This window comes from Prionailurus bengalensis, chromosome E2 (genome assembly GCF_016509475.1).
Source record: "Prionailurus bengalensis isolate Pbe53 chromosome E2, Fcat_Pben_1.1_paternal_pri, whole genome shotgun sequence".
NCBI classification, from domain to species: domain Eukaryota; kingdom Metazoa; phylum Chordata; class Mammalia; order Carnivora; family Felidae; genus Prionailurus; species Prionailurus bengalensis.
In genome coordinates, this window is record NC_057352.1 from 4,448,595 (window position 1) to 4,509,542 (window position 60,948).

The window sequence follows — 60,948 nt, forward strand, 5'->3', positions numbered from 1 at the left end:
TATTTAAAAGGAAAAAAGCTGAAACTTGAAAAAAAAAAAATGAACACATTAGGAATCATATTGAAATATGAAATCTGAGGATACAGGAATGGAACAAAAATGGCCCCTGGGTGGGGAAAACCCTTTCCAGTGGAACACTGAGGTTGCACACACACCACTGAGAAAGAGGATCTCGGGCGCCTGCATTTTGACCTCAAACTTTCCCGTTGGGTTCTCTCCAGCTGGACTCTCAGCTCAGGAGGAAGACTCTGAAAGCAAAACATGCCCTGAGGGGAACCAACAGCTGCCCCTTCAAGCAGTAGGGTTTGCCCTGAGCCCCCACTCATCATTGACTCCAAGACAAAGATCTCTTTGACTTTCACTGCCTACCTATCCACCCACCCACCTTTGCCCCACATTTTCCTTATAAACGTGGAAGTATTTTCAGCACTTTGGACAGTCTTTGAGAAGCGAATCCTAGGTTCCTTTCATGTTTCACCACCGCTCCTCTCTTTGCCTTTGGATTTTGTCAGCAGGAATGGCCCAACCTGGTCTGTTTGGAACCCCACCCCTCTTACACCCTTGCGCCCCAGCTACACCATGGTCCGGATGAGCTCAGGGAGGAAAGAAACACTACAGGACACGAGCCTGTCACCTCCGCGGATGGGTGGGGGGACAACAACGAGGAGGTCCCGGGAGGAGTGACAGGTCCCCGCCCCAGGAGCACGCGATGCCGCGGGCTGTGGAGGTGGGGGTCTCAGGACAGGGTGAAGATTGCGGAATGCCAGGCTCAGGGAGGAAACCGGCCACCCGCGCTGCCCGCAAGGGGCAGACAGACAGTCGAGAGGCGGGAGCCGGCGGCAAGGGCAAGAATCCGTGCACCGAGTGGGGACTTCACACGGCATCGGGTCCGTGAGGAGGGTCGGCGAAGGGTACTGTGCAGGAAAACGACGAGGCCGGTAGTGTCCACATGCCACAGGCAGAGAGGCAGATCTCCTTCCGAGCAATTTTAACCGGGAACAGAGCGGATCCCAGCATTCGGATCGCCTCCAGCGGCGTCGGGATTCACCACTGCATGGACGGGCGCGGGTTGCAGCCTTCCAGCGACCCCACACCCACGTGCGGACTTCTGCGGACCGAGCAGCCGCTGCGTTCAAACCTGAACCGGAAAGACAAACTGTCCCGCAACAGTGGGACACCACTTATCCGGATCCGCTTCCGGGTCTGCCGGAAATGCGCCACGGCCGTGCTGGGGGGGTGGGGCGGGGCTTCGGCTGGCCGGGGCGGGGCTGGGCATGGTGTGTCCTGGGATCCGGGGAAGCGGGTATGGAGGCTGGGAGTGGGTGGGGCTAGGAGGGTGCTGGCTCCCGAGGGAGCGGGTGTGGGGGCGGGGTCTGGGGGTGGGCGGGGCTGCGGTGAGCGCGGGGCGGGGCTGGGAGCTAGCGAGGACCGGTGGGGGCGGAGTCTGGTGGTGGGCGGGGCCTCGGCCGCTCCTGTGTCCCGCCCCCGGGCGTTCCTGGATCGGCCCCACCTAATGTGGTGTTCGGGGTTTGGATTCGTTTAGACTACTTAGGCGTAGTGCGGGGCAGGGTTGACTCCTTCCTGCTTTATGTATATATTTCCAACAATTTAGCGTAAACGCTTAGAGTGCTGTAGACTCTCACACTGGAAGCCGAGATGTTTTCCTCTTACTGAGCTGGAAACGGTTGGAGTCCGAAGCCGCTTTTGCTGGCGAGTGGAGACGAGAGGGGGCGCTGGGCGGTGTACACAGTGGTTCCACGGGGAGGAGCTGCAGCAACCCAGGACAAAGGACCTGGGAGGGTGGGTGGAGGGGAATTTGAGCATCGACGTCACCAATCCATTGCTTTAAAATATCAATTAAAAAAAAAAAAAAAAACTTAAAAAATAGGCATTAAGGGGCGCCTGGGTGGCGCAGTCGGTTAAGCGTCCGACTTCAGCCAGGTCACGCTCTCACGGTCCGTGAGTTCGAGCCCCGCGTCAGGCTCTGGGCTGATGGCTCGGAGCCTGGAGCCTGTTTCCGATTCTGTGTCTCCCTCTCTCTCTGCCCCTCCCCCGTTCATGCTCTGTCTCTCTCTGTCCCAAAATGAATAAACGTTGAAAAAAAAATAGGCATTAATTCCTTGGTTCTTTTTTATCTTCATTGTGTTGGTCTATTACGTGCTGGAGGTGAGCTGTAAATCTATGCATGTATCTTGAAATAAAGTTGGATTGCGTCTACTTGTTTGCAATTAACTGAAATTTTCTTTTGTCCTGCTGTAACCTCACATTTGATAGATGTTCTGTTGTTACCGAACCCCAAGTTCAGGTCCTTGTGGCTCAGAAGGCCCAAGAGATGCATGTTGATTGGAAAGGAATTTGAGCTTTAGTCAGGAGGCTGGCCACCCTGGGAGAGGACAGATTTGTCCCAGGGCCAACACCAAGGAAGGTTTCTGCCTGGCCCAGGGGTTTTTAAAGGAGTTTGGGGCAGTTGATCCGTAAAGGGAGGGCAGTGCTCCCTGGAACATTTCTTGATTACCTGCAGATTCAGTGATGCCAGCTACAGATGTTATCTCCGTGTTCTGAGGTTGTGCAAGGGGGTCTGGTTCCTCAGTGCACAGTGCTAGTGGATTTAGCACTAGGTGCTAGTGCTAGTGGATTTGGATTCTGTTTCATGAAGTGCAGAGGTGCTCTGTTGTTTCTAGGAAAGAATGCATGATCTATAGATACTCAAAGACAGGATAGTTAATCACGAGGGCTAAGGGTGTTTGCTAAAGCTTAAAGACTATTAGGTTGCCTGGAGGAGCCCAGGTGGTTTCACTATGTGTGTGTTAAAGTGGAATAAGGGTGTTTCTGAGGCTCCTGGGTGGCTCAGTTGGTTAAGTGTCTGGTGATTTCAGCTCAGGTCATGATCTCACAGTTCATGGGAATGAGCCTGTGTGGCACTCTGCTGACAGCACGGAGCCTGCTTGGCATTCTCTCTCTTCCTCTCTCTCTATGCCTCTCCAGCTCGTGCTCTTTCTCTCTCTCTTAAAATAAATAAATAAACATTTTTTTTTTTTAAAGAGTATTTCTCGGGCACCTGGGTGGCTCAGTCAGTTAAGGGTCCAACTCTGGCTCCAGTCATGATCTCTCAGTTTGTGAGTTTGAGCCTCACATAGAGTTGTGTGCTGACAGCTCAAAGCCTGGAGCCTGCTTCAGATTCTGTCTCCCTCTCTCTCTCTATGCCCCTCCTACACTTGTGAGCACACGCATGCGCTCTCTCTCTCAAAAATAAACGTTAAAAAAACTAAAAAAAAAAAAGTATTTCTTAGGGGTGTGCCTGGTTGGCTCAGTTGATAGAGTATGCAACTCTTCTCAGAGTTGTGAGTTTGAGCTCCATATTGGGTGAAGAACTTACTTAAACACGCACACACACACACCAAAAGTGCAAGAAGAAACAGTACTTAAACACATATTTTATGGGGCGCCTGGGTGGCTCAGTCGGTTAAGCGTCCGACTTCGGCTCGGGTCATGATCTCACGGTCCGTGAGTTCGAGCCCCGTGTTGGGCTCTGTGCTGACAGCTCAGAGCCTGGAGCCTGCTTCGGATTCTGTGTCTCCCTCTCTCTCTGACCCTCCCCCGTTCATGCTCTGTCTCTCTCTGTCTCAAAAATGAATAAACATTAAAAAAATTAAAAAAAAACATATTTTATGTGTTTATGTAGAGAACTATTATAAGTTATTAAGTTTGCAATTAACTGAAATTTTCTTTCGTCCTGTTGTAACCTCACAGTATTGCCACAGTGGAAAAAACTAATGAGTTCATAGTTCTTTGGGGCAGACAATTGTTCCTCAATTGTCAGAGGGAAAAATGTACCATATACATCAATCCTAGCATGCCAGAATTCCACTGAAAGGAAACCAGGTTTCCAAATCTTTTACAGGTTTCAAAATTTCTTACTTCTTTCAAAATCTTTCACAAGTTTTCTCAATGATCGGGTGAGGTATTGGCACGTTAATATCTCTAAAATAGTCAACTCTTCTCAAATGATGACAAGAATACGTAAAGAAAACACAAAGACAAGAAAACAGATGGAGCATATAATTCATACTGATGGAGAAGTGGTCCCAATTCTTTTTTTAAAAACTCATTATTTAAGTATAGTGGACATACAATGTTACATACATTTCAGTTGTACAATACAGTGGTTGACAATATGTTCCTCAATGCTCATCATGATAAATTTAGCCACCATAGAATGTTATGACAGTATTATTGACTATATTCCCTATACTGACTTATTTATCTTATAACTTCAAGTTTGTACCTTTTAATCCCCTTCACTTATTTCACCCTCTCCATATTCTTCTCCCATCTGACAAGCACATGTTTGACCTCTGGATTTGGTTTTTTTATTTTGTTTTGATTTTTACACTCCACGTATAAATGAAATCCTATGGTATTTGTCTTTCTCTGTCTAGCGTATTTCACTTAGCATAATACCCAATCCTGATTCTTAAAAAAAAAAATTCTTATAGTTATTTATTTTTGAGAAACAGCGAGACACAGCGTGAGCAGGGGAGGGTCAGAGGGAAAAGCAGACAGACTCTGAAGCAGGCTCCAGGCCCCCAGCTGTCAGCACAGAGCCTGACTGGGGCTCAAACCCATGAACTGTGAGATCATGACCTGAGCTGAAGTCGGACACTCAAACTGCCTGAGCCAGCCAGGTGCCCCAATCCTGATTCTTAACAGCAAAACTCTTTCCTATCTGACAACTGCTACTAAAGCCACATCCTGGGGTGCCTGGGTAGCTCAGTCGGTTAAGCGTCCGACTTTGGCTCAGGTCATGATCTCACAGTCTGTGAGTTCGAGCCCCGCATCAGGCTCTGTGCTGACAGCTCAGAGCCTGGAGCCTGTTTCAGATTCTGTGTCTCCCTCTCTCTCTGCCCCTCCCCTGTTCATGCTCTGTCTCTCTCTGTCTCAAAAATAAATAAACGTTAAAAAAAAATAAAGCCACATCCTAATACATTTTTTTTTTTGCCCTGCCAGATCAATTTTTCTTTAAATTTACATCCAGATTAGTTAGCATATAGTGCAATAATGATTTTAGGAGTAGATTCCAGTGATTCATCCCCTATGTATAATACACTGTGCTCATCCCAACAAGTGTCTTCCTTAATGCCCCTTAGCCATTTAGCCCATCCCCCCCCCACAACCCTTCCAGCAACCCTCAGTTTGTTCTATGTATTTAAGAGTCTCTTAATGTTTTGTCCCTGTCCCTGTTGTTATATTATTTTTGCTTTCCTTACCTTACGTTCTGTTTTGTATCTTAAATTCCATATATGAATGAAGTCATATGATATTTGTCTTTCTTTTAGCATAATACCCTCCAGTTCTATCCACGTAGTTGCAAATGGCAAGATTTCATTCTTTTTGATTGCCAAGTAATACTCCATTGTACATATATATACCACATCTTCTTTATCCATTCATCCGTCGCACATCCAAATACTTTTAAAACTTAAATGTTTATTGGAACCCGCAGAGAAAATATTATAAGGTATATTTGAATTTGCCAGGCACTGAAGTCCATAGGATTTTTTATATGTTCATCTAGGACAGTATATCTCAAAATCCCTGATGCCAGCCACATAGAGCAATTCCATCAGAATTTCTGGTATATTTTTTTTCAACGTTTTTAATTTATTTTTGGGACAGAGAGAGACAGAGCATGAACGGGGGAGGGGCAGAGAGAGAGGGAGACACAGAATCGGAAACAGGCTCCAGGCTCCGAGCCATCAGCCCAGAGCCCGATGCGGGGCACGAACCCACGGACTGCGAGATCGTGACCTGGCTGAAGTCGGACGCTTAACCGACTGCGCCATCCAGGCGCCCCTCTGGTATATTTTTTAAAAAACTCCCGAGGTAATTCTAAAGTGCTGCCCTGTTTGAGAAATAGCACCTAGGATGTCTTGAGGAAGATTCAGTCATGGACTGAGCTTGTCTGCAGGAAGCCTAGATCATCCTTCTCGGGGATCATATATGACCCATACAGAAATGTCAAAGCTGGGCGCCTGGCTGGCTCTGTGGGTACAGTGTGTGATTCTTGATCTCGAGCATGGGTTCAAGCCACCCATTGGGTGTGGAGATTACTTAAAAAGAAAAAAGCTGATAGCTTGTTCTATTGTGGTTGTCTATGTCCACGTTCCAGGAGTTGTAGACAATCCAGAGAGTAGGGAATTCTGCGTGCTGGCAGAAGGAAGCCCACCTTCCCACTTCCATGTAGGAGGGAATCTTCAGGGATTACCTTTTGTGATGTGGGTTAACACCAGGTGCTGGGAGGGTATGGGGACAGAGGAGAGGGTCATGTGTTTGGCAGACAGTTGGAGACCTGGTCAGGTGTAGTTTCTCATGATATTGTTCTTCACACCAAGGGGAGGTCTTTTTAGGATTCCCAGTGATAAAATAAAGGAATTTTTCAACTTTCATTTATTTATTTATTTATTTACTTATTTATTTATCTGCTTAGAATGATTACTTCAGGCTTTATTTTTTTGATAAAACAAATTAGTCCAGTGGTGCCTGGGTGGCTCAGTCAGTTAACCATCCGACTGCAGCTCAGGTCATGATCTCACAGTTTGTGTGTTTGAACCCCGCATTAGGCTCTGTGCTGACAGTGAAAAGCCTGCTTGGGATTCTCTCTCCCTCCCTCTCTCTCTCTCTTTCAACATAAATAAACTTAAAAAAACCCCAAATTAGTCTAATAGTTCCAAGATACAAAATTAACCAGTTAAAAATTTTTTTTTAAATATTTATTTTTGAGAGAGAGACAGAGAGAGAGACAGAGCATGAGTGGGGGAGGGGCAGAGAGGGAAGGAGATACAGAGTCTGAAGCAGCCTCCAGGTTCTGAGCTGTCAGCACAGAGCCCAATGTGGGGCTTGAACCCACGAACTGCAAGATCATGACCTGAGCCGAAGTCAGATGCTCAACCGACTGAGCCACCCAGGCGCCCCTTTTTCTTTAAAAAAATTTTAAATATTTATTTAAAAATTAACCAGTTTTTAAAAAAATGTTTATTTATTTTTGAGAGAGAGGGAGAGTGTGAGTGGGGGAGGGGCAGAGAGAGAGAGAGAAAGAGAGAGAGAGGGAGAGTGTGAGTGGGGGAGGGGCAGAGAGAGAGAGAGAAAGAGAGAGAGAGAGAGGGAGACAGAGGATCCGAAGCAGGCCCCAGGCTGACAGCAGTGAGCCCGATGTGGGGCTTGAACTCACAAACCATGAGATCTTGACCGGAGCTGAAATAAAAAGACAGATGCTTAACTGCCTGAGCCACCCAGGTGCCCTGTCATGATTTGCAACTTTTCATGTACAAAACAGCATACATTGCCCTGCACTAAATGTTTTCTCCCCAGAGCACTCTACTTTGTGAAGATTGTGTGTCCTGGGCAGCTGTCCCAACTTGGGCTGGAATAAAACTCTTTCCTATTTCTTTAAGATACTACTACTACTGGGGTGCCTGGGTGGTGCAGTCGTTTGAGCATCAGACTTCAGCCAGGTCACGATCTCACGGTCCGGGAGTTCGAGCCCCGCGTCGGGCTCTGGGCTGACAGCTCGGAGCCTGGAGCCCGCTTCTGATTCTGTGTCTCCCTCTCTCTCTGCCCCTCCCCTGCTCACACTCTGTCTCTCTCTCTCTCAAAAATAAACATTAAAAAAAAAATTAAAACAGCTACAACAACCACTAAAATTAGTTATACCTTAACACCATTAATTTTTCAATCTTTATTTTTGAGAGAGATAGAAAGTGAAAGTGGGAGGGGGCAGGGAGAAAGGGAGACAGAAGATCCCAAGCAGGCTCTGTGCTGTCAGAGCAGAACCCAACATGGGGCTCGAACTCACATTGGACGCTTAACCAACTGAGCCACCCAGGCTCCCTGTCACCACTAATTTTTAAAAGGGACTATTAGAAACATCAGACATCCCCTCTTGGGGCGCCTGGGTGGCGCAGTCGGTTAAGCGTCCGACTTCAGCCAGGTCACGATCTCGCGGTCCGTGAGTTCGAGCCCCGCGTCGGGCTCTGGGCTGATGGCTCGGAGCCTGGAGCCTGTTTCCGATTCTGTGTCTCCCTCTCTCTCTGCCCCTCCCCCATTCATGCTCTGTCTCTCTCTGTCCCAAAAATAAATAAACGTTGAAAAAAAATTTAAGATACTACTACTACTAACAATACAAGGTTTATTTTGCATCAGTATCAGAAAGGTAGGAGGAGGGAAAACAGATTCCTTACAAAATGCTATCTTTCAGAAAGCTCGATTTCTTTCCACAGTTTTCCTGCGCCACGAACATCCCATTTCAGGTCCAGTTTACTAATTTTTCTCATTTTGGGTAATTAGATGTAACACAGTGATGGCTTCAACATCTCTTGAGAATTCTCTCCCTGCGATATAATGATTTATATGAAATATGTGTTTGGTCATTCAGATGACCAAAATTTATTTCACAGATCTGCTTGGTTTTCACCCACGGTTTCTAAAAATGCTTCAGAGCCATAGGAGTAAAGTGATAGCCTCATTATTAATGAAGATGACTTTTGGGCTCCACCCAAGGGCAGAGGCTGGTGGCCCGCAGGATCAACCATGTAATTAGAGGGCTGGAAATTTTAGTCCCACCCCCTGACCTCTGCGGAGGGGAGAGGGGCCGACGGTTGAATCAGCCAGTAGCTGGTGACTGAGTCATTCATGACTATGTAATAAAGCCTCTGTAAAAATCCAAGAGCCCAGCTTCTGGTCCTGTTATGGCGACTTTGCACGTTTGGGAAACCTCAACACCCCACGTGCCACTAAACTGCGCCCAGACTCCACGAAGACAGAAGCTCCTTTGTTGAGTAACTTAGCCCTATGTAGCTCTTCATCTGGCTGCTGATTCGTGTCCTTCAAAAACCTGGTAAGTGTTTCCCTGTGTTCTCTGAGCTGCTCTAGCAAATTAATTGAACCTGAGAAGAAGGTGGTTGGCACCTATAATCTGTAGCCAGTTAATCAGAAGCACAGGTGGCAGCCTGTGGCTTGCGGCTGGCATCAGAAGTGGGGGAGGGGGGATGTGGGGAGATGGGGTGAGAGATGGGAGTTGGGGAGGCCGTCATGTAGGACCGAACACTTAATACTCGGAATCTGATGCTATCTGTAGATAGTGTCAGAATTGCTTGGTGTTGTGTGGAGTAAACCCCGGTCTGCCATATTTGGTCCAGAAACCCTAATATCCCTAATGAATATATTCTCAATGAGAAACAATCAAATATGGGGCACCTGCGTGGCTCAGTCAGTTAAGAATCTGACTTCAGCGCAGGTCGTCATCTTACGGTTGGTGGGTTCGAGCCCCGCATCGGGCTCTGTGCTGTCCGCTCAGAGACTGGAGCCTGCTTCAGATTCTGTGCCTCTCTTTCTGTCTCCCCCTCCCCCACTGGCTCTCTGTCTCCCCCTTAAAAAAGAAATAAACATTAAAAAAAAGAGAAATAATCAAATAGTTTGAAAATATTTGGAATATTATTAGTTTTAATAATAAATAAGAATTAGTTTTAAATTGCATTTCCCTATTTGTGACTACGATTGAGCATCTTTTCATGTGTTCATAGTTTGTCCACTTTTATTAGGCTAAGTTCTCTCTGATTTGTTGCCTTTTTTTTTTTTTTAGTAGTTTCAAGAAATAAGCTTTTCTCTGTGGTTGTAGATACAACTTCTAGTTTTTCATTTGCCTTTTAAATTTAATTTGGCTGTCTTATGAACCATTTAAAAATATTGTTGCATTCAAATTTATTACTCCATTAATGCTTGAATTTTGTGTCACCTTTAAAAAGACTGTTTTCTAAGATGGAAATAAATAATTTTTGTTTGTGTAAATTACCTTTTTAAACATTGAAGTATAGTTGACATATACGATGTATAAATTACCTTTTCATTTGTAGACTGCCAATTTTATCTCACTTCTCATGTGTAATAGTATAATTTAATCAAGCCCTGTTTTCAGATGTATATTCTATTTTTATTATAAGTGATATACTGAACATCTTATTTGCAAAATTTTATGCATAGCAATTATAGGATCTAACTTCCATTTGAAAATGTTGATCCTTTATAGATTAACTCAAGACCACACATCTAGGAAGGTGACCTCTAGTTCCATCTCATGACATCTTTCCCACCTGAAAAATGCCACTCCCCCTAAGATCCAGAATGGCTGGAATCGTGTGTGATTGGTTCTCTAGACAAGCTGACTCTGGGAGTCATGTCTTTAGGAGGTAGAGCATGATACATGGAACCCGGAAACACTTGGGGTGAAAATGAAAATTTGGACAGAGAAGGGAATGCTGTAGCCAGATAATTTGCAATTAGCAGTCAACAGACCATCTCATTTACACACACACACACACACACACACACACACACACACACAAAACAAACATATCTGAATGCAAACTGGTGCAGCCACTCTGGAGAACAGTATGATGGTTCCTCAAAAAATTAAAAATAGAGCTACCTTACAACCCAGAAATTGCACTACTAGATATTTATCCAAAGGATACAAAAATCCAGATTCAAAGGGGCATATGCACCCCAATGTTTATAGCGGCACTATCAATAATAGCTAAATTATGGAAAAAGCCCAAATGTCCATTGCCTGATGGGTGGATATAGAAGATGTGTTATATGTATGTACAATGGAATATTACTTGGTGATAAAAAAAATGGAATCTTGCCATTTGCGACAACATGGATGGAACTAGAATGTATTATGCTAAGTGAAATAAGTCAGAGAAAGACAAATATCATATGATTTCACTCATATGTGGAATTTAAGAAACAAAACAGATGGACATATGGAGGGGGAAAGAGGAGACGGGAACTAACCACAAGAGACTCTTAACAATAGAGAACAAACTGAGGATTGGTGGAGGGAGGTGGGTTGGGGATGGGCTAGACGGGTGATGGGTACTACGGAGGGCACTTGTGATGAGCACCGGGTGTTGTATGAAAGCGATGAATCAATGAATTCTACTGAAACCATTATTTTTTTTAATGAAAAAAAATTTTAATGTTTAGTTTTCAGAGACAGAGACAGAGCATGAGTGGGGGAGGGGCAGAGAGAGGGAGACACAGAAACAGAAGCAGGCTCCAGGCTCCATGAGCTGTCAGCACAGAGCCCAACATAGGCTCGAATGCACAGACCATGAAATCATGACCTGCGCCAAAGTTGGACACTCAACCGACTGAGCCACCCAGGTGCTCCAGAAAACATTATTACACTATATGTTAATTAACTTAGATTTAAACAAAATTAAAAAAAATTTTAATGTAAAAAGCTCTTGGAGGGGTGCCTGGGTGGCTCAGTCGGTTGAGCGTCCGACTTCGGCTCAGGTCATGATCTCAGGGCTCGTGCGTTCGAGCCCCGCATCGGGCTCTGTGCTGACAGCTCAAGAGCCTGGAGCCTGCTTCTGCTCCTGTGTCTCCCTCTCTCTCTGCTCCTAACCCACTCACATTCTGTTTCTGTCTCTCTAAAAAATAAATAAACATTAAAAAAAAATTAAAAAAAAAAAAGCTCTTGGAAAAAAACCAAAATGAAACAAACACACCAGATTGGTCTGAAATAGTAATGGGGCCCAGACAAGTTTACCTAATCACTCATCTACCAAGAACTCTTCTTCACCCCAGTGGAGGAGGATGTTGTGCTTGAGTTTCTGGCCAACGGAAGAACAGTCAAGTGCCATGGATCTGGCATTGATCCATGTTTCCAGGTAAAGGCAGCATGGAGAGTCAGAGGCCATTCAGAAGTTAGAGACCCCTAACATGGGACCCCTGCAGTTGGAGGACCCTTGAGGGCCAGTGCAACAGCCATGCCTGTGCCGCCTAGCCTCAGTCCAAAAGAGCAAGAAGAGGTCAGGGAGGGTGTTCTTGTCCGTGAAAGTAAGAGTCTTGAGGAAGTCCACTGGGACTAGAAGAGTGGGGTCTTGTGGGAGAGGGCAAGGCCTGGGATTCAAATGGAGTGTGGGGGGATTGTGGGGGAGGGAGCAGAGCAGTGAAAACAGGACAGAATGCAGATGACCTGACCCTGAGGTCTCCACTCCCTGGGTCCTTACTAGCTCCTGACACCTGACCAGTATATGGCTACAACACAAGGGTGGGCCACTTGCTGTTTGTTTTCACAATATGTTATAACTTTGAAGCTGTACAGTATGCACATAAAATGCTAAATCAGAAATATTGTGGGGCGCCTGGGTGGCTCAGTCAGTTGAGTGTCCAACTTTGGTTCAGGTCATGAACTCATGGCTTGTGAGTTTGAGCCCCATGTCAGGCTCTGTGCTGACAGCTCAGAGCCTGGAGCCTGTTTCAGATTCTGTGTCTCCCTCTCTCTCTCTCTTCCCGCACCCCCCCCCCCCAGTCACATTCTTTCTCTCTCTCTCAAAAATAAATAAATATTAAAAAATTAAAAAAAATATTGTTAGTATTGCCAGTTACAGAAAAGAGCAGACATCCGTCTATGCCCTGTCTCTGAAGGCATGTAATTAAATGTGAACAGACACCTGATTATCCTAATAATTCTTTTCCTTTCCCAAGATTTAAGTCTTTGGTGGGCTCAAGAACTCCCTGACACTCTGTAGAACCATGCTTATGCTGCACACAGGTCTACAAAAATTCCCTCAACCTCCACTGTCCACTAGGGGGAGTCAGACTTACATTGCTTTCTGAAGACTCTGTCCCTGCCTGGCTCCTTCTCTATTTCTTTTCAGTCATTTCCCCTAATAAGTTCCTTGAATGTGTTTTTTTTTTTTTTAAGTTTATTTATTTTTGAGAGAGAGAGAGAGCAGGGGAGGGGCAGAGGATCTGAAGCAGCTCTCCACTGGCAGCACAGAGACCGATGTGGGACTTGAACTCAGGAACCATGAGATCATGACTGGAGCCTAAGTCAGACACTTAACTGACTGAGCCACCCAGATGCCCCTTAATCCCTTGAATGTTTAATCTCATCTGGGCATCTACTTCTCTGAGGACCATCTTAGCAAAACTTGTGCTTGAGAGCAGCCTGAGAAGCCAGGTGGAAAGATGGGAATTTGGGACTGGTTCCCCCACGGTCTGACAGGTAAAGAGGATGTTGTTCTCGTCAGTAGGTGTGGCACAGAGCTAACTCCCTTTCTAAGGATTTCACTAGTGCTGACCAGGTGTGATGATTCAGATATTTGAAAGACAGCTGAGTTGCCTGGTTACTGAGTTTTACTGAGTGCCTGCGTAAGGAAAATGAGAGACTAAAAGTTAATAGCAACTAGCTAATGGCTAAAAGAGCCAGAGAGACTTGGTTGTAGCCTACAAAGAAGCCCTCGTTGTCATCTGTAGTGGAAGAGAAGGCACGATCCAATGGCAGGGTTTAGACGTAATTGTGAGTATCGTCGAGCTCTAGAGATGCTTGAATGCTCTGCCATGATAAGTCTGTTAGGCTACTATCGGGGTCTGGTCGGAAAAAGCTGGCATCCTGAAAACTGGGGTAGGGACATCTGGATGGGAACGTCTGGAGATGTTGACTTTACAACATCCCAGGGAACTTCTGGGGCGTAGAGGTGGCCCATTCTCTCCCAGTAAGGGCGACTGGCTCTGCTGCTGTGTTGGAAGATGCTGCAGAGGATTTTGTGCACGATGCAGCAAGTATCCCCTCTGGAGCTTCTCCCACTTCCTCTCCTGGATGTTAGACCCATAACTGGCCCTAAATCTCAGTATATCTTGGCTCTGGACATGCCAGGAATGCTAAGGGAGGAATGAACATGAAGAGTTGTGAGTAGCTGGAATGTATGGCAGGGGCCAAGGGAATACTCTGGGGATTCGATTTATGGAAGTTTGATGAAGAGGGCAGGATGTAGGGCTGGATAAACAAAATCTCATTTATTCTGTTGCTCAGTACGTTGGATTAACCCTCCAGCAAGGACCCCTGAAGTTGGGGCTGTTTTGGTGCTGGAGTGTCTCTCAGAATCCCGGAAGAAACAACAGCCAAACTCTCAGGTCAAGGAGAAATGTTGGAGTTGCTTTGGTAGACAGTACAGGAAGGAATAAAGATGTTCTGGGAAGTGGGCTGTATTGTGTCAGGGCAGAAAACTCACTGGAAGATTATGTTCCAGAGGACAGACTCTTTAATAGCAGGCAGTTCATGGCTGAAAGCAGGAGGCAGAGAATCTTGGTGGTGGCCTAGAAACAAGCCCTCACCTCACTGTAGTGAAAAGAATATCAGGGCTCCTGGGTGGCTCAGTTGGTTAAGCGTTCGACTTCAGTTCAGATCATGATCTCACTGTTTGTGAGTTTGAGCCCCGCGTCGGGGCTGTGTCCCCTCTCTCTCTGCTCCTCACCCTCTCATGCTCTCTCTCTCAAAAGTAAATAAAAATTAAAAAAGAAGGAAGGAATATGGAATATGCTGCTGATGTGGGCCCCAAGAATGCTATGAAGTTCAGAGGGGGTTCTCTTTGGGTGAGGGGTGATGGCAAACAGACGTTCCCGGGTTGAGGCTAAGAATATGGAATTGTGGATCCAGATGTTTGATTTCCATTTCTTTCTCTCTCTCTCTTTTAAATGTTTATTCATTTTTGAGAGAGAGAGAGAGAGAAATAGAGAGTGAGCAGGGGAGGGGCAGAGAGAGAGGGAACCACCCAGGCATCCCATGATTTCCATTTCTGACTTGACGATCATGTGACCTCAACAAGTTTCTTAACCTCTTGAAGGCCTCAGATCCCTCAGTGGCAGAGTGGGAATTAGCAGTAGCTTCCTCACAGAGTTGTTAATGAGGATGAGTCAGTTAATATTTGTAAGACCCTTACCTCTTGACATGTAGTAAACATTAAAGTTCGTGCTCGCAAATGAAATTAGTAGGAGGTACCTCAGAAGTCTACACAGGAAAGAATAGAAGTCTCCCCACCTATACGTTGGGATGACAGTCCTTGTTGTGGAAAGATCCTCTTTTTTTTTTTTTTAATATTTTACTTTTAGGTAACCTCTATATCCAACGTAGGGCTCAAACCCACTACCCTGAGATCAAGAGTCACATGCTTCTCAGACTGAGACAGCCAGGTGCCCCGAGAGATGCTCATTCTTGTCCACATGGTGATACATTACTAGGGTTTTACTTAGAGGGATGAAATGCATCTCATCCCTTAATATACCCAAGATGGGACATCATGTTCCTCCTTCACCTTGGTTTCTTCCTCTGGTCTTCATGTGGATTAAGGACACCATACAACCATTTAATCCCAAACTAACCATCCTTGGCACTCTCATTTCTCTCACCCACATATCCAAGTCAACAGGAAATTACTTTGGATATCCTTCCCCATTATCAGAGTTGTTAAAACCTTTCCTGGTCTATATCAGCAACTTGCTGGCGAATCTCCTTTCCCTCTTAAGTCTCACTTCCATTGCAGTCCCAGAGAAACCTTTTACAAACTGCGGATTATCACCTCCCTACTAAATTCCCCCCATGGTCTCTGACTGCTCTTAGTTTGAAATTCAGATGTTGGACCAAGGCAGCTTTCCGTAACGTGGTCCATGACTGCCTGTCACTTTCCTTCTCCCAACAATTCCCTTCCACACACACTCCTGGCATATGGGACATATTTCTGTCGTTCCAACACACTTTGTCCTTCCTCACTGCAGACCAGGTGATAGCTTCATCGTGTATTTTGAGGCACCAGCCGCTCCCTCTTAGTGTGGCTGAATCAGGCTCTTTAATCTTGTCTCAGCTCCAGCATTGTCCCCTCACAGAGGGGGACACACCATACATCTCCTTAGACCCCCCCCCCTCTGGAGAATCACCCACTGGTCATTCTGGTGAAGGTTATTTGTAGGTTTTTCATTTTTACACTATCCCTTTGTGATTGTAGCCTGCCTTTAAATCATAACTTGTAAATAATTTTTTGTCTATATGAAGACCATTGTTTTCTCTGTGCTAATGTCATACTCTCTCTGTGTATTTTTTTAAATGTTTATGTATTTTTGAGATAGAGCGTGAGCAGAGAGGGGCAGAGAGAGACAGAGGGAGAGAGAGAATTCCAAACTTGATGTGGGGCTTGAACCCATGAACTGTGAGATCATGACCTGGGCCAAAGTCAAGAGCTGGACGCTTAACCAACTGAGCCACTGAAGCATCCCCTTTGTATTTTTTTTTTGAGTTTATTAAAAACAATTTTTAAAAAATGTTTATTTTTGAGACAGAGACAGAGCATGAACAGGGGAGGGGCAGAGAGAGAGGGAGACACAGAATCTGAAACAGGCTCCAGGCTCTGAGCTGTCGGCACAGAGCCCGATGAGGGGCTCGAACCCACGAACCATGAGATCATGACCTCAGCTGAAGTCGGATGCTTAACCGACTGAGCCACCCAGGCACCCCTAAAGTTTATTTATTTTTGAGAGAGGTGAGTGGAAAGAGAGGGCAGATAGACGGGGATAAAGGATCTGAAGCAGGTTCTGTGCTGACAGCACAGACCCGATGTGGGGCTCGAACTCATGGACCGTGAGATCATGACCTGAGCCAAAGTCAGATGCTCAACCAACTGAGCCACCTGGAGTCCCTCTTTGTTTTTTTGTAATAGGAGTTTCCCTCAGTTCTTTCGTCGTTCCAGGTATATAAATTTTTTTTAATTTCTAAAAAAATGTTTTATTTACTTTTGACAGAGAGAGAGAAACAGAGTGTGAGCGGGGGAGGGGCAGAGAGAGAGGGAGACACAGAGTCCGAAGCAGTTTCCAGGTTCTGAGCTGTCAGCACAGAGCCCGATGCGGGGCTTGAACTCACAGAATCCGAGATCATGACCTGAGCCGAAGTGGATGCTCAACCGACTGAGCCACCCAGGCGCCCTCCAGGTATATAATTATATCGCCTGTAAATAATCACACACATCTGTGCTTGAATTCTTACAGTGCTCAAATTTGTGTTGGCTGTATTTCCAGTGCAATGTTTGACAGCCAGGACAGGCAATCTTATACTTCTTGGTGTTGTTTCTGACCTTAGTAGGATGCTTTCTAGTGCTTTCCATGAGTAGGATGAAGACTATTTTGTCAGGTTAGAAAAAGTCCATTGATTCTTCATTTTTAAGTGTCTTCATTTAACATTAATGCATGTTAAATTCTGCCAAATAGAGGTCTTATCTTTTTTTTTTTTTCTTTTTCTTTCTTTCTTTCTTTTTTTTTTTTAATGAGGCTTCATACCCAGCATAGAGCCCAATGCGGGACTTGAACTCACGACCCCGAGATAAAGACCTGAGCTGAGATCAAGAGTTGGATGCCTGGGGCACCTAGGTGGCTCAGTCGGTTAAGGGTCTGACTTCCAGCTTAGGTCATGATCTTGCTGTTTGTGAGTTCCAGCCCCGCCTTGGGCTCTGCGCTGACAGCTCGGAGCCTGGAGCCTGCTTTGGATTCTGTGTCTCCCTCTCTCTCTGCCGCTCCCCCACTTGTGCTCTGTCTCTTTCTATCAAAAATAAATAAATGTAAAAAAAAAAAAAAGAGTTGGATGCTTAACTGAATGAGCCACCCAGGCTCCCTAGGACTTTTATCTTTATATATATGATAACCTACATCACTACAATCACTGTTGGATTCCAGGGATAAACTGCACTTGGTCATTTATTGTTTTTTAGTGGACTGTTGGAATATATTTGCTAGTATTCATTTTACTTTTTTGCATCTATAGGCAGATGTGAGGTTCTTCTGTTGTATTCTCTTTGGTACAATTTTAGAAGCTTTGGTATCCATGTTCTTTTTTTTTTTTTTTTTAATTTTTAATGTTTATTTTGTCTTTGAGAGAGAGAGGGAGACACAGAATCCAAAGCAGGCTCCAGGCTCTGAGCTGTCAGCACAGAGACCAACGTGGGGTTCAAACTCACGAAATGTGAGATTATGACCTGAGCTGAAGTCAGACACTTAACCAACTGAGCCACCCAGGCGCTGCATGTATCCATGTTCTATTAAATGTCCTAAAATTATCTGCAAGTTCTACTTCCTTTCGTAGGTAGCATGGGCTTACCTGATATTTAAAACAATGGTAGGAGCACCTGGGTGGTTCAGTTGGTTGAGCATCAGAGTTTGGTTCAGGCTGTGATCTCACGGTCTGTGAGTTCTAGCCCTGCATCAGGCTGGCTGCTGTCAGCTCAGAGCCCACTTCACATCCTCTGTCCCCCCTTTTCTCTACCCCTCCCTCACTTGCATTCTCTCTCAAAAATAAAATAAAACATTTAAAAAAATAAAAATAATGGTAGAATCTCCATGTTAAACCATCTAATACTGGTGCTTTTATTTGGGCAGGATACTTGTATAAACTTCTCCCTTGCTTCTGCAGATATTGTTGTCTTTAGACCCCCCCCCCCCCCCATCTATACTGGGGCCGATTATCAGTAGTTTCTTTTCCTGGAAAAATTTCACACTATCGAGGGTTCCTGATTATTTGCTCTGGGTGATGAAAATTAGCCCGGTGATTTCCATTATTAGTTACTGACATCATGTTCTTCTCATTGCTACTACTAAATCGAAAATCTCTTGAGGATCCTTTGAGTGATTGCATTTCCCTGCCCGTAACATAAAATGTGGGGCAGCTCAGGAACCTGAAGACTGATAGAGAGTTGGATTTGGGGTGGAAGAACCTCTCAGGGAAGCAGGTAGTACAGGAAGGCAAGCGTGCTGCAATGCGGGTCCCTGAGTGACAGACTCAGCATCTCCTGCTCTCAGGTGAGACCCTGTCCCCCTCCAGGGATCATGGAAAAGAAACAGTGTCTCCGAAACTCCTCAGCCTCTTAGTAGGTGTTTACCAGATTCTTGATAATTGGTAACTGGGACAAAGTTTTTCAAAAATATTCTCCGCTCCCCAAGGGTGCTGTCATAGTGTTGGGAAGATAATTGCACTTGTGAGGGGTTGGGGGTAATGTCACAGAACTATAACATGCTTTGGCTGTTACAAGCATCACACTGAGCCCACGGCCCTGACAGCAGGAAGGAATTAATTGGGTGAGCATTTTCTCTTCCAGTCTGAGATGCAGAGTCTAAAAGGGAATGAGACCTGTCAGGAGACCAGATAGGAGCTCGTGCCGGGAAAAGCACTTCTACAGTAGAAACAGGTCTGATACCAAGCCACCCAGCAAGCAGCAGAATCGTTGAGGCACATGCCAAGCCTGTGGAGACTGACTGGTGGTTCTGGCCCTTATTTCAATTCTGACCACCTCTCGTTTAGTTTATTGCAATTTGTGTGGATCGTGGATATGGATTTGCAATCTATGCAGCAAGGAAATATGTATAGATTCTGCAATGAAATCTTCATTCAAAAAATCATGTATATATCGGACAAAGGGCTAGTATCCAAAATCTATAAAGAGCTCACCAAACTCCACACCCGAAAAACAAATAACCCAGTGAAGAAATGGGCAGAAAACATGAATAGACACTTCTCTAAAGAAGACATCCGGATGGCCAACAGGCATAGGAAAAGATGCTCAACGTCGCTCCTCATCAGGGAAATACAAATCAAAACCACACTCAGATATCACCTCACGCCAGTCAGAGTGGCCAAAATGAACAAATCAGGAGACTATAGATGCTGGCGAGGATGTGGAGAAATGGAAATCCTCTTGCACTGTTGGTGGGAATGCAAATTGGTGCAGCAACTCTGGAAAACAGTGTGGAGGTTCCTCAAAAAATTAAAAATAGACCTACCCTATGACCCAGCAATAGCACTACTAGGAATTTACCCAAGGGATACAGGAGTACTGATGCACAGGGGCACTTGTACCCCAATGTTTATAGCAGCACTCTCAACAATAGCCAAATTATGGAAAGAGCCTAAATGTCCATCAACTGATGAATGGATAAAGAAATTGTGGTTTACATACACAATGGAATACTACGTGGCAATGAGAAAGAATGAAATATGGCCTTTTGTAGCAATGTGGATGGAACTGGAGAGTGTTATGCTAAGTGAAATAAGCCATACAGAGAAAGACAGATACCATATGGTTTCACTCTTATGTGGATCCTGAGAAACTTAACAGAAACCCATGGGGGAGGGGAAGGGAAAAAAAAAAGAGGTTAGATTGGGAGAGAGCCAAAGCATAAGAGACTCTTAAAAACTGAGAACAAACTGAGGGTTGATGGGGGGTGGGAGGGAGGAGAGGGTGGGTGATGGGTATTGAGGAGGGCACCTTTTGGGATGAGCACTGGGTGTTGTATGGAAACCAATTTGACAATAAACTTCAGATATTAAAAAAAAAAAAAGAAATACAAATACAACTGTAAAAAAACAAAAAACAAAAAACAAATCATGTATATGGCAATTTGGAAATTAACTTGCTTGCTACCAGCCTTCAAAACAAGGCAACATTTCCAGAGTCCGTAGAGGTACTTTAAAAATAAATCCATGCTGGGGCACCTGGGTGGTTCAGTCGGTTAAGCATCCGACTTCAGCTCAGGTCATGATATTGCAGCTCGAGTTTGAGACCAGCGTTGGACTCTGTGCTGACGGCTCGGAGCCTGGAGCCTGCTTCGGATTCTGTGTCTCTCTCTCTACCCTTCCCCCGCTCATGCTCTGTCTCTCTCTTCTCAAAAATAAATAAAAACATTAAAAAAAATTTTTTTTAATGTTAAAAAGGTTATTTATTTTAATCAGTCTCTACACCCAGTGTGGGGCTTGAAGTCACAACTCCGAGATCAAGAGTTGTACACTTCACTGACTGAGCCAGCCAGGAGCCCTTAGAGATAGCTTTTGACTTCACATCAGCCTCCTCTGATATAAATATAGCCACTCCTGCTCTTGTGGTTTCCATTTGCATGAGATAGCTTTTTCCATCCTTTCTCTTTCAGTCTGCATGAGCCTTTCAATCTAACGTGGGTTTTTTTGTAGACCGCATACAGTTAGATCTTGTTTTCCATGCATTCAGCCACTCTGTGGTTCTGCACATTTCATTTACATTTAAGATAAGGATTTTTCTTAATGTTTCTTTGAGAGGGAGGAAGAGAGAGCAGGGCAAGGGCAGAGAGAGAGAGGGACAGAGAGAGACAGTCCCAAGCAGGCTCCACGCTGTCAGCACAGAGCCCAATGGGGGCCTCAACACACTAATTGTGAGATCATGACCAGAGCCAAAATCAAGAATCAGATACTTAACTGACGGAGTTACCCAGGTGCCCGTAAAGTAATGATTGATAGGGAAGGATTTACTATTGCCTGTTCCGTGGAGAGAGTGACCACAGTGAAGCTGATTACCAAGCTCGATTCTGTCTCTGATACAGAGGCTGTCACTACATGCAACACTTGTGATTGCTGGTGACCTGTTTGTCCCACTGGTGGGGAGGCTCCAGCCACATTGGAATTCTGATCTGCTTCAAGGGATGATGGTCAGCTGACCTGTTATGTCCCACTGGTGGGGAGGCTCCAACCACCCCATTGGAACTCTGACCTGCTTCGAGGCATGACGGTCAGCTGGCCAGCCACACCGTTGTGACCCTTGAAACAAATTTCTGTCACCCTTTACACTCTCTAGGCCATTGATACTCTGACTACCCAAGGCATGTCCAGATGGCTTCTGATATTTAAACAGCTGATTGAGTCTGAGACCCTTCTCTGCACTAGTGACATCAGTATTTCAGGTTAGCCTGGTCCTGTACATGGAGTCCTGCTGATACTGATATACTTATTTGTTTATTTGTTTATTTATTTGTTTATTGTCATCTCTACACCCAATATGGGACTCGAACCCACAACCTCAAGATCAAGAGTTGTGTGCTCCATCGACTGAGGCAACCAGGTACCCCAACCATTGATAGTAATCTTAACCAACTGATGAATGAAATTGGTCTCAGCCTCTGTTGTCTGTGATTAATCAGAAATTTCATGGAGTGCTGTGCTCATGGGAAAATCTGCTAGAAGCCGAGACAGTACAGAATTGAGGAGTGGCTGTCAGTGGGATTTCAAGTGTCTGCATGTCTTGTGGGCAAAATCATGGACAGATTTTCTTCCTGACTGATCTCCTAAGGATGTCTGTATGGAAAACAGCCTTGGAAGGAGATATAAATCTCCTTCTGGAAGAGAGAACGGATTTGTTTGCCACACAGGAAAATGAAGATAACGTGTTGGGGCAAAGGGAGGTGTGAGTTTGGTGAGGTGGGAAGGTGTGAGGCTTGGGGCTGGGGCTGGGGGTGGGTGCAAAGGAAACCATTGCAAATATTAAGGTCATGTTACTTGCTATGCCATGAGTAATAAAGTTCTTTCCTCTGACTCAGGAGTCTTGTGTCTTTATGCATCCATGGACTGTTGCAGGCACACTTACCTGCCAGTAATTCAGGTAAAATCTTGGGTTTTTCATACTTCCTGAAAGTAACCGTATGTGTGACTATACATACATGCATGTATACATGTACATACATACATACACATGAACACACTTTATGTTTTCCTAAGAGGTTGGATTATGCCGAGGAATCTCACTTAGTCTCTAAATGAGGTTGGGTTTAGGTGTGCAGGTGGGTGTAAATTTTGGAAAGCGTATTGATTAATATAAAAAGGATAAAGGATGTAAAATGTTGGGGCAGGTAGGGGCCCAGGGAGAGGGAAGAGTGATCAGTAGGTGGGACATTGCACAGGTGGAAAGGAAGAGCCAAAAGTCCTAGCGATAGGACGGACCAGAAGGGATCATAGGAAAAAAATGATCACTATGTAAGTTTATTAAATTGTTTGCTAGAGGGTGTTCTGGCATTTCTCCCCCAATGTGTCACCTTCAACAGCATCTTTAACAAAGGCCATAGGGCTCATTGAAGCTTTTTAAAAACATAGATTCTTTTTTCTTTTTTCTTTTTTCAAGTTTTTTATTTATTTTTTGGGACAGAGAGAGACAGAGCATGAACAGGCAGAGAGAGAGGGAGACACAGAATCGGAAACAGGCTCCAGGCTCTGAGCCATCAGCCCAGAGCCTGACGCGGGGCTCGAACTCACAGACCGCGAGATCGTGACCTGGCTGAAGTCAGACGCTTAACCGACTACGCCACCCAGGCACCCCTATTCTTTTTTCTTTTAATGTCTATTTATTTTTGAGAGACAGACAGCACATGGGTGGAGGATTAGAGAAGGAAATGCAGAATCCGAAGCAGGGTCCAGGCTCTGAACTATCAGCACAGAACCCAACGTGGGGCTCGAAATCACGAACCTGTAAGATCATGACCTGAGTCAAAGTTGGACGCTCAACCAACTGAGCCACCCAGGCACCCCTCTTATTTCTTTTGTGTTTATTTATTTGTTTTTTTGGGGGGAAGGGCAGAGAGGGAGGGAGAGAGAGGGAGAATCCCAAGCAGGTTCCCTGCTGTCACCATAGAACCTGATGCAGGCTCAATCTCCCAACTGTGAGATTATGACTTGAGCTAAAATCAAGAGTTGGACACTTAACCTACTGAACCACCTAGGCACCCCTAAAAAAATAGAGTATATATTTTTTCCCTTTAATCCTAATTAAAAAAATTACTTATTGTTTAAATTACATCTAAGTTAGCACATGGTGCAACAATGATTTCAGTAGTAGATTCCTTAAGCCCCTTATCCATTTAGCCCACCCCCCTCCCACAACCCCTCCAGTAACCCTCTGTTTGTTCTCTATATTTATGAGTCTCTTATGTTTTGTCCCCCTCCCTGTTTTTATATTATTTTTGTTTCCTTTACCTTATGTTCATATGTTTTGTCTCTTAAAGTCCTCATATGAGTGAAGTCATATGATTTTTGTCTTTCTCTGATTGACTAATTTCATTTAGCATAATACCATCCAGTTCCATCCATGTATTGCAAATGGCAAGATTTCATTCTTTTTGATTGCCGAGTAATACTCCATTGTGTATATATACCACATCTTCTTTATCCATTCATCCATCGATGGACATTTGGGCTATTTCCATACTTTGGCTATTGTTGATAGTGCTGCTATAAACATGGGGGTGCAGGTGTCCCTTCGAAACAGCACATCTGTATCCCTTGGATAAATACCTAGTAGTGCAATTGCTGGGTCGTAGAGTAGTTCTATTTTTAATTTTTTGAGGAACCTCCATACTGTTTTCCAGAGTGGCTGCACCAGTTTGCATTCCCACCAGTGGTGAAAAAGGGCTCCTTTTTCTCTGCATCCTTGCCAACATCTGTTGTTGCCTGAGTTGTTAATGTTAGCCATTCTGACAGGTGTGAGGTGGTATCTCATTGTGGTTTTGATTTGTATTTCCCTGATGATGAGTGATGTTGAGCATTTTTTCATGCGTCGGTTGGCCATCTGGATGTCTTCTTTGGAGAAGTGTCTATTCGTGTCTTTTGCCCATTTCTTCACTGGATTATTTGCTTTTTTGGTGTTGAGTTTGGCAAGTTCTTTATAGATTTTAGATACTAACCCTTTATCTGATATGTCATTTGCAAATATCTTCTCCCATTCTGTCGGTTGCCTTTTAGTTTTGCTGATTGTTTCCTTTGCTGTGCAGAAGCTTTTTATTTTGATGAGGCCCCAGTAGTTCATTTTTGCTTTTGTTTCCCTTGACTCTGGAGACATGTTGAGTAAGAAGTTTCTGCGGCCAAGATCAAAGAGGTTTTTCCTGCTTTCTCCTCTAGGATTTTGATGGCTTCCTGTCTTACATTTAGGTCTTTCCTCCGTTTTGAGTTTATTTTTGTGTATGGTGTAAGAAAGTGGTCCAGGTTCATTTTTTCTGCATGTCGCTGTCCAGTTTTTCCAGCACCACTTGCTGAAGAGACTGTCTTTATTCCATTGGATATTCTTTCCTGCTTTGTCAAAGATTAGTTGGCCGTACGTTTTTGGGTCTATTTCTGGGTTCTCTATTCTGTTGCATTGGTCTAAGTGTCTATTTTTGTGCCAGTACCATACTGTCTTGATGATCACAGCTTTGTAGTATAGCTTGAAGTCCGGGATTGTGATGCCTCCTGCTTTGGTTTTCTTTTTCAAGATTGTTTTGGCTATGGGGCGCCTGGGTGGCTCAGTCAGTTAAGTGTCCGACTTTAGCTCAGGTCATGATCTTGCAGTTTGTAAGTTTAAGCCCTGTGTCGGGCTCTGTGCTGAGCCAGCTCAGAGCCTGGAGCCTGCTTCAGATTCTGTGTCTTCCTCTCTCTCTGCCCATCTCCTGCTCACGCCCTGTCTCTCTCTGTCTCTCAAAAATAAATAAGTGTTAAAAAATTTAAAAAAAAAGAGTCTGCTTTGGCTATTCAGGGTCTTTTCTGGTTCCATACAAATTTTAGGATTGTTCTAGGTCTGTGAAGAATGCTGGTGTTATTTTGATAGGTATTGCATTGAGTATATAGATTGCTTTGGGTGAAAAATAGATTATTTTGTGAGGTAATTAAAAGGGGGACTCAATTTGATGTCTGGGTTGGCAGATTTTGCAGGAAAGACTAAATTGAGGACAGCAGAGATCCTGAGTGTGTAAATCTATTGGATTTTATTTGTACTGTCAGCGCAGAGCCTGCTTTGGATTTTCCATCTCCTCCTCTCTCTGCCCCTCCCCCACTCACTTTCACTCTCTCTCTCAAAAATATATGAACATTAAAAAAATAAAAAGAAAGTTCCCTTGCTTATTAAACCTGTCACCCACCCATCTAGAGTGGTCTCTTTCTTTGGTTTCTTCCTGCCCTCTGAGTGTGGGAACCAGCTGTGCAATTTTGGCAGATTGATCTTGGAGCCAGGAATTTTGCTGATACGTCCTGTTAGTTCTAACAGTTTTTACATCATTGTACATAGATTTGCTATGTCAGCAATTGCACCTGCCAATAGCAAGAATATTGGATTTTTATGTATGTAGCAATATAATGCTTTCTAAAAAATACATTTAGTTTATCTTAAAGATCCTATTTTAAAAAAAAATTTTTTTTCAACGTTTATTTATTTTTGGGACAGAGAGAGACAGAGCATGAATGGGGGAGGGGTAGAGAGAGAGGGAGACACAGAATCGGAAACAGGCTCCAGGCTCTGAGCCATCAGCCCAGAGCCCGACGCGGGGCTCAAACTCACGGACCGCGAGATCGTGACCTGGCTGAAGTCGGACGCTTAACCGACTGCGCCACCCAGGCGCCCCTTGAAGATCCTATTTTTAAGTAATTTCTCCACCCAACATAGAGTTTGGAACTTAGAACCCTGAGATCAAGAGTCACATGCTCTATGGACTAAGCCAGCCACGTGCCTCCAAATGGATTTTATTTTTATTTATTTATTGTAATGTTTACTTATTTTTGAGAGAGAGACAGAGCCTGAGCAGGAGAGGGGCAGAGAGAGAGGGAGACACAAAATCTGAAGCAGGCTCCAGGTTCTGAGCTGTCAGCACAGAGCCTGACGCGGGACTCGAACCCACGAACCATGAGATCATGACCCTGCCGTCCCCCAGCCTTCCATTATCAACAACCTGCATCAGAGCAATACATTTGTTACAATGAACCAACATTGATACATCATCATCAACCAAAGTCCATTGTTTACATTAGGTTTTACTCTTTGTGTGACACATTTTGTGGGCTTGGGCCAATGTATAATGACATGTATCTACCATTATAGCATCATACAGAGTAGTTTCACCATTCTAAAAAGCCTCATGCATATGTATTCACCCCTCCTGTTCTTCCTCCCCCTAAGCCTGGCAGCTAGTATCTTTACTGTATAGTTTAGCCTTTTCCAGAATGTCATGTTGCTGGGATCATATGGTGTGCAGCCTTTTCAGATTGGCTTCTTTCACTTAGTAATATTTATTTAAGGTTCTTGCATTTCTTTTCATGGCTCCATAGCTCATTTCTTTTTGGCATTAAACAGAATTTGTCTGCATGGATGACAGTTATTTATTTCACCTCCTGAAGGGCGTCTCTGTTCTTTCCAAGTTTTGGCAGCTATGAATAAAGCGGCTATAAACATTTGTGTGCAGAAATCTGTGTGTGGACATAAATGTCCACCTCATTTGGATAAGTGCCTAGGGTGAGATTTCAGGATCATGAGAGAGGCTATTTAATTTTGCAAGAAACCCTCATCTACCCTCCAGTGTGGCTCTATGATTTTGTGTTCTCATCAACAGTGAAGGCAAGTTCCTGCTTGCGCACCTCCATGCTAGTATTTGGTGGTATCACTTTTGAATTATACCCTCTCTAATAGACACCTAATGTATCTCACTGTTTCAATTTGCGATCCACGATGGGCATCTATTCATTTGCTTATTTGCTAAGTGTGTGTCTTCTTTGGTGAGGTGTCTATACAGATCTTTTGCCCATTAAAAAAAAAATCAAGGGGCGCCTGGGTGGCTCAGTCGGTTGGGCAGCCGACTTTGGCTCAGGTCATGATCTCGCGGTCCGTGAGTTCGAGCCCCGTGTCGGGCTCTGTGCTGACAGCTCAGAGCCTGGAGCCTGTTTCGGATTCTGTGTCTCCCTCTCTCTGACCCTCCCCTGTTCATGCTCTGTCTCTCCCTGTCTCAAAAATAAATAAAACGTTAAAAAAAAAAATCAAGTTGTTTGCTTTCTTGTTGTTGAATTTTAACCAGTTCTTTGTATATTTTGGATAACAGTCCTTTATCAGATATGTCTTTTGCAAATGTTTCCTCCCAATATCTGGCTTGTCTTCTCATTCCCTTGACAGCGTCTTTCATGGAGTAGAAGTTTGTAATTTTAATGAAGTCTGATGTAACAATTATTTCTTTCATGGATTATGTCTTTGGTGTTGTATCTAAAAAGTTGTCACAGGGGCACCTGGGTGGCTCAATTGGTTAAGTGTCTGACTCTTGATTTCAGCTCAGGTCATGATCTCATGGTTTGTGGGATCGAGCCCCACATCAGGCTCTGTGCTGACAGTGTGGAGCCTGCTTGGGATTCTTCCTCTCTCTCTCTGTCTCTCTCTCTCTCTGCCTCTCCTCTGCTCTCTCTCTCTCTCAAACATAAATAAATATTAAAAAAAAAAGTTATCACAGAACCTAAGGTCATCTAGATTTTCTCCCGTTATCTTCTAGTGGTTTTATAGTTTTGTGTTTTACATTTATGTCTAGGATCAATTTTGAGCTAACTTTTGTGAAGGGTGCAGCATCTGTATCCAGATTGATTTTTTTCCCTTGCATGTGGATGTCCACGTGTTCCAGTGTGTTTACTGAAAAGACTATCCTTTTCCCATTGAATTACCTTTGCTCCTTTGTGAGAGAGCAGTTGACTGCCTTTGTGCAAGTCTATTTCTGGGCTCTTTGTTCTGTTCCATTTATCTGTTTGCTTATTATTTTACTGGTGACACACTGTCTTAATTAATTTGGCTTTATATTAAGTCTTGACATTGGGCTTCCTCAGCCTTCTGATTTTTTTCTTCTACTTTATTATTTTTTTAATGTTTATTTATTTTTGAGAGAGAGAGAGAGAGAGCATGAGCAGAAGAGGGGCAGAGAGAGGGGGACAGAAGATCCAAAGCAGGCTCCACACTGACAGCCACCAGCTTGATGTGGGGCTTGAACTCACAAACCACAAGATCACAATCTGAGCTGAAGTTGGACACTCAACTGACTAAGCCACCCAAGTGCCCCCCCTTCTACTTTAATACTGGGTTGGCTTTTCTGGACCTTATACCTCCATATACAGACTTTAGAATCAGTTAGCCGATACCCACAAGTAATTTGGTGGAATTTTGATGAGGATTTCATAAATCTACAGATCAGTTTGGGAACACCTGATATCTTAACAACATTGAGTCTTTTAATCCATGAACGTAGATATAAGCTGCACTTGATCATGCCGTAATACTGTATGCAATAGTGAGTGTCATAATTTTGGATTCCTAGGCATGTATGCGATTTGTGAAATATGTGTGGTTATCTTTGTAAGATTTTGGAAAATTATTAGGAAGTATCATTCTTCAGTATTTTTGGATGGCCTAAGTCACATTGGTTTATGGAATATATGTATATTTTTTAACGTTTATTTTTGAGAGACATAGAGAAACAGACCATGCTTGGGGGAAAGGGATTCTGATGGGGGAAACCATCAGCACAGTAGCCCAATGTGGGGCTTGAACTCACTAACCGTGAGATCATGATCTGAGCTGAAGTCAAACACTCAACCAACTGAGCCACCCAGGCACCCCTGGTTTAGTTAATATTTAAGAGTAGTGAGATGTCGGGGCGCCTGGGTGGCGCAGTCAGTTAAGCGTCCGACTTCAGCCAGGTCACGATCTCGCGGTCCGTGAGTTCGGGCCCCGCGTCGGGCTCTGGGCTGATGGCTCAGAGCCTGGAACCTGTTTCTGATTCTGTGTCTCCCTCTCTCTCTGCCCCTCCCCCGTTCATGCTCTGTCTCTCTCTGTCCCAAAAATAAATAAACGTTGAAAAAAAAAATTAAAAAAAAAAAAGAGTAGTGAGATGCTATTGATAAACTATATGACCTAGTGCTGTTTTCATGAGGAACCGTTCTTATAAATATTACTGTTTATTCTATAGACATTGCCCAGCTTAGAATTTGTGTCTCTTTTTGTGTCCATATTGATAAAACATTTATTCCTAGAAATACCCACATCAACTAGACTTTTCAAATAATCGCACTGAGTTGTGCAAAGCATCTCTAGTTAATAACATGTTCTCTGTATTACTCTTCTTGAGGAATCCTTCTCGCAATGAACTTCTTAGGGCAGCACAGGGTCTGATGAAATACATGTGAATCATTGCCAGCCCCTCACCTGTCAGGTGGGAACATTTCCCAGTTCCACCACCTGAGACCCCCGTCTGCCTCCAGGTGTTGTGGGAAAGAGAAAAGTTTCTCTCTGACACCAAACCTGCCTCTTTGCAGAGCCTTGCTAGGAAACTTATAATTGTTCCTGGGAATCGGGATCTGTTCTATACCCAACCTGGGGCTCGAACTTGTGACCCTGAGATTAAGAGTCACCTGCTCCACTAACTGAGCTATCCAGCCAGCTACCCCTGGGAGGAAGCTTTTACAAATGAGTCTTACCTGCCTTATTGTGTATTGTCATGGAAAACGCAGGTGAAATGACAATTGCAGTTCTGTGGGGAGATGAGGTCACAGAATCATACCCATATCAGCTCTGGTTGCCTCCCTCTGCCACACAGGGGGTGGCATGACTGTCCCATTAAGCCTGCATCCTGGCGACAGGAAAGATGGGGTGAGTATTTTCTCTGTCAGTCTGAGTGACTCCAACTGTAAGAGAGTGAGATATATCAGGGTCTGTGTCTGGATTGATCCTTATGGCAGGAAAAAGGATTCTTCTGGGGTAGAAACTGGTTTGGGCTGAGGTCCTCCCCCAGACCCTAACTGTAGTTTTTTGTTTTAATTTTTTAATGTTTATTTATTTTCTAGAGAGAGAGACAGAGACAGAGTGCGAGCGAGCGAGAGAGGGAGACACAGAATCCAAAGCTCAGGCTCCATGCTCTGAGCTGTCAGCATAGAGCCCGACGTGGGGATCAAACTCACAAACTGTGAGATCATGACCTGAGCTCAACCGACTGAGCCACCCAGGAGCCCCTCCTCATGTAGTTTTAATGTACATCCCTCCCTGACCGTGGTTGCTGGAGTTAGGTGTAGCGAAGTCTGAACTTTACGATCCTTAAGACTGCGATTCAGAAATTAATATGCTATTCAAGCTGCTTCCTGAAACCACAGAGAAATTTACACGATAATGTGTAGTTATGTCCTGCAAGTGTTACTGTGCATGTGATAGTGAGTTTCATGGAGTTAATCACATCATGTGTCTCTCACTGCAAATAATGTGCCTGAATGGCTTGTGCTGAATCATCATTGTTTTTCTCCTATGTACACTTGATGCATCTAATAGAGATAGTAACTAAATCTCTGCTGAAAATATTTGCAAACTAGTGATCACGGAAGGACAATTTTCCCTTGTGAATTTAGGAGAGACTTTCAGGAAAAGGTGACCCTCACATGTGAGGGATTTGGAGGGCAGGAAAACGAAGGACTTCAGCGCTTTTCAGCTTAAATGTGTCTTCTGATATTTTGTGTGGTTTTCAAAGTCCTGGCATCATTTTCAGACTCATCCGTCATTTCTTCTATTCGATGCTCGTGATTTCATGCCTTGAAATTCCATTTCACATGCTTGTTTTGCAGCTTGCTATCTTTCTCATCTTGTAGTTTTTGTTTTTGTTTTTTTTTCAAAAATCACAGCTCACTGCCTGCTCTCTAAGGAGGAATAATATAGATCCTATTCTAAATGTTTTTATCTCCAAATGTTTTGTTTAAATCTACAAATCCCATAGTTTAGGGCAAAGTGAAATATTACACAACAATTTCTGTTGTCGGGGGGGGGGGGGGGGAATTGTATGATTACTTCTGTTGCTATACTAACATTGATCCACATTTGGGAAATCCATTTTGCTCATGGATAGATACTATTCAGGTCTTTATTCAGACCTTTTCATCTTCATTCACAAGTGATGTTGGTCAATGGAACAAACATTTTAGCAAAATGAAGAATTGTCACAATCGAACCTAAGTTAAAGTCAATTTCAAAGATTACCCTGTATGCGTGCATATATCTGTATTGCATTTTATTTTATTTTTTTTTAATATTTTTTTTAACGTTTATTTATTTTTGAGACAGAGAGAGACAGAGCATGAACAGGGGAGGGGCAGAGAGAGAGGGAAACACAGAATCTGAAACAGGCTCCAGGCTCTGAGCTGTCAGCACAGAGCCCGACGCGGGGCTCGAACTCACGGACTGTGAGATCATGACCTGAGCCGAAGTCAGACGCTTAACTGACCAAGCCACCCAGACGCCCCTCATTTTATTTATTTTTTTTAACATTTATTCATTTTTGAGGGACAGAGAGAGACAGAGTGTGAGTGGGGGAGGAGCAGAGAGGAAGGGAGACACAGAATCTGAGGCAGGCTCCAGGCTCTGAGCTGTCAGCACAGGGCTTGATGTGGGACTCGAACTCACTGACTGTGAGATCATGACCTGAGCTGAAGTAAGGTACTTAACCGACTGAGCCACCCGGGTGCCCCCATGTATCTGTATTATTTAAAGATACAACCAGGTAGGGGTGCCAGAGTGCTTCCAAGTAGAGCATGCAATTCTTGATCTCAGGGTTGTGAGTTCGAGGCCCATGTTGGGGTAGAGATTACTTAAAAATAGAATCTTAAAAAAAAAAGATACAACCAGGTATCAGATCTCAGTACTCAGTATCTCAGATACTATGAGAGTATATAGCATGACGGTAAACACCAAGATTATTGCACCCTGGCTATTGTAATATTTCACTGAGTCATATAACCTCATTTTAATTAAAGCCTCCTTGTCTGTAAAATGTATACATCTCTAAGTATTAAATAATTTACCATAGGTAAAGCATTAATAAGAGTGACTAGGAGCACCTGGGTGGCTCAGTTGGTTAAGCATCTGACTTCACCTCAGGTCATGATCTCATGGTCTGTGAGTTCAAGCCCTGTGTCAGCTCAGAGCCTGGAGACCACTTCTGATTCTGTGTCTCCCTCTCTCTCTGCCCCTCCCCTGCTCGTACTCTCCCTCTGTCTCAAAAATAAATAAAAAACGTTTTTTAAAAATGAAAAAAAAGAGTAAATGAGAACTATATAAAGCAATATGTTAAACTTGGAAATCTTTTTTTTTTTTTTTTTTTTTTTTTAGTGTTTTTTAATGTTTATTTATTTTGAGAGGGAGAGAGACCGAGCACAAGAAGGAGAGGGGCAGAGATCGGGAGACACAGAATCCAAAGCAGGCTCCAGATTCTGAGCCGTTAGCACAGAGCCTGACTCAGGGCTCGAACTCACGAACCACGAGAACATGACCTGAGCTGAAGTCGGACGCTTATCTGACTGAGCCACCCATGCGCCCCTGAACTTGGAAATCTTTGAATCAAAGAAAACGTGTGCATTTGAAAGAAATTCTCAGAGAAAAGTAGTAGCACGTGGAGAATTTTAAATTTATTTTCCACGAACCATTAGCCCACAACTCCTGTTTTCATGTAGAGTCTTCTCTTTGTGAATGCGAACTCTGAACCCTGGAAAATGACAGAATGGCCTCAACAGATGTGAAATTTGCTCTGATCTTCTTATTCCAGATAGTTGTTGGAATCCTGGGAAACTTCTGGCTCTTCTGCCATTTTACGTCCCATTACCTCAGGGGATACGGGGCAAAGTCCACAGGCTTGATTCTCAGGCACTTGACTTTAATCAACTCCTTGGTCATTCTCTCTCGAGGAATCCCAGAGACCATGGCAGCTTTTGAGCTGAAATCTTTTCTCAGTGACTTTGGATGCAAAGTTGTTTTCTTTGTTCACAGAGTGGCCCGGGGTATGTCCATCGACACCACCTGCCTCTTGAGTGTCTTCCAAGCCATCACCATCAGTCCCTGGGGCTCCAGGTGGGCAATGCTTAAAGGGAAAGCTTCCCAATACATTGGCCCCTCAAATATCCTCTGTTGGACTCTGAACATAATACTCCATATTATGGTTCCTGTGTATGTGACTGACAAATGGAACAGCAGAAACACTTCAAGAACTATGGACTTGGGATACTGTACTTCTAAACTGCATGACAAACACACAGACTTACTATATATGTTATTGATATCTATGCATGATGTTTTGTGCTTGGGGCTCATAACTTGGACCAGTGTGTTCATGGTTTCCATCCTGCACAGGCACAGGCATCAGGTCCAACACATTCATAGAACCAAAGTGCCCCCTACGTGCTCCCCTGAGATCAGAGCCACTCAAAGCATCCTTGTCCTGGTGAGCACCTTTGTATCTTTTTACACCTTCTCCTCCATTATTTACATTTATTTTTCTGTTTTTTATAAGACCTGCTGGTGGCTGATGACCACCTCTGCCCTAATCAATTCAGGTTTCCCAACTCCCTGCCCCTTTATTCTCCTGAGTCACAACCACTGTGTATCCAGATTCTTCTCTCTGTGCATGGGAAGAAATACACACTTCCCTCGTCTCATCAGAGAAATATAAATTGTCTGGTTTGCACTGTGTTCAGCCACATCTTTTTTTTTTTTTTAATGTTCATTTGTTTTTGAGAGAGAGAGACAGACAGCATGAGACAGAAAGTGAGACACAGAATGCGAAGCAGGCTCTAGGCTCTGAGCTGTCAGCACGGAGCCCAACATGGGGCTTGAACCCATGAACCGTGAGATCATGACCTGATCTGAAGTCAGATGCTCAACTGACTGAGCCACCCAGGCACCCTGGTGTTCAGCCACTTGTTATACGCATCCTTCAATAAATCTTCAGTAAAATAGTCTTATTTTATTAAAAAAAATTTTTTTAAGTTTATTTATTTTGAGAGAGAAAGAGACAGAGCAAGTGGGGGAGGGACAGAGAAAGAGAGAGGGGAGAGAGAGAATCCCAAGCAGGTTCTGTACTGTCAGTGCAGAGTCCGATGTAGGGCTCGAACTCATGAAACTGTGAGATCGTGACCCAAGCCCAAACCAAGAGTCAGATGTTTAACCAAGTGAGCCACCAAGTCGCCCCAGTCAGTCTTATTTTATAGTTTTGAATAAGACAGAGATTCTGCTACAACAATAAGGAGTAAATAACAGCCATTGTAAATGAAATCCTATGTAATAATTATGTAAGTACTCATGTAATTACATTTTATTAATGCTGGTCGTGGAGAAATTCAGAGTCCAATAAATAAAACGGTCCTGAAATAACGTAGAGTTACTGGAAATGTCTTTGGGTGTATAATTTTTTAAAATGCTTATTTATTTATTTTGAGAGAGAGCATGAATGGCGGAGGGACAAAGAGAGAGAGAGAGAGAGCGAGCGAGAATTCCAAGCAGGCTTTGTGCTGTCAGCACAGACCCCCAACTCAGGATCAATCTAATGAACCGTGAGGTCATGACCTGAGCCAAAGTCAAGAGTTGGGCGCTTAACCGACAGAGCCAGCCAGGCACCCTGGATGTATAATTTTTAATGTGACATATCAAATTTCCTTGGGATTTACTGGCCATGTGATCGTAAGACTAGTTGGGCCTGTAAGAATACCTGTGGGGTGTTCCTTCGAGGAATTCAGGGCAGAGGGTTCCGCATCCCTGTAACGTAACGCAAGTGTCCTGAGGTGAAGTTGGAGGTAAAATTAGGTTTTCATTGTTAAGGACAATGACAACCAGGTTGTGAATATTGTGTCTCACATTCTTAGAGAACAGTAGTAGTTTGAAATTAGAAAACGTGTGTGTTGGGGCGCCTGGGTGGCTCAGTCAGTTAAGCATCCGACTTCAGCTCAGGTCATGATCTCACGGTTCGTGGGTTTGAGCCCCGCGTTGGGCTCTGTGCTGACAGCTCAGAGCCTGGAGCCTGCTTCACATTATGTGTCTCCCTCTCTCTCTGCCCCTCCCCTCCCCTGCTCGCACTCTGTCTCTTACTCTCTTTCAAAAGTAAATAAAAATTAAAAAAAGAAAAAAGAAAACGTGTGTGGAGAAAGATGAGCACGTCAAAAATATTTTCAGTGGAACCTTGGAATTCTGAGGAGACAAAGGCCAATGCAGGATGATATGTTAGCTGAGATGTAAAAAGAGTGGAGGTAGAAGGCTAACATTAAGTAGACATTTTATGTCTATGATGAGAATGAATTAATATTCAGGGTCTTTGGAAGGTCAGTTGTTCTGGGATCGGTCTTGGTGCCAACAGGCTGGTTGATGAGAAGTCGATTCCAAGGCAGGTGCCTGCATTTCCAAGTTGGGGAGACAAGCTTATAGAGGAACTCTTCATTAAGCTTGGATTAGCAGAGGAGTAGCCATCTGGAGACCAAAGACGTGAATCTATTGAATCCATTTTGCTTAATGAGCTTTCCCGCTTTTGAAATCACCCAACAGAGCAAATGGACACATTCAAAAGAAAACAGTAGATATCAGCTCAGACATAATTTAATGTATTTTTTGTTTTTGAGAGAGAGAGAGAGAGAGAGAGAGAGAGAGTGTGTGTGTGTGTGTGTGTGTGTGAGTGGGGGAACAGCAGAGAGAGAGGGAGACACAGAATCTGAAGCAGGCTCCAGGCTCAGAGCTGTCAGCACAGTGCCTGACGTGGCCCTCAAACTCATGAACTGCAAAATCATGACCCGAGCCAAAGTCAGACGCTCAATCGAACCAGTCACCCGGGCACCCCAACATAATTTAATGTAAATATCTGTAATTAACTTATAAATGGTTGCAATTTTAATGTAATTTTTTTTACTTTGTAATCTGTCTAAATTTGCAGGAAAGTAGCAAAGAACATAGAATTCCCATCTTCCCCTCCCCCTGTCTCTCCTGTTATTAACATCTTACATTTCCATGGTTTCCACGGTACATTTTGGAAAACTAAGAAACCAGCCCTGGCACCGCACTGTAAATTGAACTGTAGACTTTATTCTTATTTCATCAGTTTTAACACGAATGTCTTTTTTTTTTCTCTCTCTTCCAGGATCCAGTCCAGAATACCACATTACATTCAGCCGACATGTGTCTCCAACTTCCTCTGCTCTCTGTCTGATTCTCAGTCTCCTAGAATTTTATGAACTTGACAGGTATGTGGAGGACTGTTCAGGTACTATCTAGAATACCTCTAAAATTTGTTTTGTCTGATGTTTTTTCTTTGATTAGACAATGCTTACTTAGAAAAAACATCTCATCACATCATATCACTGGAAATGAATTATTCATTAATCATTAATCTTTACTTATCACCGGCTATGTCGATCTTGACCACTTGGTTATCAAGTGTTGGTAGTGTTTTCCAGTTTCTCCACTATAAAATTTCTATCTGTCCATTCCCATTCTGTATTGATAGGTTTAGCCCAAACACAATGGTGTGGGAGCGGGTGAACTGATCTCCACCTCTTGGAAAGAGCAGGTGAACTAATCTCCACCTCTTGGAAAGAGGAATATCCGTGTATACTATTTAGCATTCTTCTGTAAGAAATATTTGTCTGTTCTCCCTCATTTATTTGTTCCATTTTTATTTGTATCATTGAGATATAAGGTACATTGAGAAAACTAGTTAATGTTCCCTTTTGCCCTATTAAATTTGCTTTGTGGGATAAAAATCCCTGGAGGGCATCAGGAATTCCCCAGTTTATGAGGTCAGACAAGCAGTATTTTGTATGCCCATGTCACATGTTTGTATTGGCCTCAACATGCACACCGAGTTCTGCTAAAGGGCAAAAAAATAACCTAACAAAGTGCTCATTCTTCCCTTCACGAGTCCAAAGTTACTATTAGTGCCAGGATCATTGCGTCAGGACTGAGAACAGGCAAGGGATCCAGAGGGTCCTTACAGAACTAGTTCATAGTGTTTGTTTCTATTCTCTGGTCTTAGCAGATATTTATAGCTTCAACTCTCATCTGAGAATTTTGGGATTTTGTGATACATAAGCGTCTTCAAAAACATTTTTAAAAAATTTTTTTTCAACGTTTATTTATTTTTGGGACAGAGAGAGACAGAGCATGAACGGGGGAGAGGCAGAGAGAGAGGGAGACACAGAATCGGAAACAGGCTCCAGGCTCTGAGCCATCAGCCCAGAGCCCGACGCGGGGCTCGAACTCCCGGACCGCGAGATCGTGACCTGGCTGAAGTCGGACGCCCAACCGACTGCGCCACCCAGGCGCCCCTACAAAAACATTTTTTTTTTAATTTTTCAACGTTTATTTATTTTTGGGACAGAGAGAGACAGAGCATGAACGGGGGAGGGGCAGAGAAAGAGGGAGACACAGAATCGGAAACAGGCTCCAGGCTCTGAGCCATCAGCCCAGAGTCCCACGCGGGGCTCGAACTCCCGGACCGCGAGATGGTGACCTGGCTGAAGTCGGACGCCCAACCGACTGCACCACCCAGGCGCCCCTACAAAAACATTTTTATGGCACATCGTAAAGATCATTACAAAAGTCTATGATCTCATTTCAGATGGAACCTAAAAATTTACTTGTTGATATTTAGTTTTTAAATTTTTATTTCTTTGAGAGAGAGATCAGGAGAGGAGCAGAGAGAGAAGGAGAGAGAGAATCCCAAGCAGGCTCTGTGCTGTCAGTTCAGAGCCTAGTGAGGGGCTTGAACTCATGAACTGGGATATCATGACCTGAGCCAAAATCAAGAGTTGGGCGCTTAACCAACTGAGCCACCCAGGTACCCCTACATTCATTCATTCATTCATTCATTTCAATTTTATTTTTTTATTTTTCTAAAATTTACATCCAAATTAGCATAGAGTGAAACAATGATTTCAGGAGTAGATTCCTTAATGCCCCTTACCCATTTAGCCCATCCCTCCTCCCACCACCCCTCCCATAACCCTCAGTTTGTTCTCCATATTTATGTCTTCTGTTTTGTCCCCCTCCCTGTTTTTATATTATTTTTGTTTTCCTTCCCTTTTGTTCATCTGTTTTGTCTCCTGAAGTCCTTATATGAGTGAAGTCATATGATTTTTGTCTTTCTTTGACTGACTAATTTCACTTAGCATAATACCCTCCAGTTCCATCCACATAGTTGCAAATGCAAGATTTCATTCTTTTTGATTGCCGAGTAATACTCCATCATTTATTTATACCACACCTTCTTTACCCATTCATCCATCGATGACATTTGGGCTCTTTCCATACTTTGGCTATTGTTGATAGTGCTGCTATAAACATTGGGGTGCATGTGGCCCTTCGAAACAGCACACCTGTATCCCTTAGATAAATACCTAGTAGTGCAATTGCTGGGTCATAGGGTAGTTCTATTTTTAGTTTTTTGAGGAACCTCCATACTGTTTTCCAGAGTGGCGGCACCAGCTTGCATTCCCAACTACACTTATTTTTTTTAACCTAATGTCCCTTAGACTTTATTTAGGGTAGAATCATCAGAAGGGAGAGATTTTTAATAAAGTGTATTTCATTTCACTCTGACTCATACTTGATTTCATTTCCTTGGGGGGCTCACACGTCCAATATTGTCATGGAGGTAGAATCACAAACTTGGGCATGTTGACCATATGATGTCATACCCTCCCTGGGAATATTGAGCGAAAGAGGCCTCATGCAGCAGACGCTGCTAGAACCCTGCAAGCCCAGAATTTTCCAGGATGGAGGTGGACCATGCTGGAGACAGAGCTGTCATTGGTTGCTCTTGGGTCCTGTTCATGTCGCCCACCTCTTAGAAGCCCTGTGTGTGATCAGGTACTGAGATTAGCCATCACTCCAGAGATTATTTCCTCATGCCTCTTTGAAATCATGTCTTCCCCAGGCTCACACCTGGATTCTCCAATCTAATTTCCGTCAGATTTTTACATTTTTCATATCATATAATTGGAACCATACATTATATAACGTTTTGAAACTGGTTTCTTTCACTCAGTGTAATGCCTTTGATATTAAACCATGCTGTACTGTAGATTAATAGTTCATTCCTTTTAATTCCTGAGTGACATTTCGTTGTATGGATATGCCACAGTTTTTAAAAAAATTTTTATTTAAAAGAATTTTTTAAATGTTTATTCATATTTGAGAGACAGAGAGTGACTGGGGGAGGGGCAGAGAGAGAGAGGGAGACACAGAATCCGAAGCAGGCTCCAGGCTCTGAGCTGTCAGCACAGAGCCCACTGTGGGGCTCGAACTCACGAACTGCGAGATCATGACCTGAGCTGAAGTCAGATGCCTAACTGACTGGGCCACTCAAGCGTCCTGATATGCCCCAGTTTGTTAATCCAACAATTAGTTGTTAAACATTTGGGTTGTTTCAACTTTGCCAGTTACACTATAATGCATAAATACTCCATAGATGTATTTTTTGGTGATGTAATTTAAAAATCTTTTATGTGTAAATATTTGAGGTATTCTGAAAAAAGTAGATTTTACAATCATTAACTCTTCAGCCTAAATTTTTAGGTTCCAGGGGTGCCTGGGTGGCTCAGTTGGTTGAACAGCTGACTCTTGATGTCAGCTCAGGTCATGACCTCATGGGTCGTGAGATCCAGCTCCATGTACTGTTAACATGGAGTCTGCTTGGATTCTCTCCCTCTCTCGCTCTCTCACTCTCCCTCACCCTCTCTCCGCACCTCTCCCTGCTCATGCTCTCTTTCTCTCTCTAAATAAATAAACATTTTTTCAAAATGTAGATTTCAGGGGCGCCTGGGTGGCTCAGTCGGTTAAGCATCCGACTTTAGCTCAGGTCATGATCTCACAGTTTGTGAGTTCGAGCCCCGCATCAGGCTCTGTGCTGACAGCTCGGAGCCTGGAACCTGCTTCGGATTCTGTGTCTCCCTCTCTCTCTATCCCTCCCCTACTCACCCTCTGTCTCTCTCTCTCTCTCTGCCTCTCTCTCTCTCAAAAATAAATATTTAAAAAAAAAATTAACCCTGTAATGAAAAAACAACATAACACTTCCAGGTGATTATCACACAAGAGTATTGAAATCTGTTTGAGTCCCTCACTTCAGTCCTCATGAGCATATACCTACAGGTGGAATTTCTGGATCATATGGTAATCATGTGTTTAATGTTTTTTTTCCCCCAAGATTTTATTTTTTTAAGCAATCTCTTCACCCAATGTGGGGCTTGAACTCACAACTCTGAGATCAACAGTCACAGGCTCTTCTGACTGAGTCAGCCAGGCGCCCCCATGTGTTTAACTTTTTGAGGAAAAGCATAGCAACTGCACCATTTTGCCTTTGTTCTGGGAATACCCAAGAGTTACAACTTCTTCATATCCTCACCAATGCTTGGTATTTCTTGTTTTTGTTTGTTTTTTTTCCTCTATGTAATCATCATCCTAATGGGTGTGAACTGGTGTACCATTGAGGTTTTGATTTTCATTTCTGTAATGATTAGTGATGTTGAATATCTTTTAATGTGTTGTTTAATGATGTTGAACATCATTTGTGTCTCTTTTTCGGAGAAATGTGTGTTCAAGTCCTACGACTCTTTTTTAATTGGGCTTGTTGTTGAATTGTAAGAGTTATTTATGTATTCTGGCTATTAACTCTTCATCAGATACCTGATCTGCAAATATTTTCTTCCATTCTTTGGGTTGCCTTTGTACTCATTTAATAATGTACTAGGATGCACAAAAGCTTTTACTTTTGATAAAGTGTATTTTATCTGTTTGTCTTTTTTCTTTTGCTGCCTGTGCTTTTGGTGTCAAATCCAAGAGATAATTGCTATGTCCAAGGTCATGTAACTTTTTCATTATGTTTCCTTGTAAGAGCTTTATTGTTTTAGCTTTTATGTTTAGGTATTTGATCCTTCTTGGATTAGTTTTTTGTGTTTAGTGTAAAGTAAGGATCCAACTTCATTCTTCTGCGTGTGGATATCAAGTTTTCCTGGCACAACTTGTTAAAAAGTCTGTCCTAGCACCCTTGTCAAAAATATTCTGACATATATACAAGGGTTATTTCTGGGTTCTCTGTTTTATTCCACTAGCATTGGCCTGTGTATTATGTATGGTCCACAACACACTGTTTTGATTACTCTAACTTTGCGGTAAGTTTTGAAATCAGAAAGTGTAAATCCTCCAACTTTGCTCTTTTTTTTAGGATTGTTTTGGTTATTTGGGGACTCTTGACATTCCTTATTAGTTTTAGGATGGGTTTTTCTATTTCTGCAAATATTTATTCAATTATTTTGCTTATCTTAAAGTTTTTTTGTTGTTGTTGTTTGCTTGTTTTGAGTTGTAAGAGTTCTTTATATATTTTGGACATCAGAACCTTATCAGTTATATAACTCACCAGTGTTTTCTCCCAGATGGGTTGTCTTTTCACTTCCTTGATAGTATCCCTCAATGCATATATATATATATATATATATTTTTTTTTTCTTTTTGTGAGAGAGAATGCATGCACATGTGTGCATACACATGAATGGGGGAGGAACAGAGGGAGAGAGAATTGCAAACAGGCTCCACACCCAGCACGGGGCTCACTCTCATGAACCATGAGATCATGACATGAGCCGAAATCAAGAGTCAGATGCTTAACTGACTGAGCCATCCAGGCGCCCCTGCATAAATTAATTTAATTTTGGTAAAGCCCAGTTTACTTTTTCCTTCTTTCTTTTGTATACCACACCTGTCACATATTCAAAAACCATGTCTCCACATATATGTGTCTAGCCTATTTTTCCTTCTAGCCTATTTTTCATTTCAGAGACAAATCCATCAGGATTATCTTTCATTTTTAATGTGTGGCTGTATATGGTCGCTCCCTCAACCTTTTTGTGTCCATCTTCTTCAGTTCCCTCACCTTAGTGACACTCTTGCTATTAAAACTGTCTGCAGTGCCTTGATGGCTCAGTTGGGTAAGAGTCTGACTTCGGCTCAGGTCATGATCTCACAGTGTGGGTTGGAGCCCCGCGTCGGGCTCTGTGCTGACAGCTCAGAGCCTGGAGCCTGCTTCACATTCTGTGTCTCCCTCTCTCTCTGCCCCTCCCCTGCTTGCACTCTCTCTCTCTCTCTCTCTCTGAAAAATAAACATTAAAAAAAATAAAACCGTCCATTGATCTCTTATATTGTCATTTATATTGTCATTGTACCCAGTCACACATACATGCACACACATCCAGTATTGCATGAAACTTTATTATTATTATTATTATTTTAAAAGATTTTAGTTTGGGGGATGCCTGGGTGGCTCCGTCAGTTAAGCAACCGACTCCTGATTTTGGCTCAGGTCATGATCTTTCGGTTCATGGGATCGAGCTCTGCGTTAGGCTCTGTGCTGACAGCATGGAGCCTGCTTGGGATTCTCTGTCTCACTCTCTCTCTGCCCCTCCCCCAGTTGCTCTCTATCTTGTTCTCTCTCAAAATAAATAAATAAACATTAAAAAACAGATTTTAAGTAATCTCTACGCCCAACGTGGGGCTCAAACTCACAACCCTGAGATCAAGAGTCACATGCTCTACCGACTGAACCAGCCAGGTACCCCCCATCCCTGTTTTTATTAAGATTCGTCTTTTGTATTTTATCATCTTATTTTATGGCTACAAATACCAGTATATTCCTGAGTACAAGTGGTGATACTAGAGATTAATTCTTGAGATTCGTTTGTGACTTATGGGACTGCTCTAATGTCTGAGCATTGACATGAAATTTACTAGTACTTGTTGACTGGGATCATGCTGAACCTAAGAGGCTGGATACATCTGCATTATAAAATATGAACAACTGTTAACAATTATCAGGTAGTTTGCTGAGACTATTCAAACATCTTTTTGTAATATGGTGCATCAGTCACAAATGCTCTGCAAAATGTATAGTCACAAGTCCTCTATTCTTCAAAAAAAATCCATGCAATTGTGTTATCCATTTTAAACACAAATTCATCAGTTGTTGGTTCTTTTAAAAGTTTTAATATCAAAATAAAAAGAAAAACTCACAAAACCCAAAAAATGATCCAAACAAAAAAAAACCCCAAAAAACAAAAAAAAACCCAAAACTTTAATATCAAGGTATATTAATTATTTTTTTTTAATTTTTTTTCAACGTTTTTATTTATTTTTGGGACAGAGAGAGACAGAGCATGAACAGGGGAGGGGTAGAGAGAGAGGGAGACACAGAATCGGAAACAGGTTCCAGGCTCCGAGCCATCCGCCCAGAGCCTGACGCGGGGCTCGAACTCACGGACCGTGAGATCGTGACCTGAGCTGAAGTTGGACGCTTAACCGACTGCGCCACCCAGGCGCCCCAAGGTATATTAATTAAATAAGATATATTCAGTGCCTCTTTTCCTCTGTTTTGAAAAATAGTGTTTAGTGAAGGAAACTGAACTATCCCTTGAAAATATAGAAAACACTAATATGAAAACATAGAAAACATGGGAGCACCTGCCTGGCTCAGTTGGTTGAGCATGTGACTCTTGATTTCAGGTTGTGAGTTCAAGCCCCATGTTGGTTGTAGAGATTACTTAAAAAATGAAATAAAATCAGAGCATCTGGGTGGCTTAGTCAGTTAAGTGTCCAACTTCGGCTCAGGTCTCGCGTCATGATCTCACGGATTGTGAGTTTGAGTCCCATATTGGGCTGTTTGAGTCCCTGCATTGGGCTCTCTGCTATCATCTTAGAGCCTGTTTTGGATCCTCTGTCCCCCTGTCTCTCTGCCCCTCCCGTGCTTGTGCGTGTGTGCACATACTCTCTCAAAAACAAATGAACTTTGGGGGCGCCTGGGTGGCACAGTCGGTTAAGCGTTGGACTTCAGCCAGGTCACGATCTCGCGGTCCGTGAGTTCGAGCCCTGCGTCGGGCTCTGTGCTGATGGCTCGGAGCGTGGAGCCTGTTTCCGATTCTGTGTCTCCCTCTCTCTGCCCCTCCCCCGTTCATGCTCTGTCTCTCTCTGTCCCAAAAATAAATAAACGTTGAAAAAAAAATTAAAAAAAAATAAGTGAACTTTGAAAAAAAGTCTAAAAAAGTAAAATCTTTTAAAAATTTTATATTATTTTTAAAAACATTTTTTAATGTTTATTTTTGAGAGAAAGAGAGAGACATAGTGTGAGTGGGGGAGGGGCAGAGAGAGGGAGGAAGACACAGAATCCAAAGCAGGTTCCAGTCTTTGAACTGTCAGCACAGAACCTGACATGGGGCTCAAACCCACAAATGTGTGATCATGACCTGAGTCGAAGTCAGATGCTCAACTGACTGAACCACCTAGGTACCCCTAAAATAATCTTTAAAAAAAATAAGGGCACCTGGCTGGCTCAGTTGGAAGAGTGTGCAACTCTTAATCTCATGGTCGTGAGTTTAAGCCCCATGTTGGGTGTGGAGATTACTTAAAAATTTAAAATATCTGTTTTTTTTTTAATTATTCTAGTGACAGAGAGAGTGTGCAAGTCAGGGAGAGGGGCAGAGGGAGACAGAGAGAGAGAGAGAGAGAGAGAGAGAGAGAGAAAATCCCAAGCAGGTTCCATGCTCAGCACAGAGCCTGAGGTGGGGCCCCATTCCACAATCATGAGACCATGATGTGAGTCAAAATCAACAGTCACACTGAGCCATGCAGATGCCCCCCACCAAAATCTTAAGAAAAAAAGAAACATTCTGAATATATCAAAATTCAGTCCATTTTTTTCCAAGTTGTATTTCCCAGGTCTCCTCCAAATTCCCTGAAAAGTTCCTTAACATAGACCCAGAACTTCCCCATTGAAATAAAGAGAAAGGAACCACGCATGCGTATTTTATAATGGTCTGTTGGGTGCCTGCCATGCCTATTGAATTCTGAGCTCTGTAAATGCAGACTCAGTCTCAAAACCGTCCTGTGGCTGCGCAAGGCTGTGCTTGAACCACTCCAGGATCCAGCGAAGAGATATGGACGGGAACTGCAGGGAGAGACCACACTTAATCAACTCTCCCTCCAAAATGATAAAAATACTAGCAAACATTTCAGCAGATTTGGCAGTTTTCTGAAACTCCATTCTCCGCATGAGCGGAGGAGAATCTTCTGGCCAAGAGAGACCACAGGAGTTCAGCAGGACAGTAATATCTGCAGTGTCATAACGTGGAGGTATGTCCATCACACTTCCACCCCCAGGTCAGTGACGCCACTGCCATGAACACCCATTAGCCTCACCGCCAGAGGGTAGCGCTGGCTCCTCTGCAGGGACCCCCATCAGCACAGCAGAGTCAATATTTTACCCAAACTAGCATTCCCATGGTATGCACACATTTGATATGATTCAAAGCTCGGATGAATGAATCGACATAGGTACACACAAAAAAATTTGTGCAACAAGTTCATGACATCATTTCTAACTGTTGAAAAGTAGAAACAACTCGATATCTGTGAACAGATTCGTGGGCAAATAAAATGTAGTGTATTCATAGACTCATCATCAGAAATTTAAAAAGAATGAGGCACCATTATACGCTACAACATAGACGAATCTTTTAGACATAATGCTAAGTAAACAAGCCAGTTCCCAAGGAGCACAGATTGTATACTATCATGTATATGAAATGTCAAAAATAGAAGCAGAGAATGTACTAGTATTTGGGTTAGGGAGATGTAGCAGGGAGCAAGGGTTGTAGGGAAGATTGTGGGGGCACCTGGGTGCTCAGTCAGGTGAGCGCCCGACTTCAACTCAGGTCACGATCTCACAGTTTGTGGGTTCAAGCCTTGTGATGGTCTTTGCACGGACAGCATGGATGGAGTCTGCTTTGGATCCTGTGTCCCTCTCTCTCTCCCCCTCCCCTGCTCATGCTCTGTCTCAAAAATAAATAAACATAAAATAAAAAATCTAGATTGTGATGATTGCACTCTTTTGTCACACACACACATATCAATGGAATTGCACACTTCCCAAAGGAAGATTTTACACGTGAATTATATCTCATCGAAACCATTATAAAAAGAATCAAATGAATAAGTGACTGGACTTTGCATTTGCAAAGACAAATCTAACATTTAGGGCTGGATCACCAGATTGGGGCACTGGCTCTTCTGTGTGCAGCAGGCAGAGCAGAGCCTGGATACCCGGCTGTCCTCGTTCATGAGAACAAAGGTGCTAACTGTCGGGAAGCAGAGATCAGTGAGGGCAGCGCCGTTTCATCAGCCACCAGCAAGGACGGACTAGAGGCATCACATAAACTGAAAAGAGAAAAGAGAGGATGAAAACAGACACGAGGAGTCTACAGATGGCTCTGGCCTCGGCAGAGGATCTGGGGAAGACGCTGGTTCTGTGAACGTGGTGGACTCGCTGCTCGTGTCTGTACAAGATGAGAACCACGGATCCACGAGCCGTGAGATCACGACCTGAGCCGAAGTCGGACGCTTAACCACCTGAGCCACCCGGGCACCCCTCCATGTCACTTTAATAACGTGCTCCAGGTGATTCTAAGGTGAGGCTGGGATTGATCACGAGGGCTCCCAGGTGCACTTATGAGAGTTGAGTGCGGGCTTTGGTTTAAGGGGAGGTAACAAGGGTCTGCTCTAGGTGAATTTGGAAGGAGCAGGTTGGAGCAGCTACCATCCCCATGCTGTTGCCAGAGTTGTGGGAGGGGAGGTCACGTGAACACAGGAAAGGAGAGAGTCACGTGCTGATCTCCATGTGGGAGCTTATTAACCCTGGTTCTTACCTGCAACAAAGGTCGGGAGAAGGTCACCTTTTGTTTTTTGTCGTTGTTGTTGCTGTTGTTTACATAAATTTCACCTCCAACATGAGCTCGAACTCATGACCCCTGAGATGCAGACTCGTATGCCCCACCGACTGAGCCAGCCAGGCACTTTTTTGCAGTTCATGGTCCCTCTGCCTGCGATGTAGTGGCAGCAGGTGAAGGGGCTGGGCTGGCACATTTAAGGCATAGTCTCAAGATGCACACATCGCTCCTTCATATAATCTCACTTAAAGAAGAAACCCAGAGAAGGAAGAGAAGGCAACAGGCAAGTTCTCAGGTAAATGTTGAGTCCTGGGTCAGGTGGTGTCCTTGTCTTCTTCTGAAATACCATGGATTTTTTTTTTTTTTTACATTTATTTTTGAGGGAGAGAGAAAGAGAGAGAATGGGGGAGGGGCAGAGAGAGAGAGAGAGAGAGAGAGAGAGAGAGAGAGAGAGAGAGAGAGAGAGAGGGAAAGAATCCCAAGCAGGATCTGAACCCTTAGCACAGAGCCCGATGCAGGACTCAATCTCATGAACCACGAGATCATGACGTGAGCTGAAATCAAGAGTTAGCCGCTTAACCGACTGAGCCGCCCAGGTGCCCCTGAAGTATTGTGGCTTTAGAACATGGAAATGTTTATTTCTCTGCCTCTGATGGTCCTGTCTGACAGGCTTATTTTCAGCTTCTATTTTTCCTGTTTTTCTCATGAGGGTCAGGGTTTGGTCTTTAGACCCTTCTCCATGTGTCCCAGAGTTTTCTCTCAACCCTCTGCAGCCTGGCTGCTTTTATGCCTTGAGCAATTCCCACCGTGAAGTAATGGCCTTTAGCTGTTGGAAATGTTCCCTTGGTGACAGAGCGACCTGTTGATACCCAGGATTAGGGATGAGCTTGGGTCCTGGGATATCCATGTAGAAGAACATTTAATGTATAGGTTTCATCCAGAGGTTCCATCGGCTGGCTCTGTATGGACCAGGATGAGGAAATGCACAAATAAATAGGATGGCATTCGTGGTCTAAAATCATTCAGGATTTTCTGAAAAAGAGAACCTTGTTTTCTAGATTGCTAAGGAAACAGTTTAAATACACTGGAGATTATGGGACTTGGAAGCTATAGATGGCTCGAAATTTGCATAAAACTGATGCTTTCTCCTGATTAGATTCTGATGATAATTTGGTTTTTTAAATTTATATTTTAAGTTTTTTTTTTTTTAATTTATTTTTGAGAGAGAGAAAGAGTGTGAGCGGGGGAAGGGCAGAGAGAGAATCCCAAGCAGGCTCCATGGTTAGCATGTAAGCCAACATGGGGCTCCATCCCGAGATCCTGGGATCACGACGTCAGATTTTCAACCGACTGAGCCACCCAAACGCCCCTAAACGTTGTTGATTAAAAACAGTAAATTAGGGGCGCCTGGGTGGCGCAGTCGGTTAAGTGTCCGACTTCAGCTCAGGTCACGATCTCGCGGTCTGTGAGTTCGAGCCCCGCGTCGGGCTCTGGGCTGATGGCTCAGAGCCTGGAGCCTGCTTCCGATTCTGTGTCTCCCTCTCTCTCTGCCCCTCCCCTGTTCATGCGCTGTCTCTGTCTCAAAAATAAAAATAAACGTTAAAAAAAATTAAAAAAAAAACAGTAAATCATAGGGGCACCTGGGTGGCTCAGTCGGTTGAGCCTCTTGACTTTGGCTCAGGTCATGATCTCTTGGCTCGTGGGCTCAAGCTCTGCATCGGGCTCTGTGCTGACAGCTCAGAGCCTGGAGCCTGCTTGGGATTCTGTGTCTCCCTTTCTCTGCTCTCCCCCACTCACACTCTTCCTGTCTCACTCTCTCTCAAAAATAAAATAAGCATTAAAAATTTTTTTAAAAGTCAACAACTTTTAGTATAATTCACATATTTCATAGAAACAATAATGTAGCAAACAGCTCAGAGTAATATGCAAAAAATGTTTTAAAGCTCCTGCTTTGCACACGTTACTCTATATCCGGAGCAGGCTCTCTCCTCCGCATCAGGTTCGCTTGTCAGATGCCTCCTCGCACACCTGGCTCTTCCTGCAGGGGGCGCATTCATACCTTGCATTCGCAGGGGCTGGGGCAGGAGCCACCAGTGGAGCATGAGAACTTGGGGTCCGTTTGGAACCAAGGTAACGATAGAGGTCCAAAGCCGGTGACAAAGGCAGACGCTGATACGGGCTGGAGGCATGGTGTATAATTGACTGGTTTTTTTTTCCCCCTCCAACAATACCACAGCAGTGACATGACCAGGGTGCGTCAGGGACCTGACATCAGCTTGTTCCATTACCACCAACTTTACCTTCTTGGTTCAGTTCTCTGGCAGAGCCCTCCACTCTGAAGCCAATACAGTTTTAAGGTTAGTAAAATTTTTTCTTTGTCGTTAATATGGATCTGGAGTAACTTACTGAGAGTTCTGCATAAAGCGTCGTATTTCATCTGCAAAGACCCCTCTCTTCTTTGTCTTTGCTTACAGTTTGCTTTGGGAAATGAAGGCTCTCGCCTTTATTTACTTGGAGATACTCATTTTTCGCGGGTGAAGGTTCTAAATTGTTCAGGCATCGGTCCTGCAAATTTCCATTCATTCCACAATCATGTCACAGACATACTCTTATTGCTTTGAAACACTCATATCAATATATGTTCAAGTGTCTCAAAATTCTAAAATACAACTCCTAAATGATCAACAAAACAAATTGTTTCTTTTTAAAAGAATTTTTTTTTTGACATTTATTCATTTTTGAGAGCGAGAGCGAGAGAAACTGAGTGAGAGCTGAGGAGGGACAGGGAGGGAAGGTGACACCGAATCTGAAAACAGGCTCAAGGCTCTGAACTGTCAGCACAGAGCCTGATGCAGGGCTTGAGCTCACGAGCCGTGAGCTTATGACCTGAGCTGAAGTTGGACACTTAACCAACTTAGCCACCCAGGTGCCCCAACAGAACAAATTTTCAGTTTAACACACAACTCATAAACAATAGCTTTTATTTTAGTCTGTGTGCATGTCTCTGTGGTGTGTTCAAAAGACACAAAAAGCATCATCCACAAATAGATGTATACTTTTATACCAGTGAAAATATATCTATTTTTCATTTAAAAAATATTTTATTTTTTTTAAGTTTATTTTTGAGAGAGAGATCAAGCAGGTGAGGGGCAGAGAGAGAGAGAGAGAAACAGAGTACGAAGCAGGCTTCAGGCTCTGAGCTGTCAGCACAGAGCCTGACGCGGGGCTCCAACTCACGAACTGTGAGATCATGACCTGAGCTGAAGTCGAATGTTCAACTGACTGAGCCACCCAGGCGCCTCCAAAATGTTTATTTTTGAGAGAGAAAGAGCGTGTGCATGCACACAAGTGGGGGAGTAGCAGAGAGAGAGAGAGAGACAGAGAGAGAGAGAGGGAGGGAGACACAGAATCTGAAGTAGACTCCGGGCTCTGAGCTGTCAGTGCAGAGCCCAACACAAGGCTCAAACCCACGAACCATGAGATCATGATATGAGCCAAAGCTGGACACTTAACTGACTGTACCCCCTGAAAAAATATATTTTTTTTTAATATTTTTAAAATGTTTATTCATTAAAAAAATTTTTTTAACGTTTATTTATTTTTGAGACAGAGAGAGACAGAGTGTGAAACAGGGGAGGGGCAGAGAGAGAGGGAGACACAGAATCTGAAACAGGCTCCAGGCCCTGAGCTGTCAGCACAGAGCCCAACGTGGGGCTCGAACTCACGGACCGTGAAATCATGACCTGAGCCGAAGTCGGATGCTTTACCGACTGAGCCACCCAGGCGCCCCTAAAATATTTATTCATTTTTTGAGAGAGAGACACACAGAGAGCAAGTGGGGGAGGGGCAGAGAGAAAGAGGGAGAGAGGGAGACACAGAATCGGAGGCAGGCTCCAGGCTCTGAGCTGTCAGCACAGAACCTGATGCAAGGCTTGAACCCATGAACTGTGAAATCATGACCTGAGCTGGAGTCTCGCACTGAACCCTCTGAGCCACCCAGGTGCCCCTAACTCTTGAAAAATCTCTTAAGAAAAGACCGAAAAAATGAAGTTAGAAATATCTTAGAACCCACAGAGTAAACGGAGAATGTTGGGATTCAGTTGACACTCTGGATGTGCCTCCCGCCCCCAGTTCCTACACAGGATCCAATGGCTTTGAAGGCAAGCATCAGTCACTGAGGACTGGCAGGAAGGCCACCAGGGATCTGGCAGTCGGAGTGATCTTGTCACAGACTGTGGTCGGAATCCTGGGGAACTTGTCTCTTCTTCACCCTTACCTCCTCCTTTCTTTCACTGGGGGCGAAGTGTGCAGATTTGATTCCCAGGCGCCTGACTGTAGCCAACGCCTTGGTCATTCTCTTTAAAGGAGTCCCCCACGTGATGGCAGATTTTGGGGGGAGGCAGTGTGCCAATGATTTAAAAAAAAATTTTTTTAACATTTATTTATTTTTGAGACAGAGCATGAACGGGGGAGGGTCAGAGAGAGAGGGAGACACAGAGTCTGAAACAGGCTCCAGGCTCTGAGCAGTCAGCACAGAGCCCGACGCGGGGCTCGAACTCACGGACCAGGAGATCATGACCTGAGCCGAAGTCGGACATTTAACCGACCAAGCCACCCAGACGCCCCTCATTTTATTTTATTTTTTAACATTTATTCATTTTTGAGGGACAGAGAGAGACAGAGTGTGAGTGGGGGAGGGGCAGAAAGAGAGGGAGTCACAGAATCCAAAGCAGGCTCCAGGCTCTGAGCGGTCAGCACACAGCCCGACGCGGGGCTCAAACTCACGGACCAGGAGATCATGACCTGAGCCGAAGTCGGACGCTTAACCGACTGAGCCACCCAGGTGCCCCGTGTGCTGACGATTTTAGATGTGTCCTTCTCTTCTATGTTCAGAGAGTGGTCAGGGGTGTGTCCATTGAGATCACCTGCCTGTTGAGTATCTTCCAGGCCATCACCATCAGTCCCCAGAACTCCAGGTGGGCAGCGCTTAAAGGGAAAGTTGCAAAGTACATCGGCCCCTCCACCGCCCTCTGCTGGATGCCGGATGTGCTGATAAACACCATTTTCCCGCTTTATGAGACTGCCCAGTGGATCAGCACAAACATAACGTGAAAAAGGAATTATGGATACTGTTGTGGGGTCTTTCACGATAATATCAGAGTCTCTCTGTTTGTGGTGTGGCTATCGCTCACTGATGTTTTCTCTCTGGGGCTCATGCTCTGGGCCAGGGGCTACATGGTCTCCATCCTGCACAGGCCCAAGCAGAGTCTGATACATTCATGCAACCAGTGTCTCTCCCAGATTCTCTGCTGGTTCCAGAGCCACCCAGAGCATCCTCGTTCTGGTGAACACCTTTGTGTTTTGTCATAGACTCTCCTCCATTTGTCAAGTTTGTGTGGCTTGTTTAAATAACCCAGCCAGGGGTGCCTGTGTGGCTCAGTCGGTTAAATGTCCGACTTCAGCTCAGGTCGTGATCTCGCGGTCTGTGGGTTCAACCCCCACATGGGGCTCTGTGCTGACAGCTCAGAGCCTGGAGCCTGTTTCAGATTCTGTGTCTCCCTCTCTCTCTGACCCTTCCCCGTTCATGCTCTGTCTCTCTCTGTCTCAAAAATAAATAAGTGTTAAAAAAAAATTTTAAATAAATAACCCAGCCAGTTGCTGGTGGCCATGTCAGCTCTCTTTGCTGTGTGTTTTCCTACTCTCAGCCCCTTTATGCTGATGAACTGTGACCCCAGTGTGTCCAGGCCCAGCTTTGCCTGAATAAAAAAATTTCCCTCGTCTTATCAGAAACATGTATTTTTCTTGTTGTTGTTGTTTTTCCCTCTGCCTTTGTGCCATCAGTGCAGAGCCAGATGGGGCTCAGTCCCACAAACTGTGCGATCATGACCTGAGCTGATATCAAGAGTCAGCTGCCTAGAGGTGCCTGGGCAGCTCAGTTGGTTAAGCTTCCAACTTCAGCTCAGGTCATGGTCTCATGGTTCATGGGTTTGAGCCCCGGGTCGGGCTCTGTGCTGACAGCTCAGAACGTGGAGCCTGGAGCCTGCTTCAGATTCTGTGTCTCTCTCTCAAAAATAAACAAACATTAAAAAAAAAAAAAAAGTCACATGCCTAACCAATGGAGTCATCCAGCCATCCCTACTTTATTTATTTATTCATTCATTCATTCATTTTAGCTTTATTTATTTATTTTTAGTTTGGTTTTTTTTTTTCAACGTTTATTTATTTTTGGGACAGAGAGAGACAGAGCATGAACGGGGGAGGGGCAGAGAGAGAGGGAGACACAGAATCCGAAACAGGCTCCAGGCTCTGAGCCATCAGCCCAGAGCCCGACGTGGGGCTCGAACTCACGGACCGCGAGATCGTGACCTGGCTGAAGTCGGACGCTTAACCGACTGCGCCACCCAGGCGCCCCTATTTATTTATTTTTAGTAATCTCTGCCCCCAACATGGGGCTCGAACTCACTGAGCCAGCCAGGTGCCCCAACATTTTACCTTAGATTGGTAGTATTTCATAAAAAAAAATTTTTTTTTAATGTGTGTTTATTTTTTTTTCAATATATGAAATTTATTGTCAAATTGGTTTCCATACAACACCCAGTGCTCATCCCAAAAGGTGCCCTCCTCAATACCCATCACCCCCCCTCCCCTCCCCCCCACCCCCCATCAACCCTCAGTTTGTTCTCAGTTTTTAAGAGTTTCTTATGCTTTGGCTCTCTCCCACTCTAACCTCTTTTTTTTTTTTTTTTTTCCTTCCCCTGCCATGGGTTTCTGTTAAGTTTCTCAGGACCCACATAAGAGTGAAAACATATGGTATCTGTCTTTCTCTGTATGGCTTATTTCACTTAGCATCACACTCTCCGGTTCCATCCACGTTGCTACAAAGGGCCATATTTCATTCTTTCTCATTACCACATAGTACTCCATTGTGTATATAAACCACAATTTCTTTATCCATTCATCAGTTGATGGACATAATGTGTGTTTATTTTTGAGAGAGGAAGACAGAGCGTGAGTGGGGGAGGGGCAGAGAGAGAGGGAGACACAGAATCCGAAGCAGGCTCCAGGCTCTGAGCTGTCAGCACAGAGCCAGATGTGGGGCTCGAACTCCCAAACCGTGAGATCATGACCTGAGCCGAAGTCAGATGCTTAACCGACTGAGCCACCCAGGCACCCCTAAAACCTTTTCTTTATGTATAAAGATTCATTCTATAAGTCAACACCAGTTAAGAATGAAACTTTAGAGGGGTGTCTGCTTGGCTCAGCGTCTGTGACGCTTAATCTTGGGGTTATGAATTGGGGGTAGAGATTTCTTAAAAAAATAAAATCTTAAAGAATAAGGCTTTAGAGATTCTAATAAAATTTATATGCAGTACAGATAGCAATATCATACGAAAGGAATCTGCCCCATTACCAAGTTTGGGTTTAATGAATGCAAAATTGGCTCAATGTTAGGATGTTTGCAGAAAGACTCATTTGCTTTTACACCAGGACGAGAGTGCTGTGTCTGTATTATAGTAATTGAACACTAATATCACCGAATTAAACAATTTATGCCATGCCATCAACTATGGGTCACGAAAGCTTAATAAATAATAAAATGTATAGAAATAAAATCGTACCTATTTTCTGATCACATACTTTTCAAACCTCAGTTAAGTGAAAATATTAGAAATGAGATTTGTGAAACTTGTGCATGGTATTAAAGTCAAAGAGGAATGTGCATTGAGTTTGGGATATCACAATATTTTTCAACCAGAGAAAATATCACAGGACACATTTGAGCCTAACCACCACTGTCTGAAACACAAATCCTAAATTACCTTTCTTTAAATGGTGTTTTCCGGGGCGCCTGGGTGGCTCAGTCGGTTAAGCATCCGACTTCGGCTCAGGGCATGATCTCGTGGTCCATGAGTTCGAGCCCCGCATCGGGCTCTGTGCTGATAGCTCAGAGCCTGGAGCCTGTTTCAGATTCTATGTCTCCCTCTCTCTGACCCTCCCCTATTCAGGCTCTGTCTCTCCCTGTCTCAAAAATAAATAAAAACGAAAAATATATATATTAAAAAAATAAAAAAAAATAAATGCTGTTTTCCTAACCTCAAGAGGGAAAATGGTCCTCACCATTATCATCGGAAATGGATGTTTTCAGTGGGGCAGGATTAATTCCCTTCAGTTGTGTCATAACCCAAGTTAGAGAAATATATTTCTGTTCCAGCAGCAGCTATTCAGACGTACTTTTTCTGCCAAGGATTGGGTGATTCCTATGGACCCATCTTACTTTTTGTTAAAAGCATGGCACCTTGTGCATTATAGATGCACCTCTAATAAACCTAAAATTTTAGTCTTGGATTTCTATAAGGTATATGGAACAGAAGATGGTTTAAGAACTATAATCCTTAAACACCTTAAAAACCAAACTCCAGGGGCGCCTGGGTGGCTCAGTCGGTTGAGCGACCGACTTCGGCTCAGGTCATGATCTCACAGTCTGTGGGTTCGAGCCCTGCGTCAGGCTCTGTGCTGACAGCTCAGAGCCTGGAGCCTGTTTCAGATTCTGTGTCTCCCTCTTTCTCTGACCCTCCCCTGTTCATGCTCTCTCTCTGTCTCAAAAATAAATAAATGTTAAAAAAAATTTTAAAAATATCAAATTCCATAATCACTTGGCTTAAACACGAGAAAACACCATAAGGATTGTATTAGGTTATGTTAAGAATCATCAAGGATTGGGGCACCTGGCTGGCTCAGTCCGTAAAACATGTGACTCTTGATCTCAGGGTTATGAGTTCAAGCCCCACATTGGGTGCAGAGCCTACTTAAAAAAAAGAAAAGAAAAAGAATCATCAGGGATTGGTGTAGGTCTAGTACTCCCAGTTTTCTTTACCAGCTCAGCCCATGCCTTAGGAATTTCCTTCATCCCCATATAGCTTTGGTACTGGAGCAGGCTCCACCCCAGAAGTATTCCTTTTCTGACATGATCACTTACACAGGCTCCTGAAACACCTCCTTTCATTAGGGACTCTGCTCTTCAGTCTGAAAGAGAAAACCCTTACTTGAATACTTTCTGCTGCCAGGCTGGTGGACTGAGTGTGAAGGTTGCAACAGCCTTTGCTTGTGTGTTTGTATGGAGGGAGGGGCAGGGGGTTAGGGGGGCAGCCATACTGTAAGCTATGGGTTTGTGGTCCTGTGTCCTCACCTCCCCTTAGACCCACAATTACCATTTCACATGTACTGGCAGTGACAGTGCAGACTTGGAGACCTGGAAACGTTTCTGAAAAAAAGTTTTTCCTAGTTGCCAATTACCAAAAACAATTACAACCTTCTGGTTCATATCTCTGAAGAGTCCTTTGGAGCGTGTGTGAGCAGTACTTTCTTTTTAATTTAATTTAATTTAATTTAATTTAATTTAATTTATTTTTATTGTTTTAATTTACATCCAAGTTAGTTAGCATATTGTGCAACAGTGATTGCAGGAGTAGTTTCCTTAATGCCCCTTCCCCATTTAGCCCATCCCCCTTCCCACAACCCCTTCAGTAACCCTCTGTTTGTTCTCCATACTTAAGAGTCTCTTATGTTTTGTCTCCCTCCCTGTTTTTATATTATTTTTGCCTCCCTTCCCTTGAGTTCATCTGTTCTGCGTCCTAAAGTCCTCATATGACTGAAGTCATATGATATTTGTCTTTCTCTGACTAATTTTGCTTAGCATAATACTATCTAGTTCCACCCACATAGTTGCAAATGCAAGATTTCATTCTTTGTGATTGCCGAGTAACACTCCATTGCATATACATACCACATCTTCTTTATCCATTCATCCATTGATGGACATTTGGGCTCTTTCCATACTTTGGCTATTGTGGATTGTGCTGCTATAAACGTATGGGTGCATGTGCCCCTTCAAAACAGCATTACTGTATCCCTTGGATAAATACCTAGTAGTGCAATTGCTGAGTCATAGGGCAGTGCTATTTTTAATTTTTTGAGGAACCTCCATACTGTTTTCCAGAGTGGCTACACCGGCTTCCATTCCCACCAACAGTGCAAAAGAGATCCTTTTTCTTGGTATCCTTGCCAATATCTCTTGTGTGCTGAGTTGTTAACGATAGCCATTATGACAGGTATGAGGTGGTATCTCAATGTGGTTTTGATTTGTATTTCCCTGATGATGAGTGATGTTGAGCATTTTTTCATGTGTCAGTTGGCCATCTGGATGTCTTCTTTGGAGAAGTGTTTATTCATGTCTTTTGCCCATTTCTTCACTGGATTATTTGCTTTTTGAGTTTGATAAGTTCTTTATAGATTTTGGGTACTAACCCTTTATCTGATATGTCATTTGCAAATATCCTCTCCCATTCAGTTGGTTGCCTTTGTGAACAGTACTTTCTTTTCTGGGATCCCTGGAGGCAGACAGGGAAGAAGCAGGAAATGCTGTGGTCTGACAGATGAGGAACTGGAGGTGAAGCACCTGTGTCTTACTGGATCTTCCACTTCCCGTAGAAGATTTTCTGCCTAAAAACAGGTTTCTTATTAATTTTCAGACCACTGGGGCCCACCGCCTTCAAGTTATGAGCAGAAATATGGAACCTGAGGGGCACCCGGGTGGCTCAGTCGGTTAAACATCTGACTTTGGCTCAGGTCATGATTTCACCTTTCATGAGTTTGAGCCCTGAGTCAGGCTCTGTGCTGACAGTGTGGAGCCTATAGCCTGCTTCGGATTCTGTGTCTCCTTCTGTCTCAGCCCCTCCCCCACTCACGATATGTCTCTCTCTCTCTCTCTCTCTCTCTCAAAAATAAATAAACATAAAAAAAAGAAATATGGAATCTGACAAAATACCTGATAAGGATATTCAGTGGAATACAAGTAAAAGAACATGAAGCCGCTAATGTGCATTAGGAATTATTGGACATGTTTGACCTACTCAATGCCGATTAAGTTGAAAGTTAGATGACATGGAACTTTGTAGTAAAGAGTAATTGAGGAATATTGACTCCAGTAATGATAGGAAGCCTAAGTAGAAGACGTATACACAGAAGAAAGAGATATCTTTGTAAATAAACAGATAAAAGCACCTTCATCGCATGGTTTGATGGGTGGATTCTACCATTTTTAAAAGAAGAGATAATTAAATTATCCTTTTTTAGTTCAAGAGCTTTGAAGAATTGCCAGAGTCTTCTACACTTATGTTTGCTCATTTTCTGCAACAAGTATTCATTACTTTAGTGATTAGTGAAGAAGTATAAAATATGCATATCAACCAATCATTGGTGTTTCCAACTAATCATTCTCAAGATATATATCTAAAGTCTTGGAATGTATCCCCTGTGGAATGGGGGGGGGGGGGGACTGCTGTGTTCCCAAGCCCTGGAATTTACCACAGTAAGAAGGCAGCACAGACCTTAGTGTGAAAAGGGAAAAGAGAATAGTACCTGGATGTTACTTAAGCTTATTGAGGTAATCATTTACCTATGCACATAGAAATCATTACATTGTCTGAAGTCATTGTGATAGAAATCATTAAGTGTCTGAAGCTTATACAATATCATAGGTCAATTATGTCTCAATAAAACTGGGGAAAAACTAAAAATATAAATACAACCTCCCCCTTTTCCCTGTCTCCTCCCATATTAGCTTCTCCTGACCTGTTGCATTCACATGCCCAGGGGATAGTGTAACCTTGCTTGGCCCCTGACTCAAGTAAGTGTTAAACTCATTAGCCTCTATTTACATAGAAAAAATAATTATAAAGCACTCAAACTCAGCTGATAGGGTTTGGACAGGGTCCACAGTGAGGGAAGGAAGAGAACTGAACAATGGAAGTTTGTGAGTTGTGGCTAATTCAGCATCCTGCTGTTTCTCCATCAGTCAGTAGCTGGAATCCACCTGTTGTATGTTTGGGCTTCCAGGTCCCATTAGTGCCAGAGTGAATCACGCCAATCTGGATGAAGTGCAGGTAGAAAAGTATTAGGGAGGCACTATAGGTCTTATCATGAGTGTCTCTACCCTTCTATGTCCAAACTTTCCACTGTGTGCATAGTACTGTGTTTGTTCGTCGACAAGTCAGAAGGGTGGTCTCCATAGCCCTGCCTGGGTTGTTACCACCTCTCTATCAGTAAGGGTGGTTGAAATTCATAGTCCTTTCTCCAGTTGAGGTTTCCTGGAAATGTGTGGTTATAGTTACAATGCTCAGTTCTTCCACTGGTGAAGAGAATTTGGTGATTTTGTCGTCTGGGGCCAGTTGGCGAAGGCGCCACCTGGAAGTGCCTTAGGGTTTTAGATTCATAGCTACTTGGACATAATTACTGGTTGTACTGATCCTGAAGGTCAGTTCTTTTCTTCCTATGGGGCTCTTGTCAGACTGAATCCTTTCCCATCCAGGGCTTGAGACCCCCAGACCCCTCCAGCTTTGAGTTGGGTCAATGCAAGATCTTTGAAAGGCCCCAGAAGCCTTGCTTGTCATTTAGAAATTGTATATACAAGAGGGGAAAATACACTGGTACATGCACATCTCAGGTCTAAAGGAAAAATTGGGAGCTATCTTTGGTGGAAATTTTATGCCTTCTTGTGAGGAAATAGTTTCTACTTACATAAATGGGTTAGAAAAAAGCTTACGGTGGAAGCCACCACCATGGGGCAAAAATGCCTGAGGTTGGCTAGTGAGATAGTGTAATGGATCATGAGTAACTTGTATCACCTGCAGGAAATTACTGTCCATCTGGTGCCAGTATACTAATGTACCTTGATTGCAAACTCCACTTGCCTTGCTTCTTACACGCACAAGTTAAAGATTACTTTCTGATTGTTTTCTCCACCTTCATGTGTGTAGGATCTTGTTTTCCTCACGTTCATCATGTGGGTAATATCTTGTGAGCTCAATAAATATGGAGACAAAACCACTATTCCTGGCTCTTGTCTCTTCCTGGACACTAGCCTCTCTCATATTTAATCCTGCATCCTCTGCCTTGCTGGACAAGAGAGAACTCCAGACTCCCTGTCTGCAATACCTTCTCAAGTGTCTGAAGCAAATTTCCTTCTTCTGTGAGGCCTTTGGTTCACCGAGCATTCCTGACTGCATGGCCAAGGGTTTAGTGACAGCTTGGGAAAAGTGACACCTAATGGTGTTCCCTAGGGTGCTGTGGCTGCCCAGCCTCAGTGCCAGCCACGCAGAACCCAAAGCGGATGGTGGCTCCACCCAAAGATCGGTGGTCAGAATTCAGAGTTTGGGGTTGTTGCCTATGTTCTAGCTCTTGACCTTCCATGTTGAAAACTGTAGATCTTCTGATTACGGTGGTGGGGCTGGGACCTGGGAACACATCTCAGCTGCTGCTCCCTTGGAAACCTGTATTAAGGGCTTGTTGTCATAAGGGACTGATCACTGAGCACTGATTGATCATGCGATTGATGATGGAGCTCAGCTCTGTGCTGATGCAGAGGCCATCACTGCGTGCCAGACCTGTCGTTCTGGGAGAAAGTTGACCTGTTTGTCTCATGGCTGGGGAGGCTCCCAACCCTTCCAGGCAGAATGACTCCAGGCCATCATGCCTCACACTGCTGATGCCTCCAGCATGTCAGTTAGCCGACTCCAGCCACATCATTGTGACCCTGCAAGCCGTGTCACTGTTTACCCTTTCTGGATCATTTGCACTCCCACCGTGTTATGCGTTTTATCACCAAATCTAAAAATGGGTCAACTGTCTAATTCTACCTCTATTATGTCCTCCTCCTGGCCCACACAACTTGGCTTGGCCATTTGGTGATTGAATGTAGCCGTCTTCAAGAGCAGATGTTCTCTTCTTGACTGTTTCCAGGATAGGGATGGAAGGGGTAAAAGTTACAGGACAACACAGAGTTCTAAGGTTTGCCAGCCTAGAGGGATGGTATGTTTTAGGTGCTCTCAGCCCATGCACTCTGATTGACATGGGATCCACTGGTAGGACCCAGCCTTAAAAACAACACTTGTTGGGGCACCTGGGTG

The 60,948-nt window shown here is 43.8% G+C and overlaps 1 protein-coding gene and 1 pseudogene across 1 annotated transcript; both read left to right on the top strand.

Annotated features, from left to right (window-relative positions):
• Positions 1-32,967: 32,967 nt before the first annotated feature.
• On the top strand, positions 32,968-33,912 carry LOC122494757 (vomeronasal type-1 receptor 2-like). The gene has a single exon (XM_043600179.1). The coding sequence runs from the start codon at positions 32,968-32,970 to the stop codon at positions 33,910-33,912; it is 945 nt and encodes a 314-aa protein (XP_043456114.1).
• A 15,458-nt stretch (positions 33,913-49,370) lies between these two features.
• Positions 49,371-52,744, top strand: LOC122495230 (annotated as a pseudogene).
• The last annotated feature ends 8,204 nt before the right edge of the window (positions 52,745-60,948 follow it).

Bases quoted from the DNA above. Each gene is read 5' to 3' on its own strand.
- LOC122494757 (XM_043600179.1), top strand. From the start codon at position 32,968: ATGGCCTCAACAGATGTGAAATTTGCTCTGATCTTCTTATTCCAGATA.